The following is a 72,089-nucleotide window of genomic DNA, read 5'->3' as shown; positions in this document are numbered from 1 at the left end:
CATCCAATAGTCAAATGAAGGATAACTACCATTTTGTCTATCTAGAAGTAGGGCTCTGTGTAAAAGGTGAAGAGGAAGGTCAGAACATTTATGAACTTATTTTGTTAAAATATTTTGATAACTCTAATTCAATAAAACTAGCCTTTTTAATTCTTTTTATTTTATGAATTTAAAAACATTATTCTGAGATGCTCAAAAGTGTCACAAGACTGCTAGAGAGACTCATAATGCAGAAGTTAAGAATCCCTAATCTAGACTGTCCAAGTTCTATCCCTGTATTAATTTATGTTTTCAGCAAATGAAGTGTCCAGACTGCATGACCTTGGTGAAAGGACTTGGCAGAACCCTTTGGTGAGTTTGGCTCTTTATTTATTTTGCCAGTGCAAGCCATAAGCACCTACAGAACCAGGTCTTGCAACAGCAACCACAGAAAGAACTTGGCTTTGGAGTGAGAGGTCCTGTATTCTAACCCATGCCCATCCTACTAATGACTGGATGGTTTAGTGAGGTCCTCTCATCAGCCATGCTAGGGTCGGCCCATGGCCTTGGTGGAGCACATTGAATCCAGTTCAACACCTGTCTTTCTCTTCCTATTATATCAGGTCACTGGGACCAGATGGTTTTGAAAGAGATAGTGAAGCAAGTGTCTTTGCACAATACTCCCTCACTTTAATCACTTTACTCCCACACTTTAATTATCATGACACTATTTCCTTGATATCATGGTCTTCTTCAAGATCAGAGGATAACTAACCTGACTTTTGGCAAGTCACTTGACTTTACTGGGCCTCAGTTTCTTTATCTGTAAAATGAGGGGGTTGGACTAAATGGCCTTCCAATTTGAAATCTATGATCCTATTTTTAAAAATAAGCTAGTTCAAATCCACATCACCCCAAGAAAATACATTTAGCCCCTATTGGGGGGTTCAAAAAGCCCCTGTTTGGGACTGTGCTGACTTATCAGATATTAAGACTTCCAATCGGGGTTCTACTCTCTTCTCTTTACTTAGAGATGTGGACTCTTGATCCAGATCCCTGCCTTGCACCTTTAGACTATACATTTTTTTAGCAATGACCTAAGCTTTCCTAATCTATTCCAATTCTTGCCTATTGTCAGAGTTTCCTTACTTTTGACAGACATATGGTGTAAGAGACAGGGAATTGTTCATAAAAAAATATGAACACACACACACACACACACACGCACACACAGTGACAGCTAGATGTTTCAGTGGATAGAACACTAATTCTGGAGTCAGGAAGATCTGAGTTAAAATTCAGTCTTAAGACACTTATTAGCTGTATGGCCCTGAGGAAGTCATTTAGCCTCTGTTTGCCTCAGTCCACTGGAGAAGGAAATGGTGAACCACTGTACTATCTTTCAAAGAAAACTCCATGGATAGAATTGATGCTCTAGGGTCCCCAGGGTCATGAAGAGTTGGACATAACTGAACCACACTTTATATATGCATACACACATATACACACATTTACAGATCAAGATATGTGGAAATATAAAATATATCACTTTATTACATATAAAGTGATATTTTGAAACTCTTTGCAAACTTAAATAATCATATTGTAATTATTATCAAGGGCATAACTTTCATTACTACTCTATCTCTCTGCTATTCACTTTATTTTATATTTTTTTCAGGTTTTTGCAAGGCAAACGGGGTTAAGTGGCTTGCCCAAGGCCACACAGCTAGGTAATTATTAAGTGTCTGAGACCGGATTTGAACCCAGGTACTCCTGACTCCAGGGCTGGTGCTTCATCCAGTACGCCACCTAGCCGCCCCTGCTATTCACTTTGTTAAGTAAAAATATGTGTAGTAGGCATTCCAGATGCAAAGACCCAAAAGAAATGGGTTTTTGCTTCTAAATAGCCTGCATTACACTGTAGAACCTCAGTTAGCTCAATCCAAACCTCTCCCCTCTTTCCCAAACACTTGTAGCACAAGGGATACACAGTCACAAGAATAAAAGGAAAGACACCCAAAGTGCCCAGCCCCCTCCTCACATTCTGCTCTGTCTTGTCCTACCTCTCTGGCTTAGCTTCACTGCCTTCCTTATTGGGCTAACATCTGTTCTCCCTTGATGCCCTGAAACCTTAAATGCTAGCCTCAGTTTTACTCTCTGGATTTAAAGTACTTAAACATCATTCCAATGAATAGAACTAGAACATTATCTTCCCCAAGTTTGGGCCCCTTTCTTATATGTTAAACTTTAGGTTATGTCCTTGCTGGCTTGCCTAATTTCCATTTCTAGTTCTTCCTGACCTACTTTCTTCCATTGCTTATGAACTGATGCTCAACTCCTGAGGTAGCAAACTATTTCTTCAATGAATTGCAATTTGATATTATACATTCTGTCTTTTATAAAAGGTCATGGAAATAATAATGGTCTGATTGGACAGTTTATCTTTATTGAAAATAATTATCTGGTTGGACAGTTTATCTTCAATTCAATGAACACATATCAAAGCCTACTATGTACAAGCTAAGGGCAGCTAAGTGGTGCAGAGAACAGCCCTAAAGTCAGAAGGACTCAAGTTCAAATCTGACCTCAGACACCTAACTCTAATGTGACCTTGAGTAAGTCACTTAACCCTGATTGCCTTGCATTCAAGATCATCTCCAGTCATTCTCATTCATATCTGAACACTGGACCCACATGCCCCAAAGGAGTGATTGAGCCTTAGCACATCACCCCCTCACTCAAATCCAATTCACCTGCTTGTCATGGCATCACCTCCTTGGTGTCATGGCCTTCTTTGAAAATGAAGGACAAACAACAACTATGTACAAGGTACTGGTTTAGTATCTGGTATACATTTATACAACAGTACTTATCCTCAAGGTTCTTCCATTTTTATTAGGAGATGGAATGTCTTTATAGAAAGATAATAGAGAATTTAAAAAAAAAACAACATTCCGGGCTTTGGAGGTTTCTGGTTATAAACACTTCTATCAGTATGGATCAATCCCTTCATGCAACTTATGGTTGCATGTAAAGGTTAAGTGACTTCACCAGGGTCATGAAGATAGTATGTATCAGAGGTAAGACTTGAAACCTAGTCTTCAGAGCTATGAGGGTTGAGCTCTCTATTGTACCTCATTGCTTCACCTTTATAAATCTTTTTTTATTTTTCCCTGGTTACATGCAAAAATTTTAACATTTACTTTTAAAACCTTGAGTTCCCTGAAATCTCTTCCTCCCAACCCAATCTTCCTCATTGAGAAAGGAAGTTATTTGATGCTTATATAAATTTATACAAAATGATTTTTTTTTAAAGGTTTTTGCAAGGCAATGGGGTTAAGTGGCGTGCCTAAGGCCACACAGCTAGGTAATTATTAAGTGTTTGAGGCAGGATTTGAACTCAGGTACTCCTGACTCTAGTGCTGGTGCTCTATCCACTGTGCCACCTAGCCACCCTATACAAAATAATTTCAAAGAGATAGCAATAATAACTGGAGTGAAGGGGAAGAGAACCAGGAAAGGCCCAGTGAAAGAAGTGACTCTAGTAGCACAGAAATTTCAGAAGAATGGTTGATTAATGTAGTATATATAGATTTGGGAGTCATTTGTTTAGAAATATACAGTGTGATGTATGGAAAAGGGGAGATGAGAAAGTCCAAGATAAATTTTCTTGGGACACAGAAGTCTGAGATTGGTGTGGGAGGTATGACAATGGAAGAGGTTTGAAAAAATAATTAGGAAGTCCAGGTTAGCATTAATTCAGGAAAGATAAAAAGATTTCATGCAGATAGCAAACTTGTGGTGGACCTACCTTCACCAAATCATTTTACTTCTCTGTCTCAGTTCTTCATCTGTGAAATGAAGGGACTAAACTAGACAATTTCTGAGGTTTCTCTGAGCTTTATATCTTATGATTTAGATTTTTAAAGGATTGAATGGTGGGGATAACCCAAGGTTGAAAATGGACAGGGAATAATAGAATCAGAGAACCAAAGATGCAAAATGGACTATGCCATGATGGATTAGTCTAATTTATAAGGTCAAAACTGTGAAGGGAGGAGAGGTCAGAGCAAGGATGAAGGGATTAGAGATCACAATGAGGTTAAAGCATCCATTATGTCATTGTGACCTTTTTTAAAAGATGTTTGCCAAATTCTTCCTTTACTTTATTTCTATGAAGACTTTTTCATACAAATTCACTTTCATATTTTTGACTGTTAAAAAATGAAAATTTCAGAACCACTATTATTTTTACCTCAGTGGCCAAGAAACCTAAACCCAGATGTGTTACCTAAATGTCACAAAATCTGTTCAAATCTAGTGGCTGAAAGTATATCATCTGCTTCCTTGGGATGGCTTCTGCTGTTTTCCCCTTCTGTGCACACTTAAGCTTGTATTTGCCAAAGTACAAGAGGCTAGTTCCCCCCCTTCAGTTTTTCCAAGACCCCTTTTCTCAGTAAAGTCTCTGTTTAATCTTAACTTTCAAGATTCTGCTCTTGTCCATCCAATAGGATCCAGTTCCAAAGCAGTCTTTGGGATAGGACTGCTGTATGTGATACTTGGGGCAGTGTGGAAAGAAGGATCACTCTTCAGATTCTCCTGGCATTTAGGCTCTCATCCTTATCTTTTATTTACTTATCTGTTTACAGGCTATAACTTCCTGCCCTCTGTGAAGAATGTAAGCTCCCTGAGAGTAGGGGCTGCATTTTGTTTTCATCACTGTAATGCCTTATACAAAAAAGTAAAGAACTTTTATACAAAAAACTGCTTGTACTTCATCAGAGTCACAACTAAGGGTTCAAGGGCTGCATAACAAAAATCCTAAAAAAGACACTACTATGAACAATTCATTGTAACATAGCTCATTGTTGCCGAGTCTCTTATATTGCTGTTTAAATAATATCCCTGAAACATAAGTAAATGGGGTTAGAAGGTAATTAGCATGTTATCCTCTCTATTACTCTTCTAATGAGGAGCTACTGAACTACTGCTTTCGGGCTCACTGATAATATATTGGCCAACTTCTTCACTAATGTTCACAGCTTAGCCATCTCTTTGCCAAAGTCCAAGCCATGTTTAGAACTCCATTCTGAGTAACTTTCCTCAATATTCTATTCTGTGTCACTTAGTCAAGACTCACCTTTGCTGAATCTCACCTCTATGCCACCCTCAGAATAAGAGAAAACAAAAGCAAAGAAAAAAAGAAACACAAAGGAAACAATTTTTCATTTCCACTTTGAAAAGTATCTCAAGAATTAACCACCCCCCAACCTCCTGCACTGGGGGTTGGGTGCTCCTTCTCTTTTTATTGTCCATTTGGAGAGCCTCAGTCGCCCTTCCCCAAGTCCTTCCTTCAACCTCAGGACTGGGGGGAGGAGGGGCCCTCTTCTAGTCCCTCTGGCTCAGGAAGAAGTAAGTGCCGGTGGAACAGCTGGCTTCCCTAAGGCACTTTGGAAATCACTGGCAGTCTTTCCCTAGGGGCTCCTGCCCTCCCTGCCCCCCCCCCCCACAAAAAGGTATGGGGTAGAACGTCATAGGGGACTGACTTAGATGTCCGCTGAGAACCTAACTTCAGCTTTACAGATAGACACAAGATCCGCCCAAAACTGTAGCCTCATCTAAACACACGCAAACGTAGAAATTGGTCTCATACCTCCACCTATGCAGACATGTATGGGGAAACACATACACAGAGAAGTTGCACGCACACACACACACATATAGAGATACACACTGAGAAGTTGTTCACACACAGATACAGACACATTCACTGACAAGTTGTTCAGTGGACACCCATAGGCACACAGATACACACACATGCAGATGCCTGTGTGCAGAAAAGCTGCTCAGACACACACAGAAACATAGAGACGCACAGACAGACTCACATACACTGAGAAGTTGGTCTCAGACACACACACAAACATAGAGACACACAGACAGACTCACATACACTGAGAAGTTGGTCTCACACACAGAAACATAGAGACACACAGACTCACATACACTGAGCAGCTGGCTGCAGACACACACAGAAACATAGAGACGCACAGACAGACTCACATACACTGAGAAGTTGGTCTCAGACACACACACAAACATAGAGACACACAGACTCACATACACTGAGAAGTTGGTCTCAGACACACACACAAACATAGAGACGCACAGACAGACTCACATACACTGAGAAGTTGGTCTCAGAAACACACAAACATAGAGACGCACAGACAGACTCACATACACTGAGAAGTTGGTCTCAGACACACAGAAACATAGAGACACACAGACTCACAATACACTGAGCAGCTGGCCTCAGACACACACACTGACACCCACAAGCACACAGATACACACGCATGTAGAAAAGCTGCTCAGACACACACACACACACACACACACACACACACACACACACAGACCCCCCACTGGGGCTGGCCGCCCACGGACACCCACAGACGCCCCGCTCTCCCAGTCCCCGGCCCCGCTCCCCCGGCCCCGCGTCCCCCAGTCCCCGGCCCCTCTCTCCCGGCCCCGGCCCCGCTCTCCCAGTCCCCGGCCCCGCTCTCCCGGCCCCGGCCCCGCTCTCCCGGCCCCGGCCCCGCTCCCCCGGCCCCGCTCTCCCGGCCCCGCTCTCCCAGTCCCCGGCCCCGCGCCCCGCTCCCCGGCCCCGCTCTCTCCTGGCCCCGCTCCCCCGCTCTCCCAGTCCCCCGGCCCCGCTCTCCCGGCCCCGGCCCCGCTCTCCCGGCCCCGGCCCCGCTCTCCCGGCCCCGGCCCCGCTCCCCCGGCCCCGCTCCCCCGGCCCCGCTCTCCCGGCCCCGGCCCCGCTCTCCTGGCCCCGGCCCCCTGCTCTCCCGGCCCCCGCTCCCCCGGCCCGGCCCGGGCCCGGCCCCACTCACCGTGCCGGCCTCCAGGGCCCCGGGCCGGGCCGCTCGGCGGGCGCCCAGCGGAGGCCGGGCCGCGCGAGGGGCGGCCGGGGCGGCCCGGGGCTGCATGGCTCCGCGGCCCTCCGCCCTGCTGCCGCCGCGGCTCTCGGGCCGCGGGGGGCGTCTGCGGCGGGGCCAGCCCCCTCCCGTGCCCCGGCCGCGGCCCTCCGGCTGCTCCCCTTCCTCTTCCTCCCAGCCTCGGGGACTCTCTCGTGACGTTCCTCCTCCCCTCCCCTCCCCTCCCCCCGCGCCCCCTCGCCGAGCCGGCCCCGTCCCGCCTCTCCAGTGAGCTAACGGCGAGCTGGCTGCGAGCAGCCCCGGTTACCAGGGCAACAGCGGCGGCCCCCGCCTCGCCTCCGCGTTCGCTCCGCCGCCGCCGCGGGGCTGCCCGAGCCGGGCCGGGGCAGGGGCGCTCCGAGCGCCCCCAGGGCGGGCACCCCAGACGGGGCTCCCTCCGGGAAGCCGGCGCCCGCCCCGCCCGAGGCACGGCGAGCTTCGGCTCTTTCTCCTGAAGATCTACGATCTGAACGGCGATAGAAACGGGGGGACTGCAGGTGCCCCCCAGGACAACCGAGCTGCGCCCCGGGCCGCGGGGCTTGCAGACTCCGACTCCGGGGCTCAGCTGCGACTGATCACTCCATTCAGCGTGCAGCAGGAAGTGATGTGATTTAATCAGTTCACACTAATATGGAAAGGTCTTCTAATTCTCCCAGCGGTGTTTGTATTTATTTAAGAGTAGGTTTGGGGCGGCTAGGTGGTGCGGTGGATAGAGCACCGGCCCTGGAGGAGGACCTAAATTCAAATCCAGCCTCAAACACTACATAATGACCTGGCTGTGTGGCCTTGGGCAAGTCACTTAACCCCACTGCCTTGCAAAAAAAAGAGTATGTTTACTGATCCAAATGAATTTCTAATTGGTCGGATTAAATACAGCAAAGTGAAGGAAAAAAATAATGAGGTGAAGCTGCAGGCGAGTCTTTTCTGGGAGCTTCCCTAAGAAATCAGTGTTTCATAATGGAATGGGGTGGTGACCTCGGACTCTAGGAACTAAAGGGTTTGCAAAGAGCTACCTGGGTATCCACACATAACCATCTTTGGACCTATTATTATCTTCATTTTACAGATGAGGCAACGGGGAAGAAAGGGCCTGCCCCAAATCGCATAGCTTGCTGCTGCTAGGTGGCAGTGGATAGATCAGCTGCCCTGGAGTCAAGAGCACCTGAATTCAATTTGAACTCAAGACCCTTGGCACACGAGACCCTAGTCAAGTCACTGAAGCCCAATTGCCTTCTCCCCAAATCAGACACTTCACATAGAAAGTGTCTGATTTCAACACTCTGTTCAAAGCATGGAGGTGGCTAGACTGTGTAGACCACCAGGACCTGACATCTGAACTGACCCAGTGAAAATTCTGCTTCAGACCTTGAATAGGTGGCAAATCACTTAATCTGCCTGCTTCAGCATGACATCTGGAAAACAGCACTGACATGGCCAGGTTGTTAGGAAGATGAAATGAGATAATATTTGTAAAGCATGTTGCAAATCTTAAAGTGCTATAAAATTGTTATTTACTGCCATTATTATTATTATGGTCTATGGTGTCACCTAGCAATCTCAGGTAAAAGCCTTCATTTAAGTATGATCCCAGGTAAGATTACATGGCAGGGCTGCTGTGTAAGACCCTTCTAATTTAGCATAGAAAGTTTAGCTACCACAAAGCTGATCATTCTGTGACAAAGTCTTTGTCGATGGAAATCTGTGGGAAAAAAAATGAAAAGTACATAATGGTCTTCTGTCTTATTACAGCCTCTTTCTGCTTCTATAGTCATGATGCTAGGTTAGAGAAGGGGATAAGCATTTTTTTTAAGCATTTATCTTTATATTTTATAAGAATTTACATTTATATTTACTATATGGCAGACCCTGTGCTAAGCAGTTTTATAAATATTATCTCCTTTGATCCTTACACTTCCTTCCTTCAAGATAGGTGTTGTTATTATTCCCATTTTACAAATGGGGAAACTGAGGTAGATAATTTTTTTTTAAGTGACTTGTCCAGGTTCACCCAGCTAGCTATTGTCTAAGACCAGATCTGAAATCAGGTCTTCATGACTCTAGATCACCATTTCTATCCATTGTGCCACCAGTTTCCTCTAAAACAGTCAAGAATTTCTAAGAATAATATGACTTTTTTATAGGGTTTTTTTTGCAAGGCAATGGGGTTAAGTGACTTGCCCAAGGCCACACAGCTAGGTAATTATTAAGTGTCTGAGACCGAATTTGAACCCAGGTACTCCTGACTCCAGGGCCGGTGCTTTTATCCACTGCGCCACCTAGCTGCCCCTAGTATGAGTTTTTAAACTATCTACAACTCTAAATTTGAGGTCTTTATTTTATGGCCAGCTGGACTTCAGTGTCAAATCATGGAGGTGGCAGCCGTGCACACAAAGGCAATAGAAAAAGCATTTAATGAATACTCTTATCATTTTACACTTTATAATGATAATGATACACAAAAGCAATCAAATCCAGATGAAGATAAGGCAACTTATGTGTCCACATCTGTTGTAGAAGATGAAGAGAAACTCATTTTTAAAAGTTCTTATTGCTACCTTTTATTTTTACATCATCTTTTGCAGAGGAGAATGATTAGCCATATCACCTCATGAAACATTGACCATCTCTTTTCTAAATGTATCTATCCTATTACCTTCCCTCTCCCAGAGAGTCATTCCTCCTGCAAAGTTTCATTTTCTCATCTTGATTATTCTAATTGCACAGTTTTTAGTTTCAATTTTTTTCTGTTCTGTTCATTTGCATTGTGAGAGTGACTGTGTATATCTTTTTTACTGGTTCTACTTATTCCTCTTTTGTATCAGTTCATTTAAGACTTACCAGACTTCTTTGCATTTTTCATGTTTATTGTTTCTTGTGAAACAGTAATATTCCATTACAATCATTAACATGAATTTGTTTAGCCAGTCCTTAATCTATGGGTCTTTGAAATGGAAACTTTTTTTTATTTTTACAAATAACTTACAATACCCTTCAAAGTTAACATATATGGTATCTTGATAAAGCAGTGAAAACTGAAAAAAACTTCAGTTTTTTTAGAAGTTTCACACCTGTATGTACTGCAGACTTTTTTTTAATAAAGAGAAACAGATGGTAAATCTCACCAACAGTATAAAAAAAATGAAACTAAGTATATGTTAAACAAAAAGCCCAACAAAATTGTTTACCTATATGGGAGTCATTTCAGAAATTAGCTATCTGATCCTGGATTGGTTATAGCAGAGGTAATATTCAATACCATGTTGGAAGAAAGAATAACAATGAAAAGAAATCTCAGAAAAAGAAACTGAACAAGTTATTAAATGAACTCCCTCTTGAGGAACCAGATAATTTTATAAAGCTATTCTACCGATCTTTCAAAAAATAATACCAGTATTATTTAAATTGTTAAAAAAATAGATAAATACAAGATCCTAACAAATTTCTCTATGTATAAATACAGTCTTTATAACTAAACAGGGAGAGTCAAAATAGAGAAACTAAAGGTCAACATCCCTAATGAACTTTTATGTTAAAAAAATTTAAAATACAATCAAAGAGGTTATAGCAGCATCTCACAAAGATTATACTAGGTGAATTTTTACCAGAAATGCAAGTCTGGTTCAATATTAGAGGAGTTATAAACTTAATTAACCATCTTAATTATAAGAACAAAAAATAATATGATTATATCAATAGATTCATAAAATCCTTATGACAAAATAAAATGTTCAGTTCTGTTAAAAACACTGAAAAACATAAGAATAAATGGATCTTTCCTGAACAAGATAAATAGTATATAGCTTAAACCAAGAGGCAGCATTATATGGGGATAAATTTGAGACCTTTCCAATGAATTCTGAAGTAAAACAAGGATTCCTATTGTCACTAGTATTAATGCCAGTACTAGTCCCTAGTGCTAGAAATCGTAGCTCTAGCAATAAAAAAATTAAAAAAAAAACCTCAACCCAAATTAAGAGAATAAGGATAGACAAACTGGAAGCAAAATTATTGCTTTTTGTAGATTACATGATGATGTTCTTAAAGTCCAACAAAAACATATAACTTCAGAAACTTGTAGGATATAAATCCATGTAAGTCATCAGCATTTCTAAATATTAATCAACAAAATTCAATAGGAAAAGTTGGAAAAAGAAATTCCATTTAGGATAATTACAGTATGTATAAAATACTTGGATCTGTATTTATGAAGAAATACATAGGAATTCTGTGAACACAACCACAAAACTGTTTATGGAAAAATAGACCTAAATAATTGTAGAAATGGAAGATGCTCGTGGATAGACTGAGCCAATATAATAAAAAAATTACCTAAATTAATTTATATAATGTCACACTAATCATTTTGTGAAATGAATACTTGATAGAACTAGAAAAAAATGAAATAATCGAGAAACAAATGTTAAGAATCTCAAGGGGAATAATAAAAAAATGTGGGAAAGGAGGCAGCTAGGTGTTGCAATGCATAGAGCCATCTGTCTTCAAGTAAAGGTGGGACATGAGTTTAAATCTGGCCTGAGAGAGAGACTTATTAGCTGTGTGACCCTGGGCAAGTCACTCAACCTTGACTGACTCCCTCAAAAACATTAAAAATGGGAAAGAAGAGTAGGAGAAACAAATCTCAAATTATGCTACAAATTGGTAATCATTTAAATAATTTGGTGCTGTTTAAAAAAATAGATCTGCAGAAAGATTAGATACATAGCATATTGAAACAAATTCATTTAGGAGCCTAGTGTCTAAGAAACCCAAAGACCTCTGCTAAGAAGGAGAAGACTGACTCACTATTTGACAAGAAAAAACTGCTGGGAAAACTGTTCAGAAGTCTGGCAGAAATTAGGTGTAGATTAACACCTCACGCCACATGCCACATTTAAGCTCTAAATTGAAAGGTATATAACCTAGATATAAAATGTCACATCATAAACAAATTAAAGGAACAAAGGAGACACTACCTTTCAGATTTATGGCTAGGGAGAGAGTTCATGACCAAAGAATAGAAAGATCAACAGGATAAAATGGACAGTTTTAATGACAAAATTTAAGTTTTTGCACAAATGAATTCAATGCAACTAAAACTGATGGTAAATGGTTAACTGGGGGAAAATCTTGGCAACTAGTTTCTCAGATAAAAGGTCTCATTTCTATAAATAAGGAATTGATTTAAAATTATAAAAATAAAAGTCATTTCCCCATTGATAAATGATCAAATGATATAAATGGATATTTCTTAAAGGGAAGAAATTCAAGCTACCTATGCCATATTAAAAAAAAATATGGCATTCCCAATAATTTGAGAAATTCAAATTAAAACAGTTCTTAGGTTCCTTCTCATGCTCTTTAGATCAGCAAAGCTTACAAAAAAAGGAAAGTGAACACATGCATAATGATGAGCTATGGAAATATGAATTGGCATTGGAAAGCAACTATCTTCCAAATGTTAAAAAGCTGTGCATAGCCTTTGATGTACAAAACTACATACAGCTACACCAGTAACTTCAAGAGGTCAATGTAAGGGACTGTTGTGTGTGGGAGTACTGTAAACTTTCATCACCTGGCGTCCTCGATTACCAGAGCCTTATTTTACTGGTTGATTGTAGATTGTCACAGGAGTGTGGGGGTGGGGGTGGACCAGGGACTGGGGAGGATATTTAAGCACTTTTATTTGGTTCAATAAAGGGAGATCTAGGAGAGCTGGGAGATCTTGGAAATCTTGGAGAACTTTCCATCCTTGTCTCCTACCCCTTCAATGTTCACCTGAGTAAGGATAGGCTAGCCCACAGGAACTTAACAGGTCAAGGAAAAGGGAAAAAAAGCACATCTCTCCAAAAATATATCTGTTCTTTTTGTAGCGGCAGAGACATGAAAACTAAGGGGGTAGCTATCATTTGAGGAATGGCTGAACAAATTGAATATAATGGAATAATACTGTGCTATAAGAAATGATAAAAGAGATAGTCTCACAGAAACTGAAGCCAATAAGTGAACAGAATTAGAGTAACTCATATTATCACAGTGATATTATAAAAATGAACAATTTTGAAAGATTTAATAACTTTGTTCGATGCAACAATCATTTGTGATTCCAAGAATATGAATGATAAAAGAATAATGCACTAACAGAAGATACCTCTTGACAGAAAGGTGACTGACTATATATTCATAAAGAGGCCTATTTTTTTATAATAGAGTTGATAAAGGAATTTGTTTTACTTGATTTTGTATACATGTTTTTTAAAATTTTTATTTAAGGCAATGGGGTTAAGTGATTTGCCCAAGGACACATAACTAGGTAATTATTAGGTGTCTGAGACTAGATTTGAACTCAGGTCCTCCTGATTCCAGGGCCTGTGCTCTACCCACTGTACCACCTAGCTGCCCATGATTTTATATACATGTTAAAAAGGATTTTTTCTTTTTTTTTTTCCAGTATGACAGAGGGAGGTATGATGAAGGAAAACAATAAATGATTAATAATTGAGAAAAAAGTGGTGTTTAATTCCTTTGAAGATATTCTTGATGAAAACATGTAAAGGAAAAAAGACTGAACTTCGTAGGTGATGTCCTACAAAAGATCACAACCATAGTTAAATGGGAGGTAGAATATATGCTCTTACTATGTTTTGTGTTTTTATTTTTTAAAGCAGATTCTCCTCCAATAGAGGGTTTCACAAGCCATATAGTGAGTGTATTTAGATCATCCAAGATTCCTTGAGAGATGTATCTGGAAAGAGAATTCTTTATTCAATATCAATACTTTAAGTATTGCTGTAGGAGAGCATTTCCAAAGACTTTGATTTCTTTTTAGTCCATAGTTAGCACGTTATTTTCATAGCTCCATATGACCATGTCTCAAATATCCCAGCATCCCAATTCCTTTAATGCCAACTATTCTCTTGCTGGATCACGCCAGAAAATTTCAATGTGGCACAGTCACTGTCTCGGCTCCTTCACTTCTGTTTCAGCTGAGGATCTCTTGGTCATTCCCTACTTGCTGAACTCATTGAGGTACTTACTTTAGCGTCGGAGGAGCCACATTCAGAGTTTGCCAATTGTGTGCTTTTGAGCCAGTCATTAACCCTGGTCATTCATTTCCTTCTCTTAAATGAAAGAGTTAGACCACATAGCCTCTGAGGTTACTTCCTGTTTTAGAGCTCATGATCCCTAATCTTGGTCCTCAGTCTACAAGGAGTATGATGATGCAAAGTTGCCAGGGCCAGTGGAGACTGGGTTCTGTGATCTGGGGACAGGAGAATTCTCAGAATAATCCCTTTTCTTCTACCACCTGCAAGCTAGGATTACCATCCTACCCCCTACATTAGCTTTCTGTTGGACTTGAGGTCACTATGGGCCAACCTCTGTGCTTAAGTTGGTGAGGAGAGGGAAGGAAAAGTGTATGGGGTGTGTGTGTGTGTGTGTGTGTGTGTGTGTGTGTGTGTATGTGCATGTATGCATATACTTGCTCAAAGTTAGGCAAGAGGGATCTTCAAGTTTTCATCTTTTTTTGATGGACTTGATGTATATAAATTATGAGTAAAATTTTAAATATTTAAAATCACTGCTATTTACATTATGAATAGAAAAACAATGAGTTATAGTATTCACTGGAAAATAATAAAAGTTAAAAAAGTATTTATTCTGTGTCCCTTTGAAAAATATAGTCACTTCATCTCTAAATCTCAATTTCTTCATCTTCAAAATGTGGAAATTTTATTGACATATTTTGTTTGTTCCATTCCTTAGATTTCCCAGTATATGATATCTGCCTTCTTCTCCTAGAGTAGTATCCCTTATAACAAAAAATAAGAGATAGGCATAAAAGGTTCAGTAAAACTAACCAATCTATTAAAAAAAAAGCTTTGACATTATGTGCAACCTATAGAAGTAAAATGTCTTCCTACATATCCTCTTTGAGGTCAAGCTGAATCATCATAATTTGCCACAGTTTCCATTGTTTGCTGTTTTTTTCATTACATGGTTGTCATCTTGTATATTGTTTTCCAACTCTGCTTATCTTCCTTTGCATCAGTTCATATAAATTTTCTTATGCTTCTTTCAGTCACCATGGCAGTTATTACATAACCATTACATTCATGTACCATAATGTGAAACAGTGCTATATATGAAATCAGAGGACGGGTGCTCAAATTCTAACTTTGCTATTTACTATCCATATGACTTTGGACATATTATATATCAACTTTGTATCCAATTATTTATTAATACAAGAATGCTCTTATAAATATTTTGATCTTCTTTTTATTGTCCTATGACCTCTTTTAGCAATGGAATCTCTCTAGGTCAAATAGTAGAGACATTTTATTCACTGTAGTTACATTATTCCAAATTGCCTTTGAGAATATTGGGACCAATTCATAACTGCACCAATAATATATTAGCATGTCTATCTTTCTTCAGTAAAAGGTTGAAAACTCCATGTTGTGACTTCTTCTGGTTATTCCCCATCATACCTTATATCAATAATGTGGCAGCAATAACTATCTGTTTAATTTAATTTAATAGTAAATGTAATCCATGTGTCAACTGATGATAGATGCAATAGGTTCAATTCAGGAGATTTGTCAATGATAACCATCATAATCTATGACTAATGCCCTTACATTGGTGGATGCTCATCAGTTATGGTTGCCCAGGAATTTCCAATTTTGGTTTGTTTCTTGTATTTAGGACTTTTCTTCATTTCCCTTGCTGGTACCAATTTAATAAAGTCTAGAACACAGAACAAGTTTATTCCATATAATAAAGAATACAAAAAAGGACTTCTTCTTGAGCTAATGGACTCAAGGACAAATGTACCTTAGGTGAGCTCTATTTTCCTTAGCTGCTTTGATAGTCCCTCTAGATTTACAGTGCCACTTTAGGCTTGAGAAACCTCTCTAAATCAAGGAAAGACATTGATTCAAAGAGCGTTTTCTTTTCTATGGTTCCACCTTCCTTCAGTACCAATACAGTCAATATGATTCACAGTACCAGTACTGGCTGAGGTCAGGGTAAATCCCTCTATTCTTTACATCTTTCTTCATTAGAGAGAAGGTTTTGCTTCTCCCTGTCTTTTGCATACCCTCTGCCTCTTTTGAGGCTGAGTTCTTTTGGTTTGTCTTTCCTGTTTCCTTGGATTAGTTTCAATTTTGCAAATGACTTTAAGGCTCAGATAAGTCTCAAGAAAACATTAGAAACATTTGAGAATAAAAGACAAAGATGGTGGCCCCAAAAGTATTTCAGCTGTCACTGCAACAGTTTATCTTAGTATTCTATATATAAAACTGATTGGTACATAATTTTACACATCAATGAACAAAAATATGTTTTGCCCAGTCCCTATAGCTATATTTGGTCTCATTCCTGAAGCCTTTGCATATTATTGCATATTGCTAGCTTAAGAATTCCTTCACTTTGTACTCTTTAGGAAGCTAGATGGCACAATGAATAGACCACTGGACTTGCAGTCAAGAATACTTGAGTTGAACTCTGACTCCGGACACTCATTAGCTGTGAGACCCTGGGCAAGTCATTTAATCACTCTCAGTCATAGTTTCTTCAACTATCAAATAGGAATAATAATTGCTTCTGCCTCACAGGGTTGTCCTAAGGATCAGATCAGATATTTGCAAATGGACTCATTTCTAGAGGAGAGCTGTTTTTTTTAAATAGCTAAGGATTATTTAAAAAAAAAATTCCCACCTGTTTTCTGCTATTCCTAGAGATGAAAAGGAGGAAAGTAGGCTAGACTGCTTTGGGGAAATTGCAGGATTTGTTCATCCCAAACTCTCCATCACAGAATAGGAGCACCTTTTCAATGGTGTTGCTGTATCTGGAACACCATTGCCTCCAAAGAATGAAAAGTGAGTATCACATCGAGGGCAAAGAAAAAGGTGATGGATGTGAGCAAGATGCAATGTAGAGCCAACTAATGACTCTATAGAAGAATGGAAGCAAAGAATGTCACCCAAAATTGTATGACAGAAGAAGGAGGTGGGTTGGTCATATGGTAAGAGCAAGGGATGACAGGTAGAGGATCAGACTGTTCCATTTTGGTTCCTTAGGTGAAGCTATGGCAAGGGTGCTAGGCCTAGAGTAAGGAAGATCTGTGTTCAAATGTGGCTTCAGACACAGCCTAGTTATGTGACCCTGAGCAAGTCACTTAATTTCTCTTTGCTTCAGTTCCTCATTTGCAAAAATGGTAGATTTGAAAATCCATTTCACAGTGTTGTTGTGAGAATCAAGTGAGCTACTGGTAAAGTTCTTAACAAAGTGCCTGGTCCACATATAGATAAATACCTAATTTTTCCCTTCCCCTTACCTTTGTGTTTCAGGAGAAAGCAAGGAAAATCTCCAGCATGTTTTGTGGCCTTGGTCCCTATGGCTGACTTTGGGCAAGACAAGGAAGAGAGACATAGGATGGAAGGGCATGAATAGGGTTACGATCTTCATCAATGAAGGGAATTCTAAATCAATGAGAACACATATCCATTTGAGTATTTGAGAGTTAAAGAGCAGAAATAATTGACAAGTTCTGAACTTGATGATTAAACAAGGTCAGGATTATAATAGAAAAACATTTGATACATAGAATAGTAGTAAATAATTTCTAACAAAATTCAGAAGAGTTATTCTTTCACACCTACTTCCTTGTTCCTTTCATCTGTAGTAGGCTGGGACTTAACCTTGTTTCTTATTCCTTTTCTGACTCCATTCCTCCTTCTGCTCCATCTCTCTTGGAGGCAACTGGAAACGGAATCTGTTCTGGCTTCTAAACAAGCCAACTCGACCTCTGAGAATAAGAACTCTCAACTAAAATCTTGATTGGTTTTCCTTGGTTCCAACAATACCCTGTTTCGTGATCTGACTTCAGTTCATGATAGAAAGACAGAAAACATCCTACTAAGTTGGAAAATCCAGAGGTCCAACTTCTAGTACCATTTTGGGCTTTAGTTCCTTATCTAGAAGGTATATTTGCAGAGGTCACATCTATGACTTTGAATACTGGAGAATGTAGAAGATATTCCTGTAGTGGGTAAAAGGTAGCATTATCTGTTCTCCTAAGATCCCTCTCGTTCAAAAGCTTTTGAGGTCTGAGAATAAAATAAAGGGGGAAAAAAGAAGACATATCCATTCCAAGATGTTACCTGATATGGTGAAGGGGACATCCCACAAAACAGTATGGAGGCAAAGGGATCATTTATGCTTGGCTGTTCTTGCTGGATTAATTCTCCCATTGAATATACTCCTCTTCCTATCTTTCCCTCCAACTTTGCCAGAAGCAAAGCAGACATATCATCTGGGAAGGCCAGGAGAGGAGAGTCAGAATAACCCTGAGGTGAGCTTTTTAGGGACCAGGATTGGTTGTATTCACTATGGTTAAGAATCACTCTTGGTGCTGCTGAGTGAACTGCAGGTTCATCATCATTGTCTGGTGCTGAATTCTCTGGGGTCAAACAAAACAAACGATACCTCCATCTCAGGAAAGGTCTGGTGGTACCTTTGGATATAAGCATCATTATTGTCAAACATTCATTAAGTGTCTCATTGCCCAAGCTGGGAAACTGGATAACTGAAAGGATGGTTGGGAGGTTAGGCCAGATACCCTCTAAGTTTTCTTGAAAATCTCTCTGAATTAGTGATTCTATGACATAGGTATAGAGCTAGGTACTGTTAGTACTCCATTGCTCAGTCTTGTCTTCATTTCCTTAATAAAGTCAAATTTCAGGAAAGGCTCTCTGTTGTACTTTTTTATTTGTTTTTACTTTAATGGAATATATGTCACTAGTTTACCTCTCTTGGTGGTAAATAGTGGCTCAGTTTCTAGCCTTATACCAAACCAGAGAATAGCAAATATTTTATCCCCTGGTAAAGGAACTTCAGCCTTTAGTGAGCACTTCAATGAACTATTGGGAAGTAGGGGGGATGAGGAGAAGATATTGGGGTTTGACATCCCTGAAGTTGCCATGTAGATGTCTAATTGAAATTAATGTAGTATGGTGGAAGTGGACTGTACTGTGATTTAGGATACCTGGGTTCTTATGTTAATTCAACTCTTATCTGCCTCATTTTCCACATCAGTAAAATGAAGGAGCCATACCAGTGATACCTGACTCAAGTAGAATGAATCCCTATGGGCCATAATTGTCTTAGAAAGCCATACATTAATGTAATCTATGTTGTATCATATTTTGTTAAATATCGCCAAATTACATTTTACTTTGGTTCAGTTGAATGTTGTTGACCTCAGGCTACGTGTTTAACACTTCTGGGTTAGTCTAGATGACTTTTCTGATACTATCTAGCTTGGTGACCTCATCACCAATTGGGTTCAATTTTCATTTACATAGGGATACTTAGGTGGCACAGTGGATAGAGCACTGGCCCTGGAGTCAGGAGGACCTAAGTTCAAATCCAACCTCAGACACCTAATAATCACCTAGATATCTGACCCTGGACAAGTCACTTAATCCCATTGCCTTGCAAAAACCAAAGAAAAAGAAAATTATATGTGTATATATATATACATTCAGCCCTAACCCCTTTTCTGAGCTCTACTCTCACATTGCCAACTGATATTGGACACCTCAAACTGGGTGTTCAGTAGGCATCTCAAAATCAACAAATCCAAAACTGAGCTCATTATATTTTCCCTCAAAACCTCCTCCCGTCTCAATTTTCCTCTGTCACAGGCACTAGTGTACTTCTAATCACCTTTTTTCATAACCTTAATTTCACTTTTAACTTTACTTGTGCTCATCTCATATAGCCAATCTGTTGCTGTTCTTGTTTTTTTTGCCTTTCCCTTATTTCAGCACACATAATCACCATCTTGTATAAGTCTTTATCACCTCTCACCTATATTATTGCAATACTTTTCTTTTTTTTTAGGTTTTTGCTAAGCAATGGGGTTAAGTGGCTTGCCCAAGGCCACTCAGCTAGGTAATCATTAAGTGTCTGAGACTGGATTTGAACCCAGGTACTCCTGACTCCAGGGCCGGTGTTTGTCCACTGTGCCACCTAGCTGCCCCTGCAATACCTTTTAATTGGTTTTCCTGTTTCAAGTCTCTCTTCAATCCAGTCCATCTTCCATTTAGTTATAAAAGTGATCTTCTTAAATTACAGTTTAGCTAGGCACAGCCAGTCTCTCCCTTAATAAACTTCAGTGGTTTCCTATTATCTCTACCTTCAACTATAAAAGCCTTCATTTGGCAAAATCGTTTATAACAACCTAGCCCCTTACCACTCTCCAGTCTTCTTCCATCTTATTGCCTTTCATGTACTTTAGTGGTTCAACTATTCCTCACACATTATACTCCATCTCCCATCTCCAAGCATTTATCCTATGCCTAGAATGTTTTCCCTCCACACTTTCAACTCCTACCTTCCCTGCTTTCTTCCAGAAGCAATTTAATTCCCAACTTCTGCAGGGCTTTCCTATTCCTATGCACTGCTACATATGTACGTTTATTGTCTTCCTCGTTAGAATATAAACTCCTTGAAAACAGGATCTATGCCATTTGGCATACTTTTTACCCTCAGTCCTTTTAGCATATTCTAAAGAGGCAACTAGTTGGTGTAGTTGATTGAACATTGGACTATAATTGGGAAGGAGTTTAAATTTTGTCTCAGACCCAAGCTATGTGTCCCAGGGTAAGTCACTTCTGTCAACTTCAGTTTCCTCATTTATTAAATGGGATAAATAATTATATCAGGATGGTTGTGAGGATAAAATGACATGATATTTGTAAAGCACTTTGCAAATGTTAAAGAATTAGGTAAATTCTAGCTATCACATTACCTATTCAGTCTTTTTCAGTTGAGTCTGACTCTTTAATGACCCCATTTGGAGTTTTCTTGGCAAAGATATTGGAGTGGTTTGCCATTTCTTTCTTTTAAAAAGTGTTCTATTTTTTCCAATTATATATAAAAGACAATTTTAAACATTCATTTTTACAAAATTGTGAGTTTCAAATATTTTTCTCTTCCTCAAAAAGCAGTCTGATATGTGCAATAAATGTGCATAGATGCAATTACATAAAGCATATTTCCATATTAGTCATGTGAAAAGGAAAAACCAAAAAATAAATGAAAATAATATACTTTGGTCTGCATTCAGAGTCCAACAGTCTTTCTTTGGATGTGGATAGCATTTTCCATTGTGAGTCCTTTGTAATTGTTTTGGATTATTGTATTGCTGAGAAGAGTAATTCATTCAGAGTTGATCATTGCACATTGTTGCAATTACTGCTTACAATGTTCTCCTGGTTCTGCTCATTTCACTTTGCATCAGTTAAAAGAAGTCTTTCCAGGTTTTTCTGAAATCTGCCTGCGTATCATTTCTCATAGTACAATAATATTCGATTATATTCATATACCACAGCTTGATCAGTCATTTCCCAATTGATGTATATCTCCTCAGTTTCTAATTTTTTTGACTCTAGCTCATTTTGCAGATGAGAAAAGTGTGGCAGAGTTAAGTGACCTATACACGGGGTACCCACACAGGTAAGCATCTGAGGCTAGATTTGAACTCTATCGACTTCACCACCTAACTGCCTTTTCTGGGTAGTACAGCCTTAGTATATAGGTATTCAATGATTTTGTTGAATTATAATAGATTTTGTTTATGTTTAAACATCTGTCTTGTTGCTACGTTCGATAACATATTTGTCGCAAATGAGTTAAACTAAAATGATAAGCATAGCCATATGTTTCTCTATTCCTCTTTTCCATCAAGCACTAGAATGAAGCCCTCTGTCAACAATTTGGAAGTGGGACCAGAGAGTGAAAACAATCACTTCACAAGTATATGGGTGCCACCTAGTGTTAGTAAGGCTTAATAACTTTCAAAGGAGGGTTTGTCTTACCCAAACTGGAAAGAAATATGTCCACTGAAGATGACTAAACATAAAAACATATGGATGCCTTCAATTTTTTTCTGGAATAGGGAAAGAGAAGAGAGAGAGGAAAGGAAGAGAATGATCAATAACTGAAGAATGATCTCAGTCTCAGGACTCAGCATCTTCAAATGCAAGATGATTTTCTGGTGTAGGGGGCTAATTGGTGGAAATCTCCAATCAATTTAATAAGCTACTGAGTAGTGAGTCTTTTGGGGGGACTTTTGATTGATTGTATTTTCTTGAGGCGGGGTTGAACAGCCCACCTTCCGGAGGATGGATTTCACAGAAAGGCTGCTCTTGGATGAATTCCTTGATTTGCACTCTTGTGGGTGGAGTTAGCCCCTTGCACTGGACTGTAAAAAGGGAGCCTATTGATCCTTCTGCCCTGTAGCCTTTTGGTTCATTTGTGGGTCCTGAGGTGGGGATGGGGGGCAACTGTTAATGACCATTTGGGCTTTGGCACTCAGGAACCACATTCTCAGCAATTAAAAGGGAAACCATATCAACAGTAAGTGCCTCAGTGATGAAAGTTTTTGGTCTAAGAAGATGGTTATTTGGTGGGACAATGGTGCTTTTCATACTTAAGTTCTTTACTAATCCAATAAATATTTCTTAAGCATCTTTGTGTCAGTCACTGTATTAAGCTTATGGATACTATGAATAAAAAGAAAGAAAGACAGTCCCCTGCCTTCAAGGAGCCCGAAAGGAGGCAGGAAAGAGGAGGAGGGGAAAAATTTCTGAACCCCAACTTCTTCAGAAGTTGAGAGCCCCCTTTCTTCAGAAGTTGTTGAGAGCCCCCTTTCTAGGATTGCCTCTCTAGTCACTCCAAGTTTGAGGATTCTAGAATCCTGTTTTCTGTTAGAGAAGGGCAGATTCCTGTTAGTGCTTGGACAAACCTAATTCTGCATTCCAGACTTCTAAGGAGAGAAGGGGGATCTGGGGAGAAGGGCAGCACCCATCTCAGGGTTTGCTCTCTAGTAACATTAAACTTGACAGTCCATGAAGATGAGTTCCTGGGAATACAAAAAAAGAAGAAAAAGCTATTGTCGAGAGAGAAGATCATACAGATTGCTTCTAAAACTGAAGAATTCTAAGAATTAAAGTCACTAATGGAGAAGCAAGGTACTGAGACTTCAGTACCTCACTTTTTGCCATGAGTTCTTTAGGTAGTGCATCTACATTAAAAACAAGGGTTGCAAGATGGTGACATGAAGGGATCGAGTTTTAGGAGCTCTCTGATAAAAACTCATAAACTAAGGACTCTAACTAAACTTTTGAGAGACAGAACCCACAAAGGGACCCATTGAGGCACTTCTCCTACTCAAGGTAACCTGGAAAAGAGCAGAAAGGCTCTGCTCCCCGGGGTCAGAGGGCGGCCTGCTGGAGGGGCTGCTGCCAGAGGGAAAGAACTTCAGCGCAGCCCCAGGGCGCTGGGAGCTGTGGCTCACAGCAGCGGGGGAGTCTCCTGAGCTGCACCCCCGGGGAGCACCAGCACAAAGTGGGGGAACAGCGGGGGACCTCTGCCAGAGCGAGCACATGGAGGCCAGCCCTCAGGGCACACAGCAAGCAGCTTGGTCTTTCAGCAGCACAGACCCTGAAACAGAAGCAGGAGGAGCCTGTAAGCAGGAGCCCCAGGGCATGAGCCCATTGAACTGAGGGAGGGGAGTGAAGAGAGAGAGAGACTGTAGAGCTCTGTCCTCTGCCCCTGGAACAGGACTCTGGGGCTCTGACCACATTCAGATCCTGATAGAAGTCTAGGCCCCCCCTATAGAACAGCAAGGCCCCCCCACCTCAGCCCCATGGCAGAGGGGGGCGCTCATGTTCATTCACAGACCAGGAGGGAGGACAGAACCTCACACACTGAGACCCTTGTGGGAGTGTCCCAAAAGCTCAGGGAAGCACCCCCAAAAATAGGCTTAGGCTGGGAAAATGAACAGGCAAAGAAACAAGAGGAAGACCATTGAGAAATATTTTGCAAATGAGCCCAAGAAGGATCAAAATACTCAGTCTGAAGATGAGGAAGCACAAGCTCCTGCATCTAAAGACTCCAAGAAAAACAGAAATTGGGCTCAGGCTATGACAGAGCTCAAAAAAGACTTTGAAAATCAAATGAGGGAGTTGGAAGAAAAACTGGGAAAAGCAAGGAGAGAGATGCAGGAAAAACATGAAAATGAAGTCAGCAGCCTAGTCAAGGAAATCCAAAAAAATGCTGAAGAACATAACATGCTAAAAACCAGCTTAGGTCAAATGGATAAAACAGTTCAAAAAGTTATTGAGGAGAAGAATGCTTTAAAAAGCAAAATTGGCCAGATGGAAAAAGAGATAAGAAAACTCTCTGAGGAGAACAAATCCTTCAAAGAATAGAATTCAGGGAGATTGATGAATTTACCAGAAATCAGGAATCAATACTTCAAAACCAAAAAAATGAAAAATTAGAAGAAAATGTGAAATATCTCATTGAAAAAACAACTGATATGGAAAACAGACTTAGGAAAGATAATTTGAAAATTATTGGAATACCTGAAAGTCATGATCAGGAAAAGAGCCTTGACATCATTTTCAAAGAATTACTATAGGAAAATTACCCTGATATTCTAGAAGCAGAGGGAAAAATAGAAATGGAGAGAATCCACCGATCCCCCAGAGAAAGAGATCCCAAAAAACCAACTCCCAGGAATATTACAGCCAAGTTCCAGAACTCCCAAATCAAAGAGAAAATATTACAAGCAGCCAGAAGGACACAGTTCAAATATCGTGGAGCTGTAGTCAGGATCACACAGGACTTAGCAGCAACTACATTGGAAGCTCATAGGGCTTGGAATACAACATACCGGAAGGCAAAAGAACTTAAGAATGCAGCCAAGAATGAACTACCCAGCAAGGCTGAATGTCCTCTTCCAGGGAAAAAGATGGACTTTCAATGAACCAGGGGAATTTCAAAGGTTCCTTTTGGAATGGCCAGAGCTGAACAGAAGGTTTGATCTTCAGATACAGGACTCAGGTGAAGCATGGAGATTGGAGGAGAGGGGGGAAATATGAGGGACTTAATGAGGATGAACTGCATGTATAGAAAAATGATACTGATAATATTCATATGAACCTTCTCAGTTAATAGAGTAGGTAGAGGGAGCTTTTATAGTTGAAGCACAGGAGAAAGCTGAATTCGAAGATAAATATGGTGTAAAAATGGAGTCAATAGGAAAAAAAGGGAAATGGAATGGGAGAAAGAAAAAGGAGAAGGGGAATAGTCCAAGCTATTTCACATAATAAGATTTTTTTTTATTACAATGAGCTATTGCAATGATATGGAAGGGGGGGGAGGCAAGGGGGAATGAGGGACCCTTTGCTCTCATCAGAGATGGCTAGGAGAGGAAACAGCAAATATACTCAATGGGGTATAGACATCTGGAGTAAGAAGGAGGGGGGAGCAGGGGGAAGGGGTGGGGATGTAAATAAAGGAGGATAGGATGGACCATGGGGGGACAGTGGTCAGATATAACACATTTTCTTTTTTACTTCTTTCAAGGGGCTGGGATCGGATGGCCTGCCCAGGACCATAGGGCTAGGTGGATTCTGGGCCCAAGGGGTGGTATGGGGGCTCAGGGCTTCTTGGCCCCAGGACCAGGGATCTGTCTGCCGCGCCACTCAGTGACCCTACAGCAGAGTCAGAGTGAAAGGAGAGAGAAAATATAGTACATGGTAGTGGAGAAATAAGAAAGGAGGGAGTTGCCATCATCAATGGCAACATTGGAAAAATATGGAAGTAACTTTTGTGATGGACTTATCATAAAGAATGTGATCCAATCACGACAAGAGTTGATGGTGTTGGAACAAAGACTGAAGCACATTTTTTGTTATTATTATTTGGGGAGGGTGCAGGGCAGGTGGGGCTGGGTGGCCTGCCTGGGGCCACATAGCAGGGTGATCTTTGGGTGTCTGGGGCCGGATTTGGACCCAGGTGCTCCTGGCTCAAGGGCCAATGCTCTGTCTGCCACCCAGCCACCCCTAGTATTATTACTATTTTATTTTATTTTGGGTCTTTTTTTTCTTCTTTTTGGTTTTTGCAGGGCAGTGGGGATCGGGTGGCTTGCATGTCACATGGCTGGGTGATTATTGGGTTTAAGAGGCTGGATATGGACTCGGGTGCTCGTGGCTCCAGGGCTGGTGCTTCGTCCATTGCGCCACCTGGCCATACCTACAATTATTACTGTTATTTTTTTTAATTTTAATTTTTTTCTCTCCCCTTTACTTTTTTGCCCAAGCAAGTCTATCTATATTCATGGGGGGAGGGGTATTTTGTTTACTTGTAAACAAGTATATTTTATTAATGTAAAAAAATTTGTACAAAATGAGAATAAAAAATAAATATAAAAAACAAAATAAAAGAACAAGGGTTGCATCATTACTTATTAGAGAAATTCAAATTAAATGTTCTCTGGGGTACCACCTCGCATCTCTCAGACTAGCCAATATGACCAGAAAGGACAATGATCAATGTTGGAAGGGTTGTGGGAAATCTGGGACACTATTACATTGTTGGTGGAGCTGTGAACTCATTCAACCTTTCTGGAGAGCAATTTGGAACTATGCTCTAAGGCCAACAAAAATGTCATACCCTTTGATCCAGCAATGCCACTACTGGGTGAAAAACAGTAAAAACATCACTTGTACAAAAAATATTCCTAGCAGTCCTGTTTGTGGTGGCAAAGATTTGGAAATCAAGTAAATGCCCTTCAACTGGGGAATGGCTTAGCAGATTGTGGTATATGTATGTCATGGAACATTATTGTTCTATTAGAAATCAGGAGGGATGGGAATTCAGGGAAGCCTGGAGGGATTTGCATGAATTGATGCTGAGTGAGATGAGCAGAACCAGAAAAACACTGTATACCCTAACAGCAACATGGGGGTGATGATCAACCTGGATGGATGGGCTCAATTCCATCAGTGCAACAATCAGGGACAATTTTGGGCTGTCTGCAATGGAGAATACCATCTGTATCCAGAGAAAGAACTGTGGAGTTTGAACAATGACCAAGGACTACTATCTTTAATTTAGAAAAAAACTGATATTGTCTGATCTTGCTATCTCTTATACTTTATGTTTCTTCCTTAAGGATAAGATTTCTCTCTCATCACATTCAATTTGGATTAATGTATACCATGGAAACTGTAAAGACTGACAAATTGCCTTCTGTGGGTGGGAGAGGGAAATAAGATTAGGGGAAAGATTGTAAAACTCAAAAATAAATACAATTTTTAAGTAAAAAAATAAAAATCTTAAAAAAAGAAAGAACAAGGGTTGCCTATCTTTTAGCCCCCAATTATGCTTTCTTCTCTTTACCCTCAGTCTCTGTGGGATGAAAGAACTCATCAAAATGCTGAGGTGCCATCTTTTAGAAAATCCAAGTCCATTTCCATTTTTTAAAATTGTATTTAATAGTAATTTCCAATTATATGTCATGATAATATTTTATATTAACTTTTGCTTGTTTTTTTGTGGGACAATGGGGTTAAGTGACTTGCCCAAGATCACACAGCTAGTAGGTATCAAATGTCTGAGTGACATTTTTTTGTAAGATTTTAAGTTCCAAATTTTTTCCCTTCCCTTCTTCCTTTCCCTTCTCCCTAAGACACTAAGCAATTTGATATGGGTTATATATGAGCAATCATGTAAAACATACTTCAATATTAGTCACATTGTGAGAGTAGAAACAGAACAAAGGGAAAAAACTATAAAAAATAAAGTGAAAGTAGTCTGCCTCAGTTTTCATTCAGACACCATCCGTTCTTTCTCTGGATGTGGGTCGCATTTTTCCATCATGTTTTAGATCATGTCCCTTTCTAAGAAAATCCAAACTGAAGAGATGGGTGGCTATCAGAAGTCTAGGAGTACTTCATGCCTCACTGTGGAAAGGGGACTGACCAGAGTAGAGGAGGACTAAGTTTTCTACTGACCCCTCAAGAGAAATCTATTGTAGTGTTTTGAGTCCTCTGTGAGAAATGGGATTTAGAGGAAAGGGAAGAAAATCGTGTTATTTTTTTATGAGTTTTCTGAGTTATGATACTTTGGTAATAATAGGTCATTGGGAATCCTATGAGGAAGTTTATGCCAATATATGGATTGTTATCAACAGTGCTTCTATGAGGCTGAAGAGAACTTTTTTGTCCACATTTACAGGGTCCTAGCCATAAAGTTATATCTGGATATTTTCTCAGAGTAAATTCTAGGTAGGGACACAATTGGAAAAACAGAGTACGACACTCTTTAAGTATCCCTCAAGGTTGGACCTTGTCTACATAAGACTGGAGCATAGGGTCCTGATCTATGGATTGAATTGGGAAAAGACTGGGTTTATTTACTGAGTTACCTATTGAAGTCAACAACTCAAGACCACCAAGGATTGATAGCTTAGGGGTTTCAAAAACTATGTATAGCATGCACGGTAGATTGGATGATTTTGGACGGTTCTGACTCGGAGGTGGACAGAGCCTTTTTTCTTTTCCTCAAACTCATTTGAGAAACCCAGAAATCTTTCCCCCAGATGTATGGTGAGAGGCAAAACTAAGGTACGAGATAGCGGTCGGGATCCAGAACTGTGTAACCTTCTTATACAAAGAACGAGTGAGGAAGACTGAAAGGGAGATATGAGAACTTTGGATGTGTGTGTAAGGATGGAGGAGGACGGAGGGTGAAAGGGATCTCAGAACCTGGAGAAGCTTTGCGAGTCCCATCTAGGGCTGCCCCCATATAATTACGGCAAGGTTTTGGCTGGGCTGGGGGATATGGCGGACTTTATTCCAATTGCCTTCCTGTCAAGCTTCCCGCAGAGACCACGGCCGTGGTGTTCTGGTTGAGGAGACTTCATTTTGTTTAGCCAACAGTTCTTGCTCGCTGGACAGTAATTAGACGAACAGTACCGGTGTTTCTGAAAGCCTGTGTCAAGTGACTATCACAGGGCCGCAGTCATCATTTCCAGTCTTCCCAGCTGACTTCTCTGCCCTAGCCATCAAGTCCCCTTATTGTTTTTTTAGGATTTTGCAAGGCAGCGGGGTTCAGTGGCTGGCCCGAGGCCACACAGCCGGGTCATGGCTGTGTTTGGACCCAGGCCCGGGGCTGCAGGCCGGGCCGTGCCGCCGCCCCTGCACAAGCTAAGTGCCCATCCGTTTGCCCCGCCCCCCCCCCCCCCCGCGCGCAGGATGCTGAGGAGCATGCGCAAAGGCTTAGGTCCGGAGGGCCCCCTCCCCCCGGCCCCGGTGACGTCAGCGCACGAGCCTCCCTTCGCACACCTCTGTCGTGAGAGTGAGCACTGTGTCCGCCGAGGAAACGCCAACCGCCGGGCCTCGTAGCCTGGCACGTGCTTCTCACAGTGGTGCTTAGGTTTTTTTTTTTTTGCTATTTTTTATTACTTAATTTCATGCAGTTTTGATTGCTCGAATGACGTCTCCATAGAGCCCGGAGCTGCCCGAGAGGAGGGCAGGGACGGCTCCGGAGGCGGAAGACCCGCCCCCTCGCCCAGGGGAAGCCGAGGGGCGGCGCTCCGCGCTCCCGGAAGTCTTTCCCGGGACGGCTGGGCCAGGGATCTCGCAGCGCGGGGCGGAGCAGGCGGGCGGGGCGGGGCGGGCGCAGGCGGGGGCGGGGCGGGGCGGAGCAGGCGCAGCCAGGGGGTGGGGGCGGGGCAGGGCGGAGCAGGCGGGCGGGGCAGGAGCAGGCGGGCGGGGCAGGCGCAGGCGGGCGGGGCAGGCGCAGCCGGGCGGGGCGGGGCAGGCGCAGGCGCAGGCCGGGGCGGGGCGGGGCAGGCGCAGGCCGGGGCGGAGCAGGCCCAGGCCGGGGCGGAGCAGGCGCAGGCGGGCGGGGGCGGGGCAGGCGCGGCGGGGCGGGGCAGCGCAGGCGCAGCCGGGCAGCGGGGCGGGGCTTCCCCGCGGGAGGCCGCCGCAGAGCCCCTCCGGCCCGACTTCTCCCATGGCGTGCGGCCGGCTCTTTGCCCGGGCTTGGGCGTCGCGCCTGCGGGGCGCCGGGCTGTGCCGGGGGCCCGGGCCGTGCTGGCTGCTCTGGGGCGCGCTGCCCAAGCTGGTGGCGACGCCGGGGGCGCCCCCCCGGAGCCCCCCGCCGGCCGCCCCCGCGCCGGCCCGCCGCCCCCCGCGCCCCCTCCTGCGCCGCCTGGCCTTCGGCTGCCGCGTGTGCGCGCGCGCCTGCGCGCTGCTGCTGCGCTTCGGCCCGCTGCTGCTGCTGGCGCCCGCGGCCGCGCTGCTGCCCGCGCTGCGGCCGCTCTGGCTGGACTGGCTGCTGGCCGCCACCCGGGCCTCGGGCCCCGCCTGCGTCAAGCTGGGCCAGTGGGCGAGCACGCGGCGCGACCTGTTCCCCGAGGCCTTCTGCGCCCGCTTCTCGCGGCTGCACGCCCGCGCGCCCCCCCACGCGTGGGCCCACACCCGGCGCCTGCTGCGGCGGGCCTTCGGGGACGCGTGGCCGCGGGCGCTGCGCCTGGACAGCCGGGAGCCCGTGGGCTCGGGCTGCGTGGCCCAGGTGTACAAGGCCCGCGTGGACGCCGCCTTCCTGGAGCCGGCCTGCGCGCGCAGACTCGCGGGGGGCCCCGGCGGGGCGGGGGCGCTGCCGGACCTGCTCCTCCCCCTGGCCTACCTGACGGCCCGGGAAGGGGGCGCCCCGGGCCCCGAGCGCCTGGTCCCGGCCGCCATCAAAGTGAGCGCCGCGCACGCGCCGTGCCCGCCGTGCCGGCCCGTGCCCGCCCCCGCCCCCGTGCCCGCCCCCGTGCCCGCCGTGCCCGGGTTACAGGAGACAGAGAGGGCGGAACGTGTTCTGGAGCAGCAAGTGCAGCCAATACTTAATGCGCTCTTAGTAGCTTCAGTTAAACATCTTAATATGGCATAATATATAAAATAGGTCGTAGGATATAGTAAGTGATATGTCGGATATAATAAGACATGCTTAACACCTCTAAACATTTTTATTTAAATATTTACTACCTTAAATATATACTACAATGTAACAAAATAACGTTATATACAATAATTGGTATGTAATAAGATACTTAATATATTTAACGTTTTATTTAAACATGTAGTACTTTAGGCATATACTATAACAAAATATATATTATATATAACAAATGACATGTTTTATATATAAGGTATGTTTAATACTTATTTAGTACTTCAAACATACTATAACATAGTAAATGTGAGATATAATAAACATATATAATAAGAGATAAAGTTAGTCCCTCTGAAAAATTCCTAGATGAGCCACTCATTCCTGTGGTTCAAATCCAGATTCATCAAATGCCTGCCATCATGACTTAGAGATTTCATTAGTCATTTAGACAGATGGAATAGTAGAGATATAAGGGGCCGTAGACATCATCTGATCAAAGCCTTCTATTCTGATACTGAAGTGATGTGTCTAATTGTGGCTTCAGAGAAGACTGCTGTGAAAATACTGGCCCAAGTGGGGTGGGGAGGTGTAGGGGGTGTCTAGTGTGTCCTTGAAGTAGTGCTTTTATGAACATTGCAAGCACTCCACATAGCTGGGCAGGTAGTGAGCTGCCCCATTCTGGTCATTACCCTGCACCGGTCATTGCCCATCCCTGGTCACTGTCCTGACCTGGTTATTGCCCTGGTCACTACCCTACCCTGCCCTGGTCATGCTGCTCTTTTTCTCCTACAGGTGCTACATCCTGGGCTTCTTGCTCAAGTACAGGTGGATTTGGTCCTGATGAAGTTGGGCAGTCGAATCCTCGGACTCATCCCAGGAATCAAGTGGCTCAGCTTGCCTGAGGTAGTGGAAGAGTTTGAGAAGCTCATGGTCCAACAGGTGAGTTTGGAGCTTCCATCACCACAGCACAGTTACAGAAAATGTCAGTGAAGTAGACTGGATGTTCCCTATGGGGTGATTAATGACTGACAAGACTGTGGATAGGCGCTGTCCAGTAGAGAATGGCTTAAAGACCAATCTCTAGTCTTTTTGTTTGTCCATCCTCTGTGCAGTGGACAACCTCTGGGCAGCTCATCAACTGCCCTCACCTTTGCCTCATAGATTCCCTAGCTTCTTTCAGGGCAAAAGCTCAAGTTCAGTGTATCACACAGGATCTTTGTAGGAGTGGTGTCTCTTGAGATTGCTTTTTGTAAATTTGTGTCTAGATAGAAGCCACGTGTCCCAGGAGCATAGGGTGACCCAGGGAATAGGAGCAGATAAATATCTAAGATCTGGGGAGAATGTAGTTTCCACATTTGTGGGGAGGAGGCCCACCACATCTGGGAGAGCACTCTCTCTCTCTCTCTCTCTCTCTCTTTCTTAAGGTTTTTGCAAAGCAATGGGGTCAAGCGACTTGCCCAAGTCCACACAGCTAGGTAATTGAGTGTCTGAGGCCAGATTTGAACTCAGGTGCTCCTGACTCCAGGGCTGGTGCTCTATCCACTGCCCCACCTAGCCACCCCTAAAGAGGTTTGGATGTAGAATTCTGTCCACCTACTTTTCCCTTTTATGTGTTGTATGTACTCCACTAATGGATAGCTAGGTGGAACAGTGCATAGAGCACCGGCCTTGGAGTCAGGAGGATCATTGTTTGAATCCAGCCTTGCATCCAGGGCAATCTCTAGTCATTCTGATTCATATCTGGCCACTGGACCCAGATGATTGGAGGTGAAAGGGAGGCTGGTGGCACAGCCCCCCCTCGCTCAAAATTCAATTCACATGCTTGTCTTAGCTTCACCTCCCTGATATCATGGTCTTCTTTGAAAATGAAGGACAAATGTTATGTCCTCCGCTTTCATAAGTTCTTTGAGGGCAGACTGCTTCCTATTTGTCCTTTGCACGCCCACTTATCTGGCATAGTACCTCGTTCTTAAAAGATGGTTAATGCATGTCTATTGGATTTGAATTGAAGGAATCCCGATCAACAATTCATATGCTACATTTTAGTTTTGCTTATTGCCATCAGAGTTCATTTGAGTTGTTAAATGCAAGACTTACCAGGGGGCTCACTGCATAGAATTGGGTGTGCAATCAGAGCTGAGTTCAAATTTGACCTCAGTCACTTAGTAGCTATATGACCCTGGACAAGTCACTTGACCCTGTTTGCCTCAGTTTCCTCATCTTTAACATGAACTGAAGAGGGAAAAGGCAAAATACTCCAGTATTGTTACCAAGAAAATCCCAAATGGGGTTGTGGAAATGACTTAACAACCACAACCACCACAACTGTCAAAAAAGCAAGGTAATGTGAAGGAATCAGGTCAGGCATCCTGTAGGAAGTAGGGCTTAAATGGCATTTTGAAAAAATGTGAGGGATGCTATGAGGTAGAGGTGAATACAATTTGGCCATGGGGTATTAAGGCCAGTTTGGCTGCACTTGTGTGTGTGTGTATTTATACATTAAATATCTTATAAGGTGGTTATGAAAATCTAAGATGTGGATGGTGGGGAATGGTGACCAGTAAGATTAGAAGAGATGTGGAGACCAGATTGTGAATGATTTCAGAAGCTAAACAAAGTACACCTTATCTCTCATCTTTTCTTTCCATACAGATTGACTTGCGTTATGAAGCTCGGAATCTGGAGTGCTTCCAACACAATTTTCTAGATGTGAATTTTGTCAAGTTTCCTACCCCTCTACAGCCCTTTGTCACCAGAGATGTTCTGGTGGAAACATTTGAAGTAAGAATGAAAGGAAGTAATTGTGTGTGTGTGTGTACATATATACATATGTATGTATACATATATATAAGTATGTATACATATATATACATGTGTGTATATATGTGTGTGTGTGTGTGTGTGTGTATATATATATATATATATATATATATTCCAAAGTAGTATGTATTTATGTGTGTAATATGCACATAGTGTGTATGTGGAAATAGAGGCAGCATGGTCTAGGGAAAAAAGGACTCATCTAATGGTCAGTTTGAGTCTGAGCTATGACATTTACTGTCTTGGAGTTTCTGGGCAAATAAGTCTTCCAAGCTTTAGAAAAGTAGTTATCATTTCATAAGAAGAAAGCCTTTCTAATAACTGGAGCTGTTCAGAAGTGGAATGAGGGGGCTTCAAAAAGGGGTAGAATTAAAGACCTTGTTAAAGGTCTTTAAGTAAGGGCTGGATGATTGAACATTGGGAAGATCTATATTGTAGACAGTTTCTTGTTCAGATACAGATCAGACAAGATGGTTTCACAGATCCCTGTGATCGCCACTCTTGGGGAGTGTGATGCAGTTGGAAAGAGTCAGGAGGGTCTGGAGCCAGGTAGGACTGGGATTTAAATTCCATCTCTGTCTAAACATGGACAAGTCATTTAACCTTGCTGAGTCTCAGTTTTGTTCTCTGTAAAATGGGCATAATATCTGTAGTCTCCACTTTGCAGGGTTGTTATAAGGATCAAATGATATAATGTTCATAAAACATTATATTAATTGTGTATTTTAAATCATTAAGAAAATCAATGGTTGTCTTCATTTTTATTGCTGTTATTGTAAATGAGATATACCACCATGTGCCCCATGGTGTCCCAAAGACAGAATGCTAACTAGGTTGGATGGATCCAGAATCATTAGCAACATAGGTGACACTGGTGACAATTGGCTCATTGTGATAGCAGATCGTTTTATCCCATGATCCCTCTTTTCATGTCTTCTTTGTAAATATTTCATGTCTTCTTTGTAAATACAAGGACTGACCTGGGTAAGTTAAACTTGGTTAAGCGTCTGCTAGGAAAGCCATCTTGATGTATTCACTAGGAAAGGTGGAGATTCTAAAAAACTGGGTGGGAGGTGGGGGTCCCAAACTGACATCTTTCCTTTTGCATTGCTTTAAGGAGAGTGTGCCTGTGTCTTGTTATCAGAAGTCAGAGATTCCTGTGAAGCTGAAGGGGAAAATAGCAAAGCTGGGGATAGACATGCTTCTGAAGATGGTAAGAACTCCCCTGCTTATTGACTGCATGTAGGAAGAATGTTCTAGGAAATGTGCCTCTGGGAGGAGATGAAAAGTGACATACACTTTAGAAACCCTGATGAATCAATAGCAGAACCTGAGGATGAAGGGATGATCATCCATATTACAAAATGATCCTTTCTGGAACGTTTCACTGTGTGACTCTAGGTGATTTCTGATATCACTCTCTCCCAACTGTTGAAAAGAAGGCTGCTCTTCAACCTTCTCAGCCTCTTTGTTCTCCTAGAAGACCTTCCTGCCACACAGCCAGTAACTGATTGTTTGCTTCCCCACTTCCTCCAGATTCCAATGACTTCCTCTGCATCCTGGAAGGATCAGAATAATATCCCTCTTGCTCACCAGCAGATTGCCTCTGGTGCCCTCAACATCATCTTTTCCACTACTCATAAATAAATGAAAGGGGATGGTCCAAGTGTAATTTTTGAGATTAAAGTTACTTCCATTAATTGGAATCTGAAAGAAAGACTGATTAGAATCAGTGAAAAGTCTAAATTATTAGGTGTTTAAAGAAGTTCTGTTACTTTTAAATACATATAATTGTGAGAATAAGGTTAATAAGCTGCTACCGGATTTTTTGAGGTCTTAGGTAACCTAAGACATGTCAAGGAATGGATAAGAATCATTTGTAATTGGAATATTATTAGTTCAGCTCAACAAGTTCAAATAAATGCTGTCAAGCACTTTAGCATGATCATGAAATAACTCCTTTATCTGATTTATAATCTTATTTTATTTAGAGGATACATTTCCCAGCTAAAAGTCAAAGCTAAGCTTCAGTTCCCCTGGTCTTTATCTGTCCTAATGACTGAAAATTCATAATATTTGTTGGAAAGCAGCATGGTGTGAAGTTGGCCTGGGAGTTAGAAGACTTGGTTAATCCCCATCTCTGATGCCCTGGCAAGTCACTTTAATTTCTCAATTCCCACAAGAGACCCTTGTGGTTTCTTGGACCACAAAGTGCAGACAAAATGCTAATGTCTGATAATAGAGTTTCATTATTAGAAGTTGTATTTGTATCTGTACCATTCATATGGATAAATGAGAACTGAACACAAGTCTCAGTGAGAAGGCGATGGGGCTCACCTATTCATGTTGTGGATCCCTTTCCAGGTATTTGTTGACAATTTTGTCCATGGTGACCTACACCCTGGGAACATCCTGGTCCAGGGGGCAGATTTTCCTAAGGAGAGCCAAGAAGGCCAGAGGAGCCTGGGGGACATGTGCAACACCTTGATGTCAGAAAGACCTCCTTCTTCCCCACTGAGGCTGGTTTTACTGGACGCTGGTATCGTGGCTGGGTTGCAGACAGCTGACCTGGAGAATTTCCGGGCAGTCTTCACTGCAGTGGCCATGGGGCAGGTGAGACTGGTGGATCATGGAGTGGTCAAGCAGTTAGTCTGAGCACTGTTTTTATTTCAACAGTTAAGAATTCTCAAGTTTGTAATGCTTACAAATGTCTTAATTTTACCTGAAGGGCTTGGGCTTTAAAATATCTGGAAAGCATGATGAAGACATTGGTTAAAAACTGATTTGAGGGGCAGCCAGGTGACCCAGTGGATAAAGCACTGACCCTGGAGTCAGGAGGACCTGAGTTAAAATCTGACTTCAGACACTTAATAATTACCTAGCTGCGTGGCCTTGGGCAAATCACTTAACCCCATTTCCTTGCAAAAACTAAAAAAGAAAGAGAGAGAGAGAGAGGGAGAGAGGAGCCAGATGAGGAGAGCTGCCACAGTGAGAAGCTCAAGTGATCTCCATGCTATAGGCCAGTTAGGAAATATACCTTGGATTCCTCAAAATAAATGTCCAGGAGACTCCTTGGTCTCCTCTCTGTTAATGTAGGCATCCTCTCTTCAATGTTCCTCACAGGTGTCAACTGTTAACAGAGGATCATTCTGATCATTTTCTTATCTCAGTTTCCTCATCTATAAAATGAGCTAGAAAAGGAAAAGGCAAACCACTCCAGTATCTTTGCTAAGAAAACCCCAAAATAGGGATCATAAAGAGTCAGACATGATTGAAATGACATTAACAATAATAAAATTTTTTTTTGTGTGTGTATGTATATATCAATGTATGTCTATCTATATGTGTATATATGCATACACACACACACACACACACACACATATATGCATATAAATCCTTAAATTTCCTTACACTTCAATAGAATTGTTTTGCCTCTAAAACAACTGGTGGTATGTGCTATGTTAAAAACTCACCATGGAGAGGAATGCTATAAATTCATAACAGGGAAAAGACTGTGGTCCTAGAGACATCAGAGAGAATTTTTGGAATTGAGAGAGATGCCCATTTTACATTGGAGGAAATTAATACTCAGATTTGTCTAGGCAAAGCAGCTAGGTGATGCAGTGGATTGAGCTCTTGGCCTGGAGTCAGGAAGAAGGAATTCAAATCCAGCCCCAGACACTTAGTAGCTGTGTGATCCTGGGCAAGTCAGTTAACCTCTGTTTGCTTCAGTCTCATCTGTCTAATGGTGATGATAGCACCCACCTCTTATGGTTGTTGTAAAGGTCAAATGAGGTCGTATTGGCAGAGTACTTGGCACAAATACTTGTTCCTTTCTTTCTCCTTCCCTGCCAGAATTACATAGTCTCAGGACTAGAATAGATGTCCTTCCTGACTCCAAATAAATCATCTGCTTCCCCTACCCCCCCATCATCATATGACCTCTCAAATCATGCCATACACAAAACATTAGTTACTCTCTATTCTTTTTTCCTAGTGGCATATGCTTTCCTAGGTAAGCACTGGAACAGGGAGTACAGTCAGAGGGGAGGCTTGTGAAGGAAATGTAGGCAGGGCTGTCTAAATGTCTAGTCCAGATGATCTAAGAAAGTTTTTTAAGTAGTAAAAGTGCCCCAAGCACTACATATAGGATGTGGGAGTTAGGTTTTTGTTACTCTTGTTGTTCAGTCTTTTCTGTCATCTCTAACTCTTCATGACCCCATTTGGGGTTTTTCTTGGTAAAGTTACTGGAGTGGTTTGCCATTCCCTTTCTAGCTCATTTTACAGATGAGGAAACTGAGGCCAACAGGGTGGAGAGACTTGCCCAGGGTCAACACAGCTTGGAAGTATCTGAGGCCTTGAACTCAAAGATGTCGTCCTGACTCTAAGCATGGGGCTCTTAACTCCAGTTATATCCTGGGTAAGAACTCAGATAATGTTATCTGAGGGTTTATGGTGGGAATGAAGAAGTGCATATAGATGAGATAGGTGAGATGCAACTTGATGTAATAGAGTACTGGACTTAGAATCAGGAAGACCTGGGTTCAAATTAACCCCAGACAACGATTAGCTCTATGTACTACTAGCTCTGTATGGAAAGTCATTTAATTTCGTCTGCCTTGGTTTCCTCATCTGTTAAAAAGGACATTAAACTGAAGGGTTAAATGGTTAAAATCCCTTCCAGCTCTAAATCCATGACTTACATTGGTGAGTACAACAGCCTGAGTATTCCAGTTTCCATATGGACTTTCCTCATGGTCTCATGGTCTTCAGGGTGAAAGAGTGGCTGAACTCATCTTGCATCATGCACGAGCCAATGAGTGCCAGGATGTGGAAAAATTCAAAACCGAGATGGCAGTGCTAGTGGCCCAGGCCAGGAAGAACACCATCACTCTTGAAAAGGTAGGTAGGCCAGGAGAGGAGGATCCAACCAGCAGCAAAGAACCTGCTTCTTAGCTCTGGTTCTTGCTCTCCTCCCCAGCTGTGGCAAATCCCATTTGTATCACTGGTTTGTAGAGGAGATATTTCTGACCAAGGACTCTGTGTTCTCTGTTTTAAGGCATATCAATGCAATCTAACCCAATAAGTATTTACTAAGTACCTACTATCTCTATAGCTAGGAGAAAATGAAAAAAAAAATTCCCTTCCCTCAGGAAGCCTACTTTGTATAGGATGGCATGGGCTGGGTGGTAGGTGGGGAGAAAAACAGTAACATGAAGGATTTAGGAAGTAGCCATGTTTTTCTCCTTTAAGTCTTCTAGCCATGGATGGGTCTTCTCTTTAGGTATTCTTTGGTGGGTAACTTGGAGACAGAATGTAATAATAGAAAGAAATCTGAGACTATCAGAGAACCTGAAGTCAAATCCCACATTTGGTGCTTACTTACATGTGTGACCTTGAGCAAGAACTTCCCTGGGCCTTAATTCCCTCATACTTAAAATCTGAGGATTGGGCTGAATGACTTCTAGACCCATGAGCCTATATTGATAGTTAGTAAATTAATAGTTCACTTAAATTATATAAGAAGATGAGCCCAGATCAGCTCTAGACCCAGTCTAGTGACTTTCTGTTGTTTTTCTGTTTGATGGGAAATGGATAGAGGTGATCTGTTGGGGTCTTTTGCTCTGAGGAGAGAAAGGATCCTTATACTGAATGGTTTTAAGATCCCCATCCTCACTCTTTTTCCCCCGAGTTTAAACCAGTCTTCCTGAATAAAGTAGTCAATACAAACTGCAGGAATTGAGGAGTCCCTATACCCTGCTTGAGCAATCAATGAGGGCCCCCCCCCACTTTTTTTGTGAGGATGGAGAGGAAAGTAGTACTTTCAGCCTCTGCAGTAAGGTTTGCTTTTCCCAACAGCTTCAAGTATCAAATTTGCTCTCCAGTGTTTTTAAGTTGCTGATGACCCATAAGGTGAGTCTAGGTCCTAAGTTGGACCTTCTGCCCTTGCATGTATATGGTCACTTAACACACACACACACACACGTACAAAGAAGTGACTTTTCTATGATCACAGAAAATATTGGAGATGTGTCTCAGGGAGGGGGTGAAGAAACACATTTTCAATTCTTAAAGTTAGAAAGGTCTTCAAGATCATCTTTTCCCAACCCAGTTTGTATTCTTGAAAGGAGTCATCTAGCCTCTCTTTGTTAACCATTTATTTGTTGCCCAGCTGTTTACTCTATTCCAGAGAATCTTTGTGAGGCCGGACATAGAGTTCTGGACCCAGTCCTAGCAAGATTTCAGACCTAAGTCTCAAACCTTGCTGTTTTAGCAAGGGAAGGAATGTGAGCATATCGAGATAGGCAAAGGGTCACTGGTACTATTTACTTCTGCCTGTGTATTCTCAGTTCCTGACTGATCTGCAAAGGAAACAGGGAGACAAGGTCTGAACTTAATACCAAATAAAGTATTGACTTACACAATACTTGACTTACACAAAGTAGAACAAAAGAAGAGGATTATACCTGAAACTGTACACTATTACATAACATTCATTTTTCATTTCAAGTATATAATAAATTTAGCAAGTAATTTTGCTTGTCTGTGATTCTGACCTTTTGTTTTTTCTGGACATTTCTTTAAAAAATGCTTCAATAACTTATTTTTTCTTTTCCTTTTCTTTCACTTTTGGGGGAGAACACTATTCTTCCCACTCCTTTTTGTCCCCTCCCTCTCCTTTTAAGAAAGAAAAGCAAGGTGTTTTGTAAGAAAAACATTTTAGGGGCAGCTAGGTGGTGCAGTGGATAGAGCACTGGCTCTGGAGGCAGGAGGACCTGAGTTCAAATCTGGCCTCAAACACTTGATAATAGTCTAGCTATTTCACCTTGGGCAAGTCACTCAACTCCATTGCTTTAAATAAAAAAAAAAGACATTTAAAAAAAATTTCTATCTCTGTAGAGATAACTTTGTAGGGTGCATGGGAGTGGTTGAATGTAATATTCTTTGTACTTCTGTTCTCAAAGAGGATCATAATGTCAGGGAGGTGATATGACAAGCAAGTGAATTGGGTTTGAGTGAGGAAGGGCAGTGCTAAGTCATCAGCCTCACTGACTCTGGAGCCATCAGGGTCCAGTGGTCAGAGAAAGATCAGAATAACTGGTGATGGTCCCAGATGCAATGGCCCTTGGCCTTTTTAAGCTAAGATTTTTCTTGGGTCTCAGTTTGACTAAGGCTATGCCCACTCAGTAATTAAGCCTAGGTAGGAAAAAAAAATGTACCATTAGATTGGGACTGTTTGGGGTTTGTGACAGTAGAGAAGGGGCAGAGTAAGGCGGTGCTGGGAGGCAGTAAACCTGAATGGATAAAAGTGTCACCAAGGGCACAAAATATTCATATGATGAGACTTTAAAAAGCCCAACTTTTGTTTCTGTTTTTGCTCTTTCAGGTCAAACTTGAGAGTAATTTTGCCTCAATTGTCTTCGCGATCATGGTTTTAGAAGGGCTTGGCCGCTCACTGGATCCCAAACTGGATATCTTGGAGGCAGCCAAACCCTTTCTTATAAAAAATTCGATCTTCCCCTCCTGGTTTCATTGGTGAAGGCATAGGGCTTGGGTAAATGTCAACATCCTTCATGAGGCCTCCCTGGAACAGCCAGGGTGCTATCTTCTTTTCATTCTGAGTTGGTTCAAGGAAGACATTGCTAGATTCTGAGATGACTTGATTGGCTGGAGTACATGGGGAGTGGAAACATCTCACAGAATACTCTGAATATTAGTATTCTATTAGCCAGTGTCACACCTGCTAATGTGATTGAATTGAATGAGAATTGCCATCCCTACCCTAACATTCTCATTCTCTGTCTCTCTCCCTCTTTGGGGCTTACAGTCCATGGCAGCTAAAAGTGAATAGAGCCTTCAAGTTGGTCTCAGGAGGGATGAGTTTGAATCCTGCCCCAGACAATTTACTTCTCCGTCAGCCTCAGTTTCCTCATCTGTAAAATGGGGATAATAACTATCTCACAGAGATGTTGTGAGGACCAAATGAATTCATTAATCTAAAGACCTTTTAAATCTTAAAATGATACATATATATATGTCAGCTATAGTTATTATGATGGTTACCTAAATAGGAGTACTCTTGTCAGTGGTGCTTACAACATTGTTTAGATTATATTACTGAATATAACTTGAGTTGGGGGCTACAAGGAAAAGGGGGTGGTATTCTGTTTCTTCTGAATGGCCTAGATGCTTCTGGCCTGTCACCTTTCTCCTTTTTCCCAATTACAGGGTTTTCTCTAATTCTTGAACGCAGCAAACAGGGTTTTGGTTAGTGTATATGTTATATTACTGTGAGAAGCAGTATAGCTTAAGTGGTTAGATGGCCTTGAAGCCAGGAAGCCTGGGTTCAAGTCTCACCTCTGACACATTTTTTACCATTTAACTGGACAAGTTCTTTAACCTCTCAGTGCCAGGGGACCTTTAAGGGTACCACAGTGCAGAGTTTTGGGCCTGGGTTCAAATGTGACCTCAGACACTTCCTAGCTGCATGACCTTGGGCAAGTCACTTCACTTCCGCATGCTTACCTCAGTTTCCTCAACTGTAGAATGGGGACAGTAAGAGTACCTACCTCACACGGTTGTTGGGAAGATCAAATGAGATGTTTGTAAAATGCATGGCACACTGGCTGGCAATGAAATAAAATAATGATAATAAATGCTCTTATTACTAGATTGGTGATGGCATTATTTATTTATTTTTTATTTTATTTATTTTGAAATTTATAATTCCCCCCCATGTCACTTCCCTCCCCCCACCCCCCACAGAAGGTAGTCTGTTAGATCAATGTATACCATGGAAACAATGTAAAGACTAAGTTGAATGTGATGAGAGAGAAACCATATCCCTTAAGGAAAAAAAAAGTATAAGAGAGCAAAATTACATAACTTTGTTCTAAAGATTAAAGGTAATAGTCTTTGGTCTTTGTTCCAACTCTACAATTCTTCCTCTGGATACAGATGGTATTCTCCATCACAGATACCTCCAAATTATGCTTAATTGTTGCACTGATGGAATGAGCAAGTCCACTAAGGTTAATTATCCCCATGTTGATGTTAGGGTGTAACTGTGTTCTTCTGGTTCTATTCATCTCACTTAGCTTCAGGTCATGCAGATCCTTCCAGGCTTCTCCTGGTTTCTAATAGAGTAATAGTGTTGGGGAGGCTAGGTAGTGCAGTGGATAGAACACTGGCCCTGTAGTCAGGAGGACCTGAATTCAAATTTGACCTCAGATACTTAATTACCTAGCTGTGTGGCCTTGGGCAAGTCAGTTAACCCCATTGCTTTACAAAAAAAACCAAAACAGAACAACAGTTTTCCATAAGGTACGTATACCACAATTTGTTCAGCCATTCCCCAATTGATGGACATTCACACAGTTTCCGATTCTTTTCCACCATAAACAGGGCTGCTATGAATATTTTTGTACAAGTGATGTTTTTACCCTTTTTCATAATCTCTTCAGGGTATAGACCCAGTAGTGGTATTTGCTGGATGAAAGGGTATACACATTTTTGTTGCCCTTTGGGCATAATGCCAAATTGCTTTCCAGAAAGGTTGGATGAGTTCACAACTTCACCAAACAATGTCCCAGATTTCCCACATCCCTTCCAACATTGATCATTGTGCTTTCTGGTCATATTGACCCGTCTGAGAGGTGTGAAGTGGCACCTTAGAGATTTTTAATTTGCATTTCTTTAATCAAGTAATGATTTAGAGCTATTTTTCATATGATTATGAATTACTTTGATTTCCTCATCTGTAAATTGCCTTTGCATATCCTTTGACCATTTGTCAATTGGGGAATGGCTTTTTTTTTAATTTGATTGAATTGGGGCAGCTAGGTGGCACAGTGGATAGAGCACCGGTCCTGGAGTCAGGAGTACCCAAGTTCAAATTTGGTCTCAGATTCTTAATTATCTAGCTGTGTGGCCTTGGGCAGGCCATTTAATCCCATTGCCTTGCAAAAACTTAAAAAAATAAAATTTGACTCAATTCTCTATATTTTTAGAAATAAAATATATTCTTTGTCAGAAATACTTGCAAAAATTATTTCCCAATTTCTTTTGATCTTGGTTATGGTGATTTTGTCTGTGCAAAAGCTTTTTAATTTAATGTTTTAATGATGTTCTCCATAAACTGCTTCTCTTCCCATAGATCTGACAGGTAAACAGGTCAACTCCTAGTTTGCTTATAATGTTTTTTTATGTCTGTTCCTGTATCCATTTTGATCTTGGTATAGGGTGTGAGGTGTTGGTCTAATCCAAGTTTCTGCCAACTTCCAATTTTTGGTGGTGGCATTACTTAGCATAACATTATGTATTAGGGTACCACTGTTATTAAGGTATTCTTACTTTCCAATGATGCCATACTCTGCTCTTCAAAAAGATAACAGGAATGCAGAGAAGCTGAGTTGTGTGAACTTGTTGAAGATTAATTTTTTTCTTTTTGGTTTTTTTGTAAGGCAAACGGGGTTAAGTGGCCTGCCCAAGGCCACACAGCTAGGTTATTAAGTGTCTGAGACCGGATTTGAACCTAGGTACTCCTGACTCCAGGGCCGGTGCTCTATCCACTACGCCACCTAGCTGCCCCGTGAAGATTTCTTTTGGCACTTGTGAGACTGTAAGCTCTACTTTACTTCTCTCTGGGTTCAGAGTTGGGAGATTATTCAAAGTGTTGCATATTTAGGCAAATACTGTCATTCTTACTTAGCTGTTTTTCTTTAAGAAAGAGGTAAGGGGTGTGTGTGTGTGTGTGTGTGTGTGTGTGTGTGCATTGGTGTGGTGGTGGCAGCTTTTGGGTATGTCTATGATTCTGACTTAAACAAGTCTTAAAAAAATTTATAACTCTCCCACTACCTGAATAGCATAGATTTTAATATGGGGTTTTGAAGTGAACTGAATTGCTGGGCCTGTTGGGCAGTTAGGAAATGCATATCAGCTCAAATTTAGGCCCCACTCCTCCCTCCCCCTCAACATGTGGTTTGTACAAAACCTGCATTCATGCCTATCTTTATACGCTCTTAAGATAATAAAGTGATGTTTTAGTAATGAAATGAATGGTGATGTTAAAACAAAAACCATCATTCTCTGAATTAAAAGAAATTTAAACTAGAAGGTTCACAGTAAACATTTATATAGTGCTTCTAGGTCTTTGCATCTGCCCTGCAGAACCTCAATGATATTATAATGATATTACAAGCTTCTGGAGAACAAAGACTACTCATTTTTTCTTGTATGTACACCAACTGGTCCATTGTAAGCACTTAAATACCTATTCATTCAGTCAGTCATTCAGTGAACACACTATTCTGGCCCCTAGTTTCTGGTAGTGTCTTGAGGAGCGAGATATTAATTATCTGTTCAAAATGAGACTGTGAGGGGCAAAAGTGCTGACTTTTCAGAAACAGTGCTAAATTATTCTAAGTCATAGGCCTCAGTTTCTCTTTCTCAAGAATCAGGTGAGCTAGAGAACCTGGATTTCCAGCTAGAAAAATTATGTCACCCTAACCATATTAAGATGTAAACAAAGACAGACCCTCCTGGGAAAGCTTAGGTATACCCCCCTTCTCTTCAGACCATCAAGTTTGACCAATTGTTGTAAGGGTCAGCAGAAAAGAGGAGGGCAAGGGGGTTGTGGTTCTTGTGTTTTTTTTTTTAACCCTGCTTCAGCTTCTGTAATTTGGCTTTTCCTGCTTTTTTTTTTTCCGGTTTTTGCAAGGCAAATGGGGTTAATTGGCTTGCCCAAGGCCACACAGCTAGGTAATTATTAAGTGTCTGAGATCGGATTTGAACCCAGGTACTCCTGACTCCAAGGCCGGTGCTTTATCCACTACGCCACCTAGCTGCCCATGCTCTTTTTTTTCATAGAGAGTTAGGAGCTACCCTGCTTCAGTTTTAACTCTTTGCTGCCACTTTGAGAGGACTCTGAGTAGTCATTTTGGGTTAGGGGTTCAATACCCCACACAGTTTTGGGGGACTCATTTGGGATAGTGGTCTTAGGGAGAGATGACCCCTAACTCAGCTCAAGGGCAGGCACCTATAGAGAGTTTTACTCCAACAGTCCTTGATGCTGGTCGTGGCGTCTCCTTCTCCCTGAGACAAACTACCTGAAGCAGAGTAACTCAGTGGAAGCAAAGACCAGGGACAGATGTGAAAAATTTCCCTGAAGGAAACTGGGCTGGTGGAGCTGCAGTCAGGCAACTTACCCAGAGGTACGCAATCTGGTGAGTCATAAGGGTAGTTGGCTCATCGGAGCACCAAGCGCTCTGGGGTGACTGCTGGTGGGCAACCCCCACCGTGAGCCTAGTAGATACTAGGACGATTTGTTGAGTCATGGACTTGGAGGTGCTGGTGATGGACCTCATGCTAAATTATGGGGAAAAAGAACAATCTGAAGTTAAAGCTGCAGCAGGAGATTAGGAAATATCAAAGGACAGTCCATTAGGCAGCTGGTTGCAAGATTGGGACCGATCACCAAAATATCAAAGTAAAGATTAGAGAAAAGCTAATTTATAAATACTTTGTTTCATATGGGTTGATAAAATTTGGGTGGCGGAGTAATTTGGCCCAAATATGGCCCCACCGAAGATTGGGTATGTCAAAGGTTGAATTTATTTGTGAATGACAGGGACCTGCTGAGCCCCGAAAGAGCTATATGCAGCTCTCTGGCTCCCGGACACCGGGCTATTCATAAGTAAAACACAGGAGGAGAAAAAGGAGGAAAAGGGATCCCACCTCACCTGTGGGACCCCCTCCTTGCTCTCTCTCCACCCTATGCATCTTTACCATCAGGCATAGCTTTAGCTGGAACACTAATCCCCCCTTCTCTCTAGAAGTGAGCATTAAATGATTTGGGGCAGAAGGGATTAGAGTGCCCTGGGAGAAGTTGTAATTTACTGAAAGGGAGGTAGAATATTTAGGTAGATCCCTCCTGGGTTGAAGGGATGTATACACAGATATACTCCCAAGCCCAAGAATAAGCAGGCTTGGAGGAAATTTCTAGGATTGATAGGGCATTGCAAGAGTTGGATCAACTCCTATGCAAAGGCACTGCATGAATATCTATTAGAGGAAAGACCAAGATAGGATATTATGGGATTCAAAAGGTAAAGAGAGTTTTAATCGATTAAGAACTATTTTGGTTTCTGCCTCAGTACTGTTTGTTGCCTCCCCAGCCAAGCTGTTCTACTTATTCAGAAGAAGGAGTGGCCTTAGGGGTACTAGCATAAATAGAGGAGGGCAGCCACACCCAGTGGCCCTTTTATAGAAATTAGTTCTTATTGTGAGTGTACCACATCAGGTGTGGACAATTTTGAACCAAAAAGCTGGGGTGGCTAACGACTCTCACATAGTAAAATATAAAACAATTCTCTTAGAAAGGGATGATTTGATACTAACTCAGGATCATAACCAGAGTCCAACAGAGTTTCTGTCTGCTTCCCCCGAGGATTCTCAGCAATTAGAACACAGTTGTTTGGAAGTTGTGAATTTTCAGACTAAAGTGAGAGAGGACTTACCGGAATCACCCATTTCAGGTGGGGAAGATTGGTTTGTGGATGGATCCTTGAGGGTGGTGAAAGGAAGAAGGATAAATGGCTATGCTATGATAGATAGGAATAAAAATACAGTTGTTCAAGTGGGAGACCTTCCAAAAGGATGGTCTGCGCAGACTTGTGAACTGTATTTACTGAACCAGGCATTAAAAGGATTGGAAAACAAAAGAGAGAGAATCTATACTGATTCCAAAAATGCTTAGGGAGTGGTACACATATTTGGGAAAATATGGGAGGAAAGAGGAATGATAAATAGTAAAGGGAAAGATTTGGCCCACGATACCCTAATAAGAGAAGTTTTAAATAATTTGCTTAAACCCCTTGTTATTGCAGTAGTATATGTCAAAGGACATCAATCAGGGAACTCATTTGAAGCTAGGGGTAACCACCTTGCTGATGAGACGGGTCAGAGAGCTGGGGAAAGAAAGCTTGGAGGACCATAAGGTATGTTTTTACTAATATCAAAGATCCTTTCATACATTTCTCCACCATCCTTTACTGATAAGGAAAAGCAGAAAATGTTGGACTTGGTGGCTGAAGTGCTGAACAAAGCAAGTATGAGGCAAGGCTTGCAGACTTTATATCAAGGCAATCATTGGGTAGTCCAGAATCTGTGCGATGTGGTCTTAGTCAAGTATTTATCTCCTGGCCTCCATAAATAGCCAGGCAATTGGTAGATGGGTTTCTCATTTGTTGAAGGACAAATAGAGCTGCCCAGCACTGAATGCTGGCAGGGGGACAGCCTCTGGGAATTCGACCCTTTCAGAGCATACAGATGGATTTTACTGAGCTGCCTCCTGTTGGCTGCCTCAAATATTTGTCGGTCATAGTAGACCATTTGACCTCCTGGGTAGAGGCCTTCTCTCTTTCAAGGGCAATTGCCCCCATGGTCAGCAAGATTCTGCTAGAACAAGTAATTCCTCAGTATGGTATGGTGGTGGACAGGACTGATTGATTTTATATATATATATATATATATATATATATATATATATATATACACACGAAGGTACTGTTTGCAGTCCACAAATTTGAACCAGGCGATTGGGTGTTGATCTGGATGTGGAAGGAAGAAAAGTTGACTCCAAATTGGGAAGGACTGTTTCAGGTTCTCCTGACCTCAGACACTGCTGTGTGAATCCAGGAGCAAGGTTGGACCCACCATACCAGAGTAAGATTTGTGAATCCACCAAAAGAATGGACTGTGGACTCTGAACCCACGAATGAATTGAAATTACATTTTAAGTGAGTATAGGACTAACGGATTCTCCAACACCTCACCCAGGAGGTGGAGGATTCTTGGTATTCTCCCCTTTGTTATAATTTTGTTATCACTCCTTTGCTTCCTAGCTGGTATAATTGTATATAAGAGATTTCCATGTGGGACCCATTCCTGGATGTAATTACAGTGTCACTCTTGGGGATTGTCCCCCCTTTGCTTTCTAGGCTCTGGTCAAGACTACAATCCTGCAGAAATGTGCCTTAGATATCATGTTCTCAGAGTGTCCCTCTTAAATTTGAACCTATTGTTATATCAGGCCTCAGTTTTAGGCACCTTCTTTGAAGAGGAAAACACTTTTCAGAACTTAATTCAAAGCACTGCTAATATTTTCTGTGTAACTAACTGTTGGATTTGTGGGGGGGGCCTCAAGGATTGAGCACAAGGCCATGGGTGCTGGTTCCACTTGAACCTGTTTGGTTATTGAGTAAAAAGTCCTTAGTACATAGTGGAACTGGATTATGGAATGAAAAGGAAGAACACCAATGGCCACTGGCAGAATCCGTGACAGGGAGATATTGCCTTAACCAAACTGGGAAGGGACTTGACTTAGGACAAAGTAGTTGCAGGTGGACCTTCTCTGCTAAGGTTGACAATATACAATTAGTGCCAGATTGCAGTAGGTACCAGGTCCTTGGGATAGGACCCATGTATAGTGTAATGATGGCACCTGGGTTAGATGTCACACTGGCAAAATGGATAAGAATCATTGCCAATATATACTCAGTGCAATGGGAAGATGTAAAGGTGACCTATCCATAGGAGAATGTAAAAAGTATAATCAGAACAATGGTCCCTTGATTACTTAGCTCCGAAGTTGGAGATGGGTAAACGACAATGGAAGGGAAGGGTTATTACTTTGGAGTGCCCAAAATAGAGGTGGAGAACCTTGTATTGAGAGATGTAGCTGGGAGGAAGGGCCACAGTTGTGGAAATACCAGTACAAAAATGATGGGCAGATGAAGTGTGACAGAGGCCCTCTAGGGGATCAGGATACACAGTATTACCCTGTAACAGAATATAATCAGACCAGGATTTTCCAGAAAAAGAATCCGACTCTAAAAGGGCATTATTGGGTATGTGGGCAAACAGCCTATACACACCTCCCACTAAATTGGACGGGGATCTTCTATATAGGATTAATTAGACCTAAGTTCTTTTCCCTCCCAGATCAAATAAGAAGTTCTTTTAGGTGTTCAATTATATGATGACAGGAAACCAGAAACGGAGTATAGATGCTTCTCTAAAGATAACTGAGGATGCTAATGTTGGGGGAATGCTTGGCCCCCACAAAGGATAATTAAGGAGTGTGGCCCTGCTACGTGGGCACAAGATGGGAGTTGGGGATACAGGACACTGATCTATATGTTAAATAGAATTATTAAGACTTCAGACTGTAGTGGAAATTATAAATAATCAAACGGCAAAGGCACTGGACTTATTGGCAGATGAGATCACTCAAACTAGGGAAGCTGTACTACAACACAGATTGGTGTTAGATTATCTATTGTCTGAGGAAGGGGTGTTTGTGGAAAATTGAATTTGTCCACTTGTATGAAAATTGATGACAATGGAAAATTGGTGAATTGGAAGTCTCCCTTTAATACTTCATGGTGAGCTTGGTTTGGAGGGAGCTGGTGGCATCCATTAGTGTGGTATGGACTTCTAGTATTGGGAGTCTTGATAATCCTCCCTGCCTGTATGCCATGCATGATACAGTTGGGTACTAGTACAATTTATAAAATTGTACTAGTACAAATTATAAAATTTATAAAATCCTCCCTCAAATTCTTTTGGCTTTTGGCTGAAGACCAAACCCGAATGCTGATGTTAAGGAGAGAAGGTTGGACTTCTGGAGATGAAGAAATTGAACAGCATTGTGAGGAGTTATTACCAAAAATTCAAGCAGAACGGGGGGATAGAATGGGTGTAAAGTCAGCAGAGAATATAATAAATAAGAGGAGGGATTGTGCGGGGCAAAGTGCTGACTTTTCAGAAACATAGTGCTAAGTTAGTCTAAGTCATAGGCCTCAGTTTCTATTTCTCAAGAATCAGATGAGCTATTTCTGACTAGAAAAAATTGTCCTCTTAACCTTATAAGATGTAAACAAAGACTGACTTTCCTGGGAAAAGCTTAGGTATACCTCCCTTCTCTTTGGACCATAAAGTTTGACCAATTGTTGTAAGGGTTGGCAGAAAAGAGGAGGGGAAGGGGGTTGTGGTTTTTGTGGTTTTTTAACCCTGCTTCAGCTTCTGTAATTCGGCTTTTCCTGCTCTCTCTCTCATAGAGAGTTAGGAATTGCCCTGCTTCTTGCAAGAACTGAATTAAATTTTAACTCTTAGCTGCCACTTTGAGAGGACTCCGAGTAGTCATTCTGGGTTAGGGTTTCAATTCCCCGCACAAGACTTTTATGGCTACATTGCCATCCCTTTTGGTCCTGTTTGGTGCTGGTGGAGTGAAGACCTGATCTGTTTGCAGATGACCAGCAGCATCGATCTATGGCAATCATAGCTTTAGAGCACATGGATGTAGCAGGTTGTGGGAGTGCGCTTCCACCTACACTGAGCCGTGGTCCAGCTAAGGGGGTGCCTAGTGGACATTGTACCAGAAAGTGATACAAGTCTGAGTTTGGAGTTAGGAAGACCTAGTTTCAAATCCTGCTTCAGACGCTGAAGGTGACCCTGGGCAAGTCCCTTAATGTGAGTCTCAGCAAGATGCCTTTCCGGAGTTCTTTAATGAAGTTCCTTCCCTTCTGAAATCATTTCCCTGTTTACTTCTTGTACATTCACAATTATTTGCATCTTGTCTCCCTCTGCCCATTAGAATGTGAGCTTCTGGAGGACAGGAACTGTTTTTGACTTTGTTTACATGATCAGGACTTAGCACAGGGTCTGGCAAACAGTTTAACAAAATGCTTGCTGGTTATTTATGAGGACCAATTGTATTTTCTTAGGGGTTTTTTTTTGCAAGGCAGTGGGTTAAGTGACTTGCCCAAAGTCACACAGCTAGGCCATTATTTAGTGACTGAGGTCGATTTTGAACTCCGGTCTGGTTCCTATCCACCCAGCCCTCACTACCACTGTTTTTAAAAAATTATTTTTCAACCTACATGTTAAGCTAGCCTTCAACAAGCCTTTCTTTGGGTAAAGTTTTGAGTTTTGCACTTTTCTCCCCTCTCCCTTCCCCACACAGAAGCATCTAATAGGGGTTGGATGGCAGAGCATGCGCGGTGTGCACGCTGACCCCGCCAGCACCATCAGCACAGCTGCCGGGCCGGGCCTACAGGACGCCGCCTGCGGGCGCCGTAAGCGGGGCCCCGCCCAGCCTCCCCCACGCGTCTGGGGGCGGGGCGGCGTGCGGGCCCGGGCACGCCCCCTCTGGTCACGTGCCGCGTCCGCGTCCGCGTTGCTAGGAGAGCGCCTGGGCCCGCCCCGGACTGAACCACCCGGGAGCTCGGGGACAAAGGCCGCGTCTGGGAGGACTCCGGCTCACGCAGGCGCAGGTACAGGTTTGGCCCCGGAGCCTGCTGGGTGCTAGAGCGAAGGGAGCCCTGCCTGGGGGAAGTGACGTCGGGGGAAGGGGCGGGGCCAGGTGGCGTCGCCCCGCAGTGTCGGCCCTGGCTCCGCGGCCTCCGCCGGTCATGTCGGCGCTCAGGCGGCTGGCGCCTTTCCTTCGCGAGGGAGGCCGGCGCTTCCTGGAGGGCCCGAGCGAGCGCGCTGCTGGTCGCGGCACCGGCGGAGTCCGCCAGTGAGTGTAGTCCGGGGGACGCGGGGGGTTTCGGGCGCGGCGCTTGGCCCCCGGGTCCGCCGTCCCCTTGAAGGGCGCTTGGAGCGGACTACAAATCCCAGAAGGCCGAGCCGCGGCGCCCCGCCTCCGCCCGGTGCATCGTGGGTCCCGGCGCTCCTGCGGCGATCGGAGCGCCCTGACTTGGCCTGTCTGCGCGCGCGCAGTCCACCCGCCGCCATCGCCGAGAGGGCGCCTTGTAGGGGCCGCGCCTCCTCCGGGCCGCGCCTTCGTTCCTTCCCTCCCCCGCCCGTATCAAGCTCCGCCTGTGACGGCAGCAGCCACGTGGGCTGGGGACCCGTATGGAGCGCCGCCGCGGCGCGGGCCGGCCTGCTAGCAGGCGGTGTGGCCGCCCCTTCAGGGCCATCCCAGCCGAGGGCATGCGGAAACGTGGCCGGAGCCGGCAGCCTGCTGTCTTAATGGGGACAGCTAGCAATTCATTAAGTATAAGTTGCATATAATCTTTACATTTCTTTAAAAAAAATTTTACATTGGATATAATCTCGGAGGGAAAGCTGTAGCACCAAGGAGGATTGGGAAGGCTTTTTAAAAAAAAAAAATTTTTTTTTAGTTTTGCAAGGCAAAGGGCTTGCCCATGGCCACACAGCTAGGTAATTATTAAGTGTCTGAGGCCGGATTTGAACTCAGGTCCTCCTGACTCCAGGGCTGGTGCTCTATGCACTGCGCCACCAAGCTGCCCCCTCTTTTAAATTTTTTTTTTTTAGGGGGAAGGCTTTCTTTTTTCATTTGAAGAATTCTCTAAATCTTTATTGATTACAGAAATGCAAATTAAAATAACTTTGATACATCTTACATCTAGCAGATTGGCTAAAATGGTAGAAGAATAAGTCAAATATTGGAGGGGATGTAAAAAGATTGGAATAATAATACATTGTGGGGGAAGGCTTTCTTGCAGAAGATGGAGTTTGAGTTTGACACTAGGAGGGAGAGATAGAGAGCATTCCAGGCGTGGGAGACAGCCTCCAGGAAGAGCAAGAAGGCCAGCGAATCTCAAGAGTATATATGAAAGGAGAAGAGGAGCAGATGATGAAAGGCTTTGAATGCCAAAAAGAGGATTCTAATTAATCCTGTAGTTAATAAGAAGCTACTGAAGTTCATTGAAAGGGGGCAGGGCAATGTGGTGAGACCTGCATTTTATAGGAAGATCAGAGCCGAAAGGAAAGCTCTCAAAGTTGGGAGACTAACCAGAAAGTTTTTGCAGTAGTACAGTACCAGAGCAGCGGCAATATCAGAGGGGAGAAGGGGAAAGATGCTAGGAAGGAAAAATCCGCACCCCTTGGCAATGGATTGGAGTGAGAGTGGGGTTGGGAGTCTAGGTGGTGACTGAGAGGAAGTTAGGAAGGGGGGAAGGTTTTGAGAAAAAGAAAAGTTTATTTTTGGACATGTGGAGTTGGGACACCAAGTTTGAATCTAATAGACTACTAGAGTCTAGTGGTTGGAGAAAGGTCAGGGCTGGATAATGATAAACAGAATAGAGATGATAATTGAATCCCTGGGAGTTAATGGCCAGGAGAGTACAAGTCACACTATATTACTCCTCTGCTCAGTAAAGTCTAGTTCTGTATTATCTCTAGCATCAATTGAAAACACCTCTTGGTGGCTAGGTGGTATAGTAGATAAAGCACCCACCCTGGGGTCAGGAGTACCTGGGTTCAAATCCAGTGTCAGACACTTAATAATTACCTAGCTGTGTGGCCTTGGGCAAGCTATTTTAACCCCATTTGCCTTGCAAAAACCTAAAAAAAAAACCAAAAAAAAACCTCTTTGGCATTCAGCACCCTTATAACCTAGTTCCAACTTACACCTTCCCCCCCTCTCCCAGGGCTTATTATCTCCAGGATCTATAAGCCCCAGCCAAACTGACCTTTTTCCTGTTCCTTTCTCCCAGTCCCTGGGCCTTTTCACTAGCTATAAGGATTGGAGTTAACTTCCTCCTCACTTCCATCTCTTAGAATCTCTAGATTCCCTCAAGGATAAGTTCTGGCACCACCACTTATATGAAGCCTTCTTTACTTTATTGTTTTGTTTCACAGGGTGGATTGAAGTCCTGTTGAACCAGGCCAAACTACCTCTCGTTTCTCTTGTAATGTATTTGTTTCAGCTGATTGTAGAAGAGAAAGAATAATTTCTAACTAAAAGAAAATATTTTTCTTTACTTTTCTGCCTTAACTATTTTGAAGAAACTATAAAAATTTAATGAGAGGGGAGAACAGGTGTGCCATTATTTTCAGATGGATGTGGCATCCCCCAAATGCAGTGTTGTAGTTGGCAGCCCATTCCTCCCAGCTCCTCCACTGTGACTCCTCTCCATCTCTTCCTATAAGACCTTGCAGGAAGTCTTTGAGTTTTCCATACAGTTCTTATGTATATAATAATTCATCAAAATGAAACTTCTTTATTATAATAGTTATGCCTCACATTGCCATAGTACTGTGGAATGTAGAGAGCAGTTTGCAACTTATTTGATCCTTACTACAACCCTATTAGCTGTAGTTAGACCAAGCATTTTTGTGAGTTGATTTGGTGTCTGGAGATTTGTAATTTGGAAAAATCAAATGCATTGCTGATATAACAAGTACTTTAAAAAGTTCTTTTTTTTGAATTACAGTGCTGGAGGAGGTGTACACATTGAACCCCGCTACCGGCAGTATCCTCAACTGACAAAATCTCAAGTGTTCAAAGCTGAGTTGTTAAGTGCTACAATGTGGTTTTGGATTCTCTGGCGTTTTTGGCATGACTCAGATGCTGTATTGGTAAGTTTTGGAACATAAATGTTTTCATTTGTGAAGATTAACAAACATTCAGAAACTTTGTTATGTTTCTTTCATTGTGGTTCTTGATTTATAGATAGCAGTTTTGCTCCCACTAGACAGAATGCCATCCAAATTCAACTTGGAACTGTCTTGTCTGATACCAAGGGACTCTTTGTGGGAGAGTATACTTGCTTTCTAGGACATAAGTTTCAGAAATTACAAGATCTAAACCATCAAATTTCTTAGCTTTCTTGAAAACAGTCATTTATGAGTCAGAACATACCTTTATCTAAACTGAAGATTTTTAATCTGCAGTTTATAGGATCTTAGGGGATCATTGAACTTGGATGGAAAAAGATTACATATTTTTACTAACCTCCAACTGAAATTTACCATTTCCTTCCGTTATTTAAAAACTTTCTGAGAAGGGGTCCATAGACTTGGCTAGAATGTCAAAGGAGTCTGCAACACAAAAAAGATTAAGAGTTGACCTAGAGCCTTCTTGAATAAATTTATATTTTCAGCTTCTTGTATCTTTTTTGAGGTGGGGGAAGGGAAAAGAGGGGATCAAAAATTCCTATAAATTTGGGGCAGTAAGGTGGCACAGTGGATAGAGCACCAACCCTGGAGTCAGGAGGACCTGAGTTCATATCCGGCCTCAGACAGACCTAGCTGTGTGGCCTTGGGCAAGCCACTTAACCCCATTGCCTTGCAAAAACCTAAAAAAAAAAAAACAAATTCTAATAAATTTGCTTCTTATTTTTAATTTGAATAATAGGGTCTTATTGTGATAGATTTAGAATTGGAACCTTAGAAGCCAAGTAGATCAGCCCCCTCATTTTACAGATGAGGAAACTGGTCAAGATCCCCAGGTAGCAAGTGGCAGAACTGGGATTTGTAGCTTAGCCCTCTGACCTTTTTCAGTACTTTTCCCATTATGCCACACTGCTTCCCTCTTGTTTAGAAGGATGTCATGAATGACATGTCAGAGGTCCTGATAAAATCCATACATTTTCCTAATGTATCAGCATAATAACCCTATCAAAAAAGATAATAAGATTAGTCTCTTATGGCCTATTCTTGATGCACCAGTGGCTCTAATCGATCAACTGCTTCCTTTTCTAAATTAGCCTCACATGTTCAGCTTAACCTCTTGTCAGATCTTGAAAGATAAGATCAGAAACTGTTAGGACCACTGAGAAATAGCTCCTGGATAAAAAGCCACAAAACAATGGCTATGTCATATAAACCTGGCCAAATAAATTAGGTTCTTCTTGGATAATGGTAGAATTTAAGGGTTGAGAAATGATAGAATACATTATCAAACTTGTTTTTCTCCAGTTTATATTTACCAAACTAGCTAGAAGCTTAGGGAAATTGCCACAAATCATTGCATATAAACCAGTTTAAAATAAATTATCTGATTTGGAATCATCTTTTTTGTTGATAATTACTAATGGGGCTCACCTGAGAGGAATAACTGAATGAACATTGAGCTCTAAAGGCAAGTATAGATGATTTTTCTACTGAAGATTTCAGTTTATTCTAGAGTCTGGGATGGTTTTTAAGGTTCTCTTGAATTCTTAAGAATCTATTAAACTTTAGGGGGCAGCTAGGTGGCACAGTGAATGGAGCACCAGCCCTGGAGTCAGGAGGACCTGAGTTCAAATGTTGTCTCAGACAGTTACCTAGCTGTGTGACTTTGGGCAAGTCACTTAACCCTGTTACCTTGCCAAAAAAAAACCTAAAAGAATCTATTAAGCTTTAAATTCAGAATATATGATGGGTGACTTTTCAGTAAGTTTAAACAACAAACTTCACCTTAGTTTTCTGCTTTTTAGTAAATAAATTCATACTCTATACTCACCATGATTTTATACATTTTTCTCATGTTACATCTTAACTCCTGTTCTTCTGAGCTAAAGAGTTTTTTCCTTTAGTTTGTCTCCCATTGAAGCCTGCCCATCTTCATGTCATTTTTATTGCCAAACTATTGCTAAATCATTTATGGCTTTCTTTTGTTGTAGCAGGAAATGAGGTATGACCCTTCCAACTTTGTTCTCCATGAACGAATGAATTTATTAAGTTCTTACTGGTCTGCCAAGCCCTGAGGATACAAATTGAAAAGATAGTCCCTGTTCTCAGAGAGCACATTCTGAAAGAATCCTTTTCTGTGTGCAAAATTTTTATGATTTTATGCAAGCATAGGATAATGTTTTCTGGCTTATTTCTTTTTAAAAAATAAACTTTAGTTGATGATTTTTGTTTTTACATTATCTAAATTTCCTTCTGTACCTCTCCCCCCAACCATTCCTAGAGAACTAATCCTTAAAATAAATATATATTTACATTTAAATGATTTTATTTATTTTGAGTTTTACAATTTTCTCCCTAATCTTACTTCCCTCCCCCACCCCCCACAGAAGGCAATTTGCCAGTCTTTACATTGTTTCCATGGTATGCATTGATCCAAATTGATTGTGATGAGAGAGAAATCATATCCTTAAGGAAGAGACAGAGTATAAGAGATAACAAGATCAGACAATAAGATATCAGTTTTTTCCCTAAATTAAAGGTAATAGTCTTTAGTCTTTGTTCAAACTCCACAGTTCTTTCTCTGGATACAAATGGTATTCTCCATTGCAGACAGTTCCAAATTGTCCCTGATTTTTGCACTGATGGAATGAGCAAGTCCATCAAGATTGATCATCACCCCCATGTGGCTGTTGGGGTGTACAGTGTTTTTCTGGTTCTGCTCATCTCACTCAGCATCAGTTCATGCAAATTCCTCCAGGCTTCCCTGAAATCCCGTCCCTCCTGGTTTCTAATAGAACAGTAGTGTTCCATGACATACATATACCACAGTTTGCTAAGCCATTCCCCAACTGGAGGACATTTACTTGATTTCCAATTCTTTGCCACCACAAACAATAAAAATATTTTTTAAAGGAAAAAGTAAACTGACCTTTTCATCAAAAATATCTGATGTTATATGCAAAATTTCACATCTTAGCCCCCTCTACCTTTATAAAGTAATGGGATGACTTATTTCTTCCTTGGGGCCAAGAGTCTTTGTAATTTTTTGCAGCATTAATTTTTATTGTTTTGTGGTGGTGTTCTTTCTATCCCCATCGTTCTTGTCATGTATATTGTTCTTCCTCTGCTTATTTTACTTTCTATCAGTACATGTGTTCATACTTCTGAGTTGGGTGACTTCAGTTCTCTCAGTAATGTAGGTAAGGCTATGCCACATACTGTAAATATGTGAAACAAGGTCTCTATAGTGTCAAGAGGAAAGAAGAAAGGTTTGGAATACTCATTACATTAGATAAGGAGTTGATAAAGGTGGAGTGAACTGCATTGAAGTCTCAGCTGATGTTTTGTATCATGAATTTGTAATATCATGAAGACTGTCCACTGGAAAGCCCAGGCATAAAAAAGATTACTTAAAGATAGTAATGTTCTCCATAGCTTCTTGTTTATAGATGCCATTTGCTGATAGGTATAGGGTACTGTCCTCTTCATCAAGAGCTGAAGGCACTCAGATCAGTCTAGGAATTCCCAACAAATATATGAAGGAAGCATATCATCCAGGTTGGATTGAATTCATCTATCAGTACATATATCTTGGGCAGCTAGGTGGTGCAGGGGCTGGAGTCTGGAGAATCTGAGTTCAAATTTGGCCTTAGATACTGACTAACTGTGGACCCCCTGGTATGGCAAACCATTCTAGGTCTTTTGCCAAGAAAAATCCAAATGGGATCATAAGAGAGTTGGATAAGACTAAAATGACACAACAAAATTACATATCTTGGATAATCTCTGCAATTATAAAATGATCTGGGCCAGCATTGAAGAAGCAGGCTAGAGTGTATTTGGGAAATCATACAATGCTTCCAGCCAACCAATCTGCTCTTTACAAAGATGAAGAAATTTAAAGAATCCAGTCTGTAACAATGAGCTGAGGAGGCCATAAACACAATAAAGAGTTAAACAGTAGTGTGCAGTCATTGAGTATGAAGAGAACTGGAGAGAGAAGGATGCAGCCATTGGTACAGGGTCATTATCTCTTGGGGAGATAATACTGTTTCTTATTTTTTCATGTTCATTTTAAAATTTGCTTTCTCTAGTGGAATGATTCATGATATTTTTAAAAAATTGTTTCCACCAGGGTCATTTTCCGTATCCAGATGCTTCTAAATGGACAGATGAAGAATTGGGTATTCCCCCTGATGATGAAGACTAGAGCAGTGCCATCACCACAACAAGTAGGTGCTACCGAGCACCTCATTTCCCAGTAATTACAACTACATTTAAATTTTAAGAAATATTTAATTGATGTTCTTTTCTTTTTCAACATCATTGTCTTCACAATAAAGACTCCTTCTTCCCCCACAATAGACTCTTTTATTCCCCCCCCCCCCCACCAAACAAATGAATGGCTACATCTTAAACGTATGCTTCCTTTTCATACCCATAGAAAAACCACCTTTCTTCAGAGAGGTTATAGGTTTCACCATCAGTGCTCTAAAGTCAGTACATTAATCAGTTCTGAATTCTTTAGTTTTGCTGATGTTATAATACTATTTCATCACAATCACATGATTTGTTTAGCCACTTTATCAAACAATGGATGCTCATTTTTCTAGTTATTTACTATTACAAAAAGTGCTGCTATAATAATTTTGTATATATGGGACCTTTTCCATAATTTCCTCGGGGTTAAAAGGTATGTACAGTTCAGTGATTGTTAGGAAATTTTTTGTAAGGAGTATTTATAGTTTTGTGGCTTTTTAGGAAATTGTTTTCAAGAGTGGACTAATTCACAGCTCAAAAATGCTGTATTAGCCTGTCAGTCTTCCTGTACCCCTCTATTACCATTTTTATTTTTGCCAGTCTGCCAGGTAAAACTTAAGTTATTTTAACTTGCATGTGTTATTTAACTTATGTGTTATTGAGAAATTGGAGAACATTCCAAAGTTTGCATTTTTTCTTTTGAAAATCACCTGGCTCTTGTTTTTATATACTTGTCCTTAAATATCTTGGCTATCAAACCTTTATTTAGGTATTTTTTATAAAAACTTTCCCCCCAATGAACTGCTTTCCTTCTAAGTGCAACTGTTGATTTTATTCCTGAAAAAACCCTGTTGATTCTGTGTAACCAAAATTGTTCATTTTGTCTGTTGCAGTTCTCTCTACTCCTTGTTTAAGGATTCTCTCCCTGGCCATAATTATGGTGGGCATCTCCTTCCATTTTCCTCTAATTTTTCTATGATATGACCATTGTATATTTAGATGATGAGTCCATCATCTTGTGTTCATTAATAGACACAATTAAATTTTGAGGGCTCTATACTCTATACTCCTCTCTTCTTGAGATGCTCCCTCAAAAGTAGGCTGCATCCTGTAGAAGACCTGTTTCTGTTCTCATTTCTTTTTCCTTCTGAGCTCTCTCATTTTTCCTAGTTACTTTTCATTGATTCTTTGTTTTGATTGTTTTTTTAATCAACTAATTTGTTAGAATTCTGACCTCCCATTTGTGCTGAGAGTTGCTGATCTCTCCAGTGTTCTGCTTTTGATGGCAAAAGTTTAGAGTTCCAACTCCACTTATTTGAACATGCTTGACTTAGTGCAGAAAAGGCAGTGGTTTAGTCAGTTGGATGTTTTTTTCCCTTCAGGATTTATTTATTTATTTATTTAGTTTTTTGCTAGGCAGTGGGGTTAAGTGGCTTGCCCAAGGCCACACAGCTAGGTAATTATTAAGTGTCTGAGACCGGATTTGAACCCAGGTACTCCTGACCCCAGGCCGGTGCTTTATCCACTGCACCACCTAGCTGCCCCTTCTTCAGGATTTTTGAAGGAGGAAATAAAATTAATTGCATTGAGGTTTGTACAGCACTGTTCATATGTTATTTCTTTTGATCTTCACATCAAACCTGTGAAATAGAGCCCATGATCCCTATTTTACAGGCTGAAATAAGGTAAAAGACTTGAATAGGATCACATAGTTAGTAAATGTATGAGACTGGCTCTAGAGTCAGGCCTTCCTCATTCCAAGTCCCGTGTATGGAAATAGAACCTTTTTGAGGAGCAGGGTTTCTGTGCTTCTTTTTAGATGACACCTTAGAGAGACGTTGAGCTTTTTTCACAGCTTGCCTAGGGGAGGATGCAAGATGCTCACCACTGCTACATGTAGGATTGAATGTAGGGCGTATATGATGGTAAATCCCAGCAGATGAGGATGAAGAGAGCTGTCAATCACATTTCAGAAGGATCCCTCCAGAAAGGCTTTTGTTTGAAACCCTTTCTCAGTTTGTTTAAGCCAGCCTAAGTTCTTGTGTTAAGGGGACGACCTGCTTCCTGGGCTTCTCCAGAACTGGGTAGGTTCCTGTGATGAATTTCCTTCAGGCTGTGAACTGGTTTTTATGTAACTTTATGGTAAAAACTGGTATACTCAAATGATCATTAAACCTATTTTTCTCCATTTCTAGTGAGTGAAGCAGTAAATAGGGGGCATAGCATTCACTTATAACCAAAAATTGTTAATATTTTTTTTCTGGCTTTCTTGTTGAATTAAGGGGTTTAGAGAAAGTAACAATAATACTTAAAGCAGAAATTATTGTGGCAAATTGGGCACTTTGAAAATATGTTAGGAATTTGGCTAAAATGTTAAACTCCTTTGGGTAGGAATAGTCTCAAGAAAAGCATGAATGTGGTCCAAATCTATGGTGCAGACATCTTTATAAAAATTCATTTGAAGATGAGTTTGGGGCAGTCTACATTTCTAAGGCATTTTGGTCACCTTGTATTTAGGATACCTGTGGTTATAACTGATACTTCACATTCTGACTTCCAGTTAGTTCTTATGGTCTCTATATTTCACATTTTTGAATTAGATTATATTCTCTTGAATTGTTTTTCACTTTGCATGCATACAAACCTTGTTTCCATCCAAATTGTGAGCTCAGTGATTTTTTTTTTAATATGAACTTAAAACATTAACAAATAGAAATATGTCCATATACTAAAAATAAAGAGAATTATATTTGAAACCATGAATCTCTTTTACATGTAACTTCTTGGTTTTTTTTCAATGTTATATTGAGGGGCAGGTTGGTATGGTGGGTAGAGAGAAAGAGCTGGCTTCAGAGCTACAAAGTTCTGAGATGTACTTTGTATGTAACCTCTTAGCACTCTGGGCAACTTTCTAAGGTTATAAGTTGTGGAGAAGATGGTCAAGCTGCAATTGGTCGGAGTTCTTCATACCCATGAAATTGCAAGTTTGTTCCTGTTCCTAATGGGATAGTACCAACTGCCTTAATTGTCTATCTCCTTCTGAACTGCTTTCTGAATATTTTTGAATGCTTTATTTTCACCTTTTTTTTTTGCATCTTACTTGCTAATGCATTTTCCATCCTCAATTTCTCCCCGCCTCCCCAAAGCTCTCCCTTGGAACAAACAAGAGTCAAGCAAAGCCAAGTCTTAACATGACTGCTATCTGAAAGTCTGTCTCATCCTGTGCCTGCTTTTTTTTTTTTATCGTCAGTCTCGTGGAGTAATGTTTACTCATTACGTTTGTTAGAGTTCTTAAATTTTTAGTTTTTCTTTATTGTATTGCAGTCTTGGTTATTTTAGAAAATCATCTCTCCTTTTGTGCTTGGCAAACAATTCAATTCTTCAAATATTCTATTAACTAAGAACCATGGGTTTTAGTTATTGGATTTTATTGAATAAAAGTATTTTAAAAACTGTTCTTCACTTATTTACCTGCAGGGGCCAGCTGTGATCTTAAGAAGTTATTTTGTTGGTACAGATGTGATGATGCTAATTAAAGTTCTATTCACATGAAAGATAAGTCTCTCTTTTTCCTTTTACTGGATGTGTATAGTGACCAAGCCCTGGGTCCACTGGGTTATAAAAATGTTCAGTGAGTACATTGTGCTCCTCACCTTTTTGGAGTCACAGTTAATAGTGGGAAAAATCAACTTCATCTATTACAAGTCTATCAGTGTTACTCCATATTCCATGTTTTAGTGTTTATGTAGAAATAATCCAAAGATTCTTACTTATGGTTTGATTTATGTATACTATCTAAATGTATTACACATGTGCTGAGCACCAGGCTCAAAACCTTCTAACAATAAAACCAAATGGGAAAAGTTTGAAGAGACATTATTTCTTTTTATCCTTTTCTTCATCTCCAAAAATAGTGGTGTTTCCTTCCTTCTGTTGTTTGCCTCTGGGTCAAGGGAGCTGCGAAGCAGGGAGAGAAAGCAGCAGGATGGCCTTAAGGGACCAGGACAGATGGAGGGAGGGAAGGAAACAGGCATTTACTGTGCCAAGCCCTCATTTACTCCTCACAACTCTTGAGGGGCAGGTGCTATAAATATTTACGTTTTACACTTGAAGTGGAGGCAAATAGAGGTTATGTGACTTGCCCAGGGCCACTCATGGAGTGTCTTGAGTTCACATTTGAACTCAGATCTTCTGCCTCCAGGCTTTAGCAACCTTGCTCTCACTGTGTTAATAGATAAATCACATCCTCTCTGGTCCCCAGTTTCTTTGGCTGTAACATGGGGATAATGATGATAATAACCATAGGATTAGATTACTTTATAGATCTTAATTGCCTCATAGATCTTAAAATATTATGTCAGTTGACATTACAGGGATGGTGTAGTCTACTAGAAAGAAACCTGATTCTAATAATGCAGATTAAACTCAATGGGGGGGTGAGTGTGTGTGCTTAAGTCCATTTTTCTGGAGAGCCAGTGGGTAACGTTTACCACCACAGCCTCTCCTGCATCCCAGCTGTGAACTCCAGACACGGATAGTCTAAAAGCAGTCATGAGTGGTGGGTTTGGCCAATTTCTGGATTTGGAGGAGGGGGACCTGGGTTTCAATTCTGATTTGTTGATCCCAACTATGGGCAAGTCACTTAGCTACTCTGGGCCTCAGTGCCTTCAGCTGCAAAATGAAAGTCTGACAGATCTCAATATTGCTCTCCTTGTATTTTGTAGCTTGAGGGCTAAATTGAAATTGTTAATATTAGTTGTTGTCTTTGGGTGGTAGAAGAGCAAATCGCTAAGGAGAAAGTCATCGAAGGCTTCCTTGGCTCTCAGTTTTTACGGTTCTCCTAGGGGGTGGCGGCGGCGGCAGTGGCTCACAAAGACTCGATCACCACTGATTTGCCTTCCCTCCCTCAGCGCTCTCACTCGGTAGGGCCAGAGCCACAGAACTTGGATTTAACAAGGAGTCAAGCCAATTAATCAGCATTTCTTGAACTAACTTTCAAGTCTCGTTGAAACTGATTTACTCAGGCTTTCTCAGTGTCTTCCTCCAGGAAGGCCTTAAGATCATTCGTAAGGCAATTCCTAGAAAGGCCTACCTTGCCATAAGTTCTCTTAATGTTTACAAAAGAGACATTAAGTGGTAAGATGTGTGGATTCCTTTCAGTTTGTTCCTAGATGAATGAGGCTAGTGGAAATTTGCCTTGGTGTGAACATTTTCTGTGTTCTATCTGCTTATTTACATGGATCAGTGTAAGTCTGAGAATACCAAGCTCACTTCAAGGCCCTGAAGATATAAAGAAGAAATGAATGCTCCCTGGTCTCAAAATGCTTATATTCTGTGTGTGTGTGTGTGTGTGTGTGTGTGTGTGTGTGTGGGAAACAGCATATCCACAAATTAGTATAAGGAAAATGGGTGCAATAGGAAGATTAACTGGAGGGATGAGGGAAAACTTCAGAGGAGATTGAGAGATTCCAAGAAATGGAAAGTTCTAGAAGTGGTTAAATATATAATGTATAAATTTATAATGTATAATTGTATAAATATATAAAAAGAAAGAGTAGTAAATTTATTGAATAACTTAGTAATACCATTTGGTTAGGAAGTAGAGTTTGTGAAGGGCCTACTATGAAATACATTTGGAAAAATGTATACAAGTCACAGTGTAGATAGCCTTGAATGCTAGGTAAGGAGTTTATATTTTGTCTTATTGGCAATGGGAAACCACTTAACATAGAAGAGCAGTGAAGTGACCTGTTAAAATTATTAAAATTATCTTGAGATGTTTGAAAGATGTCTTAAAGAGAGGAGATGTTGAAAGCAGGAAAACCAGTTATGCTATTCTAAGTACTCTAAATGAAGAGATAATGAGGCCTTGAACTAAGGAGTATGAGTAGAGATAAAGGGCCTTTGGTGAAAGATGAAGAGCAGGTAGAATCATGAAATGTGGTAGCTGACTAATTGGGGGGGCAGTGTAAAAGAGGCCAGTCGAGGAAGATGGTGAGAAGACGATGGTGCTCTCAAAAAGAAGTTTGGAGCAGATTTAGATGGGGAAGATGAGTTTTGTTGACTGGGCTTCAGGACAAAGATGAGAGCTGGATGCAAAGATTGAGTTATCTGCAGGGATAAATCCATGGAAACTACTATGTGTAGGAGAAAAAAGGAGCCAAGTCCACAGTTGAGGAACATCTGTACAAAGAGGGATGGAGGAATGAAGGATAATTTAAGAGAGGACTAAAAAGAAATAGCTCAAGGGAGAAGTGTCTCCAAAGCCAATGAAGTGTCTGCAAGTGTCATTTTCATTTTTTGGCATGTCTGGTGAAGCCCTATGGACCCCTTTCTCAGCACAATGTTTTTTTTTTTTCTTTGCAAGGCAGTGGGATTAAGTGACTTGCCCAAGGCCACACAGCTAGGTAATAATATATTAAGTGTCTATGGCCAGATTTGAACTCAGGTACTCCTGACTCCAGGGCCAGTGCTCTATCCACTGCACCACCTAGCTGCCCCTGCACAATGTTTTTAAATGAATGCAATAAAACGCATAGGATGACAAAGGAAACCACTAATGTGTTCAACAAAATACTTTTTAAAAAGTTCACAAGCTTTAAGTTAATAAGCCCACAATGAGGCCACAGAATTACAGGTAACTTCAGAAAGCAGTTTTAGGTAAAGGATGGTGATAACCAACATAAAGTTTTATGAGAAGATAATGGGATCTACTTAAGAATCTCAGTAGGATATACCGGCATAAAGAAAGTATAAATACAGAAATTGAAGGTGAAAGGGCAAACAGTGGAAAAACCTCTTGGAAGAAACAAGACTGGGAATACTGGTAGAGTTGTTAACCCTATACAGAGAAATCTCAGGGAGGTAGTCAGATGCTGACACATGCAAAAGGGAACAGCCAAATACTACTCAGAACTCCAAATGAGGAGGTGCAAAGAAAAACTGTAAACAAGGTTGTTGACCAAGGGATGTTACTAACAAACAGGAGTGATCTTTCTAGCCTTCTAGCTGGATAGTGGGAGCACAAACACATCTGGAAGTAATGGCAACAAGGAATGTATGTATGGATGAGGAACATTTATTTATGAAAAGCAGGAGTAATACAAGGATTTCTTGAAGGTCTCAATGCTGTTTTAAGCTTTAATGGCTCATTGATAAACTATTATACCTTTAAGCTTGCTAAAACTTAAACTAGCACTGAGACTTTTGAGACATCCTCTATAGGACCTGAAGTCCCTAAGGTAGGAGTAGCCCTGAGCAAACATTATCCAAGAATGGACTGTAGGAATAGCTGATTAGGAATTTTTTAGTTGATCTGGGTTCAAATATTCTACTTCCTGGGTAACCATCAAAAAAATCAAATTTTTCTCACCTGAAAAAAAACAGGGAGGTACTAGATAATCTTTAGAGGCCCTTCTAGCTCTAAATCTACGATCCTACAACTCCTACTTGCTTTACACTATAGTAAATTAAACACTGGTCCCTGAAAAAATCTTCCTTTGATGAATAGCTAGCGTATATAGAGGGCTTACTAAACACTTTACAAATATCTCCTTTGATACTCACCACCACTCTGGGAGGTCAGGGATCTTAGTTTACATTTGTGGAAACTGAGAGGCAAAGAGAAGGATTCATATGCCTCATGAAGGCTGAATCAATCAGAAACCAGAAGACAAACAGGTCAGCAACTGTACTACAAAGGTTACAGGATGATGTAAGAAGTCATTGTGAACAGCATTGGATGTCATAAAATCTATTCATTTAAGAAACTACATTTAAGGAGAGGAACACACGTGGCTTCTGCCACCTGGGAAGGCAGACACAGTTAAGCCAGGGCTTCTCGAGCCACTGGCCTTGGAGTTTGGGGGTCTGATTTTCACCATTCTCATTTTCTCTGATATGGCTTTGTGGGGTAGGCCTGGCAAAGACACCTAGGTCCAGTGGGGGAATGTGAAGATGACTATTTTTGACCTATTCCAATATTTATGTGTACATACCCATACAGTAAACACAATTATAAAAACTTAGATTTGTAGTCGGCAAGACTTGAGACTTGGTTGTCTAGACAGATCAGTGAAACTTATCTGAATTTCAAATCCATCATCTAGTTACACAGTCCATAACGCTGTTGTGAGATTACATAGGAGGGTCAGCTGTTATTATGGTTCACCTATCATCAGGGTAATATTTGAAACAAAGGATATAATTTTTGGCACTAACAAAATAAGGCATTTCTGTTTAGAAATGACTAGCCCTAGTAAGTAGTGTTGCTGCTTAAATAATTGTTAAAAAAAAAAGGCAATTTGTGCTTTATGCATTTATCTAATCTTTGAGAATGCTATTATTTAGTTAGGCATTATTTGTCAGGCAATAGTTAAACTAATCATTTGTATGACTTGGTGTATTCTCTTAAAAACAACTTAGGGGCAGCTAGGTGGCGCAGTGGAGAAAGCACTGGCCCTGGAGTCGGGAGTACCTGAGTTCAAATCCGGCCTCAGACACTTAATAATTACCTAGCTGTGTGGCCTTGAGCAAGCCACTTAACCCCACTGCCTTGCATAAAAAACAAAACAAAACAACTTAAACCTTGTGATTATGTTAGACAAAGTTGCAAAATTATGCTTAGTTCAGAACACAGCATTGCCTCTTACAAAATATTACATTACCACTAACATCATACCCTAGTAAATTTATTTTTGAAAAAAAGAAATATAAGTCAGGTAGCAGTTAATAACATATATGAGTCAATGATCAAAATTCCTCCTTTGTCAGTTCAGATTCTTGCTTGTTCAATTTGTTTGGAAATACACAAGACAAATTACTGTTTTGCTGTTACCGATTGACAACACTCGTAATAATGACCTTGACAAAGACTTCTCCATGCAGTCAATCTTTATTATAGCAGTATTCTCATATTCACATCAAGTACATATAACTTTTTGCCTTTTATATAATACAGAGTTCTTTAAATAACTTTACACAGAAATAATTTTCCTCAATCTGAATTTCAGTTATTTTGTTGTTTTTGAATCTCCATGCTCTCCAGCCAACTGAACCATATTTCCCATTGTTTAAATTTACATGAGAAAAAACTCTAAGGTACAAATGAAGGGACCTGAGTAGGAAAGGGGACTCAGATATAAGGAAAGGGAGTGGGAACCAAAGAAAAGTAATATCAACAAGCAGTCACTCCACAGACAAGAGGATAGGAGGGGAATGTCACCAATTTGAGTGTTTTTGTGACTTGAAAAAAAATAAAATTATTTGTAATTTCTGAAAAAGCACATAGAAATACCTAAGGACAATTATGAAAAGACCCAAACTTTTCACTGCCAGTGTAACACAAACTCTACGGGACCCTCTCCAAACTTTGGCAAAACAGTGGAGAGGAAGGCTTGCATGTATTACTACGAAATTTAGAAGATGGGGTGGGAGGGTCATGTTAAATGAAGGCTCTCCCCTTCTTCTCCCTGTTGGAGCTATCCTCAATCCAGGATATATACAACATAGGAAGGACAAAGGGAGATTTCTCTTGCACATTGTTCAAACCAAACAGTAACCACAGTCATTTTTTTTTAGCTAAACTACTGAAGGTGACACACCAAGGGAAATATTTCAACAGAATAGTGGAACTGAATTCTCCACATGGAAAAAGATCAGTTGTACTCTTCTAGGAGGATCAGCTCAGTTGGGAAAAGGTAGGTCTGTGGGGAAAGGGAGGAAAAGAGGGAAAAGACAAAGTATGCAAACTGACACACGAGATCATTACATACACACATCACTGAGATGTAATCCTTCGAATCTAGATGGCGTTAACGGAGACCAAATCTGACCATCAGGTCATATTACATGGTAGAACAAAGGAGTACAATAAGGACTTAATATGTTTTCAAATGATGTAAAACCACAGCTTAGATATGTATAAGTACATAAACTAATGATAGAACGTAAGACATGTGGGTTGGATATTTGTTAGAAATGAACAAAAAGGCTTCAGTTTAAATAACTGGCTTCAATCAGGTAAGGAACACACAAAAGGATTAGGAAGGAATTTTGTATTGTGTAGATTTTTTTTTAACTTCACAGCTTTGAATAAAAACCACATTTATTGCACTCTTACATTTTATTTCAGATAATTATAATTTATTACCCACCTTCATCATCATGTCCCCTATTCCTGTAACTATTCCCTCCCCACTCCCCCTAAATACTTACCAACCAAGTTTGGTCCATTTTTCATACATTTGTGCCCAGAAGAATTTCAATGTTTAAGGAATCCTGAAATTTTCTCTTTCTCTCTCTCTCTCTCCTTCTCTCTCTCTCTCTCTCTCTCTCTCTCACACACACACACACACACACACACACACATATATACACACACAATATTCAACCAGGGTATAACATATACAAATGCCACACCCCCAACCCAAACTTTATCCCTCCCTCAATAAAAAAAAAAGGAAAGCTGCTCTTTGCTTTGTTTTCCTCTATTTCAGATGCACATTTCATGCCTGCTTCTCTCAAACTATGGTTGGAACAGGTTTGACAGCAGGGACAGGAGAAAGTGTCTAGCCTGCCAAGGTGATTAGATGGAACAAAGCTCTCTCTTGACAGTAATACAAATATTTCATTCTTTATTGGCAAAGATTACTTCTGCTACAAAAAGTTATTTCTTTAAAAGAAAACACACATAAAACAAAAAATTCACACACAACATTACAAACAAACAAAAAAAAAAGAAAAACTTGGATGTATCTACAGGCACAGCTAGTTTAACCATTATGATAGTCAAAAAGAGTTTAAAAAAAAAACAACCACCCACCACAAACCATTTGATTTAACTGATAATTAAAAACAATATAAAAAGCAGACCTAAAATGACCTCTGTAACCATTGTGCATTTAGAAAGAGGTTCTGCTTGAATCATGACTTTTCTGAGGTGGGGACTAATCCAAAGAAGTAATTACTTGTGATTTAAGGAAAAAAAAAAGAAACAACCACTGCAAACCTGACTTAAGAACTCAAAGCTAAATCTCTGTCCTGCTTATTTTCTTCAATACTCTTTATAGGAACTGTTATTGCTTTTTTTTTTTACTATATCATTCTAGACTAAATTTGTCTCTGCCAAAATTGTTTTTGTTTGTGCGTGTGCATGTGTACACATGGGCACACTTATGCATGGTAAGGACATACATTTGAAGAGGAAAAGAATAAAGATTACCTTCTTAGATGCTGATACATCACAAACTCTACATCTGTATTTAAAATTCTACTGATGCTAGAAAAGAGAAAATGAACACAATGGATGTGCCATTATACTCTAGTCAAGGTATACCATTGCTGGCAAATTCAGACTGGCTACCATTATATATAAAATGTGTTAAGGGGGGTTCTAATGAAGAACCCGTAACTAAGGATGCTTTAGATTTTTAGGGGGTGGGGCAGAAGAAGGGAAGAAGAGTTTGGGCAGAGATGGGGAAGATCTAAAAAGTTAAATCATGTTGCCCAGTCTTACCTGTCAAAGGCCATTGCTTTTTCAATAGACTGACAACCTCCTAGGAAAGCAAAATCTTTTGCCCATACAGGAAAGTCCCTTCCCATCTGGCTCTCACAGATTATACAAAGTGTAAATAATGCAGTCCTATCTAGTTTGCAAAATAAGGAGGCTAAATCCCAAGAGGGAGCTTCTCACCAGGTGGCAAAGGCTACGTGACTTTACAAAATGAAGACATTGGTGGAATATTCTACCAACTGCAGCAGTAGTAGTTTAGAAACAGTCATATTAAAATGCTATCCCATTATACATGTTTTCATCTCTTACAAAGACTATCTGCAGAAAGTTCACACATAGTCACCAAGTATAGAGAATCTGAACTAATTTTGTTTCTCCTAAAACATCCATCCAACATTTCTAGTGTGCAAAACATCATGCTTTAGTGACTGAAGGAAAGGGAATAGAAATGATTTTGCCCAATATGCCACAATTCTACTTTTAATCTAATGGCTCTATTTAAAAAAATTTAAAAATCCAACTTTTTTTTTTTGGTATGCAAAAATCCATTAATGGGCATTCTCATTTTAATCTCTGGTTTAGGTTACAAAATCTAAAGACAACCTTTTTTTTTTCAGGGGAGTGGGGGGATGATGTCTATGTTGCTTTACCAAACAACAAAGAACAGCAATTAAAACCAAAGTCACTGCTCTCATGAAAGACTATTTTTGCTATTTTAGCTTTTATTGCATCTCAAAGGCACAGTGAAATCATTTGGCAAATTGTAAAGGTAATTACTTAAGCCTCACATGCACAGTGTCATCTTAGGGCCTTGAATGCAGGTTTTCATTAAATATCAAGGAGCACGTTATATTTCACTGGCTAGTTTGCCTTTGTCCCTTTACATCTCTAGCTAATTTTTTTTGAAAAAAGGCTTCCACTGCATACATATATGCCACTTGTTACTCTCAAGGTGCTGACTTGCTAGCTGCTAAAATGGCAACTTGGAAAAATAAAGATGTTTTCCAAAATATTTGCAAAATCTGCTCTCATGGCTCAGTGGGCTTGCCTGGTGTAATATTTAATATTTATTTTCTGTACATGTGACAGTTTAGAGACACCTAATATAGAATCTGCGCTTCTTCTAGTAAGCCATCTTCCTGAAATCAAATTGGCATTGATGAAATAATGCTACATCCTTTATTTTCTAATATCTGTAAAGAGTTTACTAGCAGTGTCTGTTACATAGTAGGTGCTTCTTCTCTTCCCTTCCTTTTCCTTCATACAATAAACTCAAGGGTAAAAGCATCATA

At 41.2% G+C, this 72,089-nt stretch overlaps 2 protein-coding genes across 2 annotated transcripts; both read left to right on the top strand.

Moving 5' to 3' along the window:
• Positions 1–29,849: 29,849 nt before the first annotated feature.
• Positions 29,850–42,272, top strand: ADCK2 (aarF domain containing kinase 2). Its single transcript, XM_074195270.1, has 8 exons — positions 29,850–30,584; positions 31,569–31,715; positions 33,429–33,557; positions 34,714–34,809; positions 35,961–36,209; positions 38,373–38,501; positions 39,459–39,512; positions 40,987–42,272. The coding sequence occupies exons 1-8, from the start codon at positions 29,850–29,852 to the stop codon at positions 41,137–41,139; spliced, it is 1,692 nt and encodes a 563-aa protein (XP_074051371.1). The 3' UTR covers positions 41,140–42,272.
• A 9,713-nt stretch (positions 42,273–51,985) lies between these two features.
• NDUFB2 (NADH:ubiquinone oxidoreductase subunit B2) lies at positions 51,986–59,387 on the top strand. Its single transcript, XM_074193550.1, has 3 exons — positions 51,986–52,179; positions 54,845–54,989; positions 59,161–59,387. Exons 1-3 carry the CDS (start codon positions 52,073–52,075, stop codon positions 59,233–59,235), a joined length of 327 nt encoding a protein of 108 aa, XP_074049651.1. The 5' UTR covers positions 51,986–52,072; the 3' UTR covers positions 59,236–59,387.
• Positions 59,388–72,089: the final 12,702 nt, after the last annotated feature.

This window comes from Macrotis lagotis, chromosome 7 (genome assembly GCF_037893015.1).
Source record: "Macrotis lagotis isolate mMagLag1 chromosome 7, bilby.v1.9.chrom.fasta, whole genome shotgun sequence".
In the NCBI taxonomy this organism is placed as follows: domain Eukaryota; kingdom Metazoa; phylum Chordata; class Mammalia; order Peramelemorphia; family Peramelidae; genus Macrotis; species Macrotis lagotis.
Note: the sequence above shows the minus strand (reverse complement) of the source record. Positions and strands in the feature narration are given on the sequence as shown.

Bases quoted from the DNA above. Each gene is read 5' to 3' on its own strand.
- ADCK2 (XM_074195270.1), top strand. From the start codon at position 29,850: ATGGCGTGCGGCCGGCTCTTTGCCCGGGCTTGGGCGTCGCGCCTGCGG. The intron at 31,716-33,428 runs GTGAGTTTGGAG...CTTTCCATACAG, and splicing joins AGAAGCTCATGGTCCAACAG to ATTGACTTGCGTTATGAAGC. The intron at 38,502-39,458 runs GTAGGTAGGCCA...TTTTCCCAACAG, and splicing joins ACACCATCACTCTTGAAAAG to CTTCAAGTATCAAATTTGCT.
- NDUFB2 (XM_074193550.1), top strand. From the start codon at position 52,073: ATGTCGGCGCTCAGGCGGCTGGCGCCTTTCCTTCGCGAGGGAGGCCGG. The intron at 52,180-54,844 runs GTGAGTGTAGTC...TTTGAATTACAG, and splicing joins GGCACCGGCGGAGTCCGCCA to TGCTGGAGGAGGTGTACACA. The intron at 54,990-59,160 runs GTAAGTTTTGGA...TGTTTCCACCAG, and splicing joins ATGACTCAGATGCTGTATTG to GGTCATTTTCCGTATCCAGA.